The 72,089-nt window shown below is 37.8% G+C and overlaps 2 protein-coding genes across 2 annotated transcripts; one reads left to right on the plus strand and one right to left on the minus strand.

Annotated features, from left to right (window-relative positions):
• Positions 1–19,579: 19,579 nt before the first annotated feature.
• Positions 19,580–34,306, plus strand: LOC103426073 (protein transport protein SEC24 C-like). The gene is made up of 24 exons (XM_029095409.2): positions 19,580–20,624; positions 21,417–21,647; positions 22,027–22,101; positions 22,200–22,298; positions 23,489–23,600; positions 23,937–24,064; positions 24,498–24,617; positions 26,184–26,264; positions 27,389–27,466; positions 27,637–27,729; positions 28,921–28,975; positions 29,597–29,673; positions 30,429–30,500; positions 30,642–30,725; positions 30,967–31,086; positions 31,191–31,259; positions 31,587–31,664; positions 31,852–31,990; positions 32,311–32,475; positions 32,699–32,847; positions 32,924–33,103; positions 33,371–33,459; positions 33,590–33,621; positions 33,801–34,306. Exons 1-24 carry the CDS (start codon positions 19,845–19,847, stop codon positions 33,908–33,910), a joined length of 3,216 nt encoding a protein of 1,071 aa, XP_028951242.2. The 5' UTR covers positions 19,580–19,844; the 3' UTR covers positions 33,911–34,306.
• A 32,351-nt stretch (positions 34,307–66,657) lies between these two features.
• On the minus strand, positions 66,658–67,044 carry LOC139193070 (S-protein homolog 18-like). Its single transcript, XM_070816027.1, has one exon. The coding sequence runs from the start codon at positions 67,042–67,044 to the stop codon at positions 66,658–66,660; it is 387 nt and encodes a 128-aa protein (XP_070672128.1).
• Positions 67,045–72,089: the final 5,045 nt, after the last annotated feature.

Consider the following 72,089-nt stretch of genomic DNA (forward strand, 5'->3'; position numbering starts at 1 on the left):
TTAGGTTGTGTTCTGTTTTCTTTGTTTTGCTCGAGGACTAGCAAAAGGGGAATTTGATAGGAGCATATTTATGCAACTTAGTTAGCTTGTTTCTTCGCATTTACTTAGTTATTTTCTGCTTATTAGAGTGTTTTAAGTTATTTTCGTGTGTTTGTAGGTCTAATTGGCGAAGTTGGCAAGAAAGTGCATTTTGGAGCATTTTAGAGCGATTTTGGGCTGGAATGGATTGCATGCATGTGTAGCATAAGGAATGGATGTTTTTGAAGATCAAATGAGGCTAGGAATGTGCTAAAGAGATGGAGAAATTAATTCAAGACTTGGAAGATGAGTAATCAGCTAGAAGGAATGAACATTATCCACAATCTTATCTAATTTCTAGAAGGCCCTTCTAGAAGCATCCCTTCTAGCAAGCTTATCCCTGCCCAAAACGTATGCCACACTACCCTTTCTAGAACCCTTAGAAAGGTGGCGCCTCTTCCCTCTTCTAGAAGCTTAGGAACCTGCCACAACACATTCTTTCTAGAATCCCTAAATAAGTGCCGCACCTTCTTCTTCTAGAAGTCCTAAAATCTGCCAGAACCCTAATCCTTTTCCCTCTTGGATTAGGCCGTGCCCTATCCTTATCCTCCAAGGAGTTGGTGCCGCAAACCCTAGCATATATATACATTTTTTTTGTCGCATAAGAACATATAGAGAAAAGAGCCTAAAATAAAAAATTCATACCTTTTGCTGCAGCCTTGGAGGAGAGAAGAATTTGCCATGGCTTCCATTGGAGAAAATGAGGTTGTGCCGCAAGCCACCTGCAACCATTGGAGACTTTCAGAGTTATTTCTTCCCTCGTTTCGTTTCCATGTTTATTTTACTTTGCTTTTCAATTATTATGAGCATGAGGAACTAATTCCTTTTTAGTTAGAGGTGAATTCGAAGCCATGGACATATGTTTTATACGAATTGATTACCTTCAGTTATTGTTTCGTAAAGCATGAATGTAAGTTACTTATCTGTGTTATTGAGAACTTATTCTTGTGTATCTCTATCATCCTGTTCATATAGGGAACTTGAGAAAAATAATTTGGTTGCGATGCGCTGTCCATTCAATTCAATGAACCTAGGAAAATCTAAAAGTTAATTAGTGCATTCACAATTAATTTGGGGCATTGTCATTCGTGGTTTAAAGAAACAATACTGGAAATCAATTTGTGTGCAGATGTTTCATGTGTGGAGAAGGACCCTCTAGCTAGTTTTTCACCCTTGAATTCACCCTAATTTCGTTTTTATTTACTTTGTTTCTGCAAGTTATTTGTTCAAGTCTAAATTCGTCGAAACAACCCGCTTTAGTATTTTGAGTCAAGTTTAGTTTAATTTTCGTCCAAATCAGTCTTTAGTTTTTGTTTTAAGTCAATTTTACTTAGTTGTGTAGTTTTAAGTCAGTTTGTTCAATTTTGAGTCATAAGAGTCTAATTTTGTGTTTTTGAGTTTGGTTTAGTGATTTAGAGTTTAAATTGTGTAGATTAGCAGCCCTTCTAATCCCCGGCCTAAAACGATCCTTACTTTCATATACTACAATCATAGGGTTTTAATTTGAGTGTTAGAATATTTCACATCAGTGATTGAATATCCCTGAGATTATCATCCTTGAGTTATCGTTGTAACATAATGTTGTGAAAGTTGGAATGGGGAAAAAGTTTGAGTTCCCATCTATCATATTACTTTTGACTACCACCTGAGTCGAGTCCACACTCAACTATCTCGACTTGCCACCACATAATCAAGTTAAGTACTTACACGTATTCTTGCATCATAGCTACTCATTCACTCCAGTTATCATATACTTTAGATTTGTTGGACTTGTTTTAACCTTTAAATTCATGGGTGTTCACCTAGCCTTCTAGGCATTGTTGTTCGCTAAATCCAAGAGAAATTTTCAATGAATTAGTTTGCTTAGGCGTTGTGAATCATATGGTTCTAGTTCTCAGTGTATCATCACTTTTGTATCTCATCGTGATGCACATTTCATTTCTAAGTTTTGTGAAGTTTTTGTGAAGGTCTTGAGTATTAAATGTTTGTCCTGTATCGCATTTTTATTTGCAGACTATTGGACAGTCTTGAACGAACTATCTAGATCTTGAAAGACGTGTTGAGTTCTTTTGATTTGTGGTTTCTGAATGATTAGATCTTGCACTGATATCTTTTGGAGTAGTTACGACGATAGTTTTATTTTCAACTTGTGTATGGCACTATTTGATACTTGGTATGTTAGATTCTGGTGGCTGCACTGGTTAGACAATAGAGTTTTGCGAATTGGTTTTCAAATGTTTGTTTTACGATTTGAAAAACTGTGTGCTTGTGTTGTTGTTGACTTGGGATTGGACAAATTGGTATGTTGTACCGTTAGAAAATTACTACTTGCTTATCGAGACAACATTGTGATGTCGATATCACGGGCGGCTGACTGTAATATTGATGGCATATTCGTTGGGTTAGTTAAGCAAGTGGGCAAGTAGACCCATCTACGATAGTTGTTACTATTTAGTCATTGATGGGGCTCGACCAAAAGACACATTTGTTCTTGGAGTATGTAACGTTGCGAATGCTTGGGCGAGACCCACTTCCATTTTCGATTTTGATTTTCAGTACAAGTATTTTGTTTTACCTTATATTAGTTATATATATATATATATATATATATATATATATATATATATATATTGTATTTTGACATTACAAATGTTTGGTCGAGTCATTTCCACTTTCACTGTTAAGTTCAGTATGAGTTTTTCGACCTCTATGTTAGTACATATATATTTTGATGTTATCATATTACACGTTCATACTTTCGACCTTACAATATTATATATTTTTGACTTTATATCTTTATGAAGTATGTTTTTACTTTTACACTGATGGGGGAAGAAAGTATGAGCTTGCAGGCATAAAAGAGGATTTGGCAACCCGCTCGCGACGGTATGGTACATTCTCTTTCATACAACCACTCTGACTTGATTTCTTCTTTACATATATGTATATTCTTTTTCCTATCTTAAGGTATTTTTGTATAGCAAGTTATTTCAAAATTTGGGACAAAATTTTCATAACGGGGTTAGATTGTGACAACCTATCCTGATTTTTGGCGAATCAAAAGGGTAAAATGGTAATCTTACTTTGGTTATGGGATATTTGTTTTAAATGTTACTATTGGGTCTTAATTGGTGTGCGTAAGGGGGGCCCACCATCTGATTTTGTCCTCGGGCCCAACTTCACTTTCTCTCTGTCTCTGTCTCTCTTTCTTCCATCTTCTCTCTCCCGTGGACTCTTACTCTCACTTTTCTCCCTTCTCTCTTGGCAAGCACCAAATGGTGCCATGGGGGAAAACCCCACTTGAAAAACCACCACATTCACCCTCTAGACCCCATGAGCTAAAACCCAAGCTCTGTTACGTAGAATAATGGAGCCTAAAGGCTCTAACTCGAAGCTCCAACGAAAACAACTTCCCCAATGTAACTTTGAATGATTTTGTAACTTTTCCGACTTGGGTAAGCCTCAAAACACTCCAAATACTTCTCTTTTCGTCCCTATAGTTCATTTCTGACCATATTGGTGTGTTTTGGACATCAAGCTACGAAGAAACACCTTGTATGAGCTAAACCCATATTTCGACGAGTACATGTGGCTTCCAGGCCATTTTCGGCCAACTCCGGCCACCACACATCTTGAAATTGGTATGAATCTCTTTCTTGTTCCTTGGGCTTCATTTTGGTATATTACATGATAGGTTTTAGTTAGGTTTTGAGGTTGAATGGAGCTGGGAGAGCTCCGACCTTCTTCTCCGACGAGATCAGCCAACTCGGCTTAGATTTAGGCCAAACCCGATCCACATACCTAAGTTAGCCTAACTCGTTGGGCCATGTTAACCCAAACCCAACCCAAGCTTTAGCCCAAACCTATACTTGAACCCCAAGCCCGACCCAATAATCTCAGGCCTAACCTTGCGGCCCAAAACCTTCGGCCTAATCTAGAACCCAGGCCATATGTGGGCTTGCGCGTGAGCGTGCGTAAGCATATGTCTTGGCTAACACGTGGAGCACATGCACCTTCACCAGAGGTACTGTGCTCCACTGCCGTCTGTAGCGGCGCCGGCGACTTTTCCAGTAACCTAAAACAGCGCGTGTGTTGGCGCGTGGTCGTCGAGGCCACCACCCCATAGTGGCGTGTGAGGGGCGTGGGGGTACTTGATGTCCCTTCTTATGTTTTTCAACATCCTGGATCCGTTTATGATGTCCGTTTCCTGAAATTCAATTGGTATGATAGAATTTTATTAATTGGACCCTTTATGTGCTTTTAGGTGCAATTGTTTGTGGCATTTTCGTCCTCTCTAGTTTGCACGGCTCTTCGACGGTGAAGTATATGTGAGTGGACCCCTTCCAAAATGCATGTTTTAATTGCTAGAAATGGATACACGAAAAAACATGATTTAATGGTTACGTTTTATGAAACGTTTATAAGTAAATTGGATTTACGCTTATTGATATTTCATGCTTTACTGGATTTACTTTCACTGAGATATTTATGAACATGATTTATGATATGTTGTTTAAGCTATTGAGCTCCAATGAGATATATTTTGGAAAGATTATGTTTAATGAGTTTTGTGTGTATATAATGGTCACTATATGCCTACAGGCAAATGTTATCTATATATGGCTTCGGTGGGGTGATGTCTACAGGTCGAATGATATTTATATATGGCTTCGGTTGGGTGATGTAGGGGCCTACAAGTCAAATGAAGGCCTTCAAGCAAATGAAGAGTTCTATATGCCTTTGGGCAATACTAATACCACTATTTATGATATATGTTTTACGAAGGTTTGATGGCATGCTAGAGTTTTCGGAAAACCTATTACATATTATACTATTGAGTTTTCATAAACTTTGGGATAGTATGTTGATGAATAATTGTTTCAGTATTACTTATATATCAACTTGGTCCACTCATATTTTGTTTTGCTCCCCCTCAGGACTTAGAATCGAGGTGTACAATCTCGACGTTAAGGTACTCCCGCACTTGCATCTTCGAGTCCTCTCGGTGTAGGACCCATCTCTTTGTTCATTCAATTTTATATTATTCCTATTTAGTGTCTCAGATTAGTTGTATGCTCTGAACACGTTCCACAATTGCATATTCATTAAAATTAAATTAAAAAGTTTTATTTATGTTAGTTATTTCTTTCTAGTTCTCATGCATTTTAATATGGCTTCGTCATCTTCGGGTGTCGGTCAGCACGTGCCTGCCCTGGTGTTTGGAGGATATTAGGGTCGGGTGTGTCACAGCTTGTGAAGACTTCTATTTGGCATCATAGGTTTGGTCATCCAACTAATGAGGTTCAATCCAAAATGCTTAAAGATTCTGCTATTTCGGCTTGTTTAGATGTACATCCACATATATGCTCAACATGTATTAGGGGCAAAATGTTTAGACTTCCATTTACTTCTAGTAGTACTAAGTCAACTATTTCATTTGAAAAAGTGCATATTGATGAATGGGGACCTTCACCCACTATCTCTGTTGAAGGTTACAATTACTATGTAAATCTTTGTTGATGAATGCACTAGGTTTACTTGGATTTTCCCACTTGTGAATAAATATGATGTATATGTTGTGTTTCTTAAATTTCATGCTCTTATTGAGAATTAATTTAAGACAACCATTAAGTCTTTACAATCAGATAGGGGAGGTGAATATATGAGTGATTTATTTAAGAAATTTCTATGTTTACATGGTATTTTGCACCTTGTTTCATGTCCATATACACCCTATCAAAAAGGAGTAAGAAGCATATTATTGAGACTGTTGTGACTTTGCTTAGTGCTACTTCTTTACCTCAGCAATTTTGGTACCATGCTTGTAGTCATGCTGTGTTTCTGATCAATAGAATGTCATGCTAAAATCATCTCCTTATGCTAAGTTATTTGGAGAGTCTCCTTCTTTAGCAAATCTTAAGGTTTTTGGTACCACTGTCTATCCTTACTTAAGACCTTGTAGTGCTAATAAGTTGCAAGCTAGAAGTGATGAATGTGTATTTTTAGGATACTTAGTTGGTTATAAAGGGGTGTTGTGTTACAATAAGACTACAATGAAGTTGGTGTTATCTAGGCAAGTGATACATGATGAAAGTAGATTTCCTTTTAAAGTTCCTTGTTCTCCAACCATCAGTTCATCTAGTTCTTCTCTAGTTGATTTTGATTCCCATAGATTATCAACTAAAATAGTGCTTATTGTCTTACCAAGGCATTCGATGAATTTGAGGAGCAGTTTTCAGTGAATCAAGTGTGTGGTCAGAATATGGAAGTGCCATCTTTATCTTCTCCAAGTTCCAGTGTTTTTGCCAGTTTAGATAGTATCTTAGCACAAGGTACTACTCCACTATCAATTCATTCTTCATCTCACATGTTACATGTTCATGCTCATTCCCAAACTCAGGTATCTTCTTCTCTAGAGCTTTTTTTTTTTTTTTTTTTTTTTTTTTTTTTTTTTTTTTTTTTTTTCTCATACTTCTGCTTAGTTTGATACTCAACTAACTCATTCAGAAAATGAACATGATGTGTCAACAACTGCTATGCCTAGTACTGCAGTATATGTTTCTTCCGAACGTAATATGGTTACAATGTTGAAAAGTGGTGCAATACAAAGAAGGAATTATGCAGCTTATCATGCATCTTTACCTAATATACAGTTATCTTCTCCTTCACATACTGATGATGTAGTATTTTGTGGTCTCACATATGTGTTAGACATTCATGATTCTTCTTAGCCTTCTCATTATAAAACAAGTAGTTTTATCTAAGCTCTAGAGAAATGCTGTGACAGAAGAGTTTAATGCTCTTAAAAAACAAGGTAATTGGGAGTTTGTACCTTATCTAGAAAATGTAAATGTTATAGGCAGCAAATGAGTGTATAAAATTAAAAAAAAATCAAGAAGGGAAGATTTCTAGGTACAAGTCTCGACTTGTTGCACAAGAGTATAATTAAGAACAAGGCTTGGACTATGAAGAAACTTTTAGTCCAGTTGTTCGGCATACTACAGTAAGACTTGTTTTATCTCTTGTTGCTATGAATAAATGGGAATTAAGGCAATTAGATGTAAAAAAAATGCCTTTTTGCATGGTGAATTACAAGAAGAGGTGTTTATGAAACATCCTCAAGATTTTCAAGATCCCAGATATCCTAATCATGTGTGCAAGCTTCTCAAGTCTTTATATGGTCTGAAATAGGCACCACGAGCCTAGAATGCAAAGTTTACTAGTTATCTTCCTACTTTGGAGTTTCAGTCTTCTCACTCAGACCCAAGCTTATTTGTAAAGTTTGGTGGTAGTGATGTAGTGAGTCTTCTTTTATATGTCAATGACATTATTATTACTGGTTCATGTTCCAAGTTAGTGTAGCAAGTAATTGATGATTTAGCCTCTGTGTTTGACATGAAGAACATGAGAAAACTTACTTATTTTCTGGGACTTCAAGTTACTTACAGGGAGAATGGAGATATTTTTCTTAATCAGTAAGTATGTCATTGATCATCTTAATAAGGTAGGTATGGAGCATTGTAGACCTAGTTCCGATCTTCTTAATAAGGCAAGTATGGTGCATTGTTGACCTTGTTCTACTCCTAGTAAACCTCATACACAGTTATTGAAGGATGAAGGAGAACCATTAATTGATCCCACATTTTATAGAAGTTTGGTTGGTGCTTTGCAATATCTGACATTTACTAGGCTAGATATTGCATATGCAGTCAATTATGCTTATCAATTTATGAACACTCCTATTGAAGCTCATTTCTGTTTAGTGAAGCTCATACTCATATATTTGAAGGGTACCTTGACTTGTGGGATTATTTATTATCTTGCTGCCAAATTGGAATTGCTTGCCTGTAGTGATGCTGACTGGGCAGCTAACATAAATACTAGAAGGTCAACAACTAGATATGTTGTTTTTCTAGGAACTAATCCCATTTCTTAGTCATCCAAGAAGCAAGGAAGTGTGTCTCAAAGTTCATCAGAGGTTGAATATAAAGCCTTTGCAAATACAGTTGTTGACATTGCTTGGATTCGATTGGTTATTAAGGATCTTCATATGTTTGTTCCTTCTGCTTCTTTATTGCATTGTGATAATCTTTCCACATTAGCATTGTGTTCTAATCCAGTGTTTCACACTTGGATTAAACACTTAGACACTGATTTTCATTTTCTTCATGAAATAGTGCAAAAATGAGATATGGAGGTTCAATACATTCCTACAGAAGCTCATGTTGCAGATGTTTTAACAAAAAGGTTACACAGTCCTTTGTTTGTTCGTCATTGTTCCAATCTCAGGCTGGGACATCCCAGCTAAGATTGAGGGGGAGTATTAACAGAATATACACCTCAACATTTGGTTAAGTTGTACACCTCAACATTTGGTTAGCTTAGTTAAGTTTTCTAAATATAACAGCTGTAATTTTAAATCTATATATAGTTGGATAACCCCTTGTATTTGTAAGCATTCATTACAGTGAAATACAACTTGCTCTCTAAGATTCTCATTCTCTCTCTTGTTCTTCGTTTTCTACCTTTCATTGTTGAATTTGTGAGTTATTGAGATCATGATTTTTCTTTAGTTATCAGATGCATGCATGGTATGTTGATTACTATTAGACCTATTTTTGTTTAGATTTCAAACATATTAAGCAATTACATGAATGACGAATAACAAATGCTTCTTTATTCTTGGAAGTAGACTTCCTCAACCATTTAGTATACTATAGTAGTTGAAGCATTTTCTTGTAAAGTGTTTTAAACCAAACCGAACTAGGTTGTAGTTTTCTTGTTTTGTAATATCAATAGGGAGACTAACTTTTTCGGATGTTTATATTAGAGAGTTTCTTCATGCTTAGTGTCATCATCTCTTTGAAATCACCCTTGAGGACAATGACATGTGTTTCCAAACCCAAAGCTTAGTTTAGAGCTAAGTTGACTGCATGTTGTCTATTAACCTAAGAATTAATGAAGAAGTGAAGCCACTAGATTGGAAAAATAAACCTAATTAATGATTAGGGAAATAAATTGCAGGTTTAATTTAATACGAGAGAGCTCTCGTGATATGAAAAATGAAGATTAGGAGAGTATGGATCATGTGATTCTTTATCGTCCCGATTCCTCACATTTATGTTGAGAGCTATTAAAAGATATTAGTCTTAAATTTCAGGTAGACGGACCATGGGCTCACTCCAACAATACCGATACTGTCCCTACTTGGTCATCTTCAATCCATCAGGTGTAGGGTTTTAATACAAAAGGCCTCGGTGTTAGTTAGAGTGGGGTAATTCTATTTAAAGGGCTTATTCTCAAGCCTTCTGGCCGATGTGGGACAGAGGAATTCTAACACTTCCCCGCACGTGAGACTCCATTTTATGGGTCACATGTGAAATTCCACACATAGACAACCACTTAGAGCCAAGCCGAAGCTGACCTATTCGCGCAGGGCCAATGGGGACCCACTTATTCACGTGGCATCTCTTGGCCTACGTGGAGCCAAGTCGGGGCATTCACACGGGGTCAAAGGAGACCCACCCCGTTCACGTGGCAGTACGGGCCTGTCTCTTGGCTTTGATACTATCTTAATTTTCAGGTAGAGGGGCCATGAGCCCACTCCAACAACACTGATACTGTCCTCACCTGTCTGGTACTAGTTGGGTAGCCGTATTGACATTCTTTTAGCCATTAGGGTCTCCAGTGAAAGATGTACCAAATAAGCCAGTTCTTAGTGGGAGACCATTGGCCCCATTCACAGTTGAAATGGCACTGTTGGCATTAGGGATAGCCACCCTACCATTTGGAGGAAGGAACCCTATCGACTTTGCAAAGGGAACTTGACCGCTGTATATGTTGCCAAGCAACCCAATGATTGGCCTAGCCATGGGGCTACTGCCTCTAAGATTGTCATGCATGTATATTTCCAGAACTGGTTCACTAACAACAGCTGCAGGTTCAACTGCAGCCACAAGTAGTATTGCTGCGTGCATATTTGCAATCAGCAATATGATGAAAATAGATGAAAAATGCCAGCTTGAACATCCTGAAATTTGGTATCTGCTAGATTTAGAATCGATTGCTGAATTTTATGCTAAAGTACGATGATTTGGGAACAAGTGTTAGTCTTGATATAGGGGAGATTTTCACATGGAGTGGTTGAAATTGCTCCAAACTCAGGAGGTGAAGTTGTTGGATTATCTTATTTGTAGGAAAAATATGAATATTGGTTATAGGGGTGAATTGGTTGTTGGTCACATATCACATAGAGAAGTGGGTTTGTTGTATCATTGATGTAGATGATAATAATCTCCATTCTTTTATGCTACGAGTTTTCTCCTTTAGAACTGGTTTTTGGACTTTTTAACAGTGTATAATTTTCTCGTTTTCGGTTTCAAAGAAAATCTCTCTTTTCCTAATGTGGCTGATAACAACGTTTGAGACTATTTTTGGCAAAATTTCGTTATGTTGAAATTAGGTTTTTTTGGCTTGAAAACGAAATTAAGAAAAACAGGTTATCCAAGTACAGTAGTTGAACCTTTACATAAGGGAATAAATATCTGTCAACAATAAGAGTGGCAATGGACTCGCAACACTTGAGTTAAATTCGAGGAAATTGAACGTTTGACCTGTTTTAATCCTAACTTATTATCCACCGTCTTTCACCACTTGGGCTAATCCATGACTTTGGCATTGAATGAATATGACTTCATAGGTGTATGGATAAAAGTGGAATAAGCATGTTCTAAATACTAATGGAATGACAGGGAGTGAAACCAATTAGCAATATGAAGAGTAGTCAAATTCCTTCTAAGCACACGTGTTAATCATTTTTTACATAACAAATCAAGTTAGACAACTACGTCTAGCTCCAGCTAATTCCAATGCTAAGCCTAAGCCGATATAAGAAGGAAACAAGTATTGTATATGCTCATAAAAAGCATTCACTATCCAACTTTTTATTATGTATACAACACTTGAAACAGCACTGCTTATTCCTTATTAGCTGGTATATCGCCAGGTGATGATTTTGCACAATGGGAATTTCAACTAGTTTACAAGCCAACATTCCAGTTTCAGAGAGAAGATCAAGAACATACTTCTGCTGAGACAAGTAAATACCATCACGAGAACGAGAAACTTCAATGCCCAAGAAGTATTTCAAGCCTCCTAGATCCTTCATCTCAAATTTTGATGAAAGATACCCCTGCAACCTTTTTATCTCTTCTGTGTCATCACCAGTAACTACCATATCATTCACATAGATAATTAACAAAGTAACTTTACCTCCCATGCGTTTAATGAATAGGGTGTGGTCCGCATTTCCCTGTCTATAGCCGTACTTTTTCATTGCTTCAATGAACCTTCTAAACCATGCTCTGGGTGATTGTTTGAGTCCATAGAGAGCCTTTCGGAGTCTACATATTTTCCTTTCTTCATTCAGTGTTTCATATCCTGGTGGAAGATCCATGTATACTTTTTCTTCTAGATCTCCATGTAAGAAAGCATTCTTCACATCAAATTGTTTCAAAGACCAGTCCAAGTTAGCTACTAAAGATAAAAGGACTCGAATAACATTCATTTTTGCGATCAGAGCAAATGTTTCTTGGTAGTCAACTCCAAATGTCTATGTGTACCCTTTAGCTACCAATATTGCCTTGTATCTATCAATGGATCCATCCGCCTTGTGCTTTATGGTGAAGACCCATTTACATCCCATTGGTCTCTTCCCTTGTGGTAGTGACACTACATTCCACGTTCCGTTTCTTTGTAAGGCTTCCATTTATACTCCCATGGCTTCTACCCAATGGGGGTCTCGCAAAGCCTCTTCCACTTTTGTTCGAATTTTAATCCTAACTATTTGATTCACCATGGCTTGGTAATTGGGGTGATAGTCGATGAGTGGACACATATTGTGCAATTGCATATCTCACTTTTCCTTTCGGAGAAAACTAGTCAGGTGGTTTCCCACAATTTTGCCTAGAAGGTAAAATATAAGAATTTTCAACAATATCTGGAGTATGAGAACGTACCTCCTGGATATCCGCAGGGACATGAGCATGTACTAGTGGAGGAGAATGAGGGTTATTTTCTGTTTACACAGTCTCGGTATCACTCGTAGACCTATTACCTTTTACTGAATCCATATATGGTGTAGGCCTACTATTCGATGTTGCATGAGCTATCTCTCGGTTAAGGGCTTCACAGTCAAGATCCACTGAGCTTTGGCTTGTTATGTCGTTGGCCACTACCAGGTTTTGAACTGCTATGTCGTGGCCTACTGTTAGGCTTTGAATTGATGTGTCGCGATCCTCTGGTAAGACGCAGTCATGTGGGTTGCTCATAACACCTAAGTCTTCAATCTCGGTCTCACCTGTACTGCTGGGACCATGCCAACTGTCTCGTTCATGTGGAACATCAAACTGTAGTCTTCGTATTTACTATTCAGCTCCCCTTGAAGAGTACAATGGGCTTTATCAGAAATGAAAAACATCTCGGTTTCGTAAAACGTGACATCCATGGTGATATGAAATGTTTAGTAGGTGGATGGCAACATCGATATCCCTTTTGTTGGCAATTAAATCCTAGAAATACACAACGAACATCACACGAATCCAATTACTCCGTTGATTCTTGTGAAGATGCACATATGCCACACATCCAAATATGTGAGGTGATAATTAAAAAGAAGATGGTAGAATGACATAATCTGTCAAGACTTCCATGGGAGATCGGAAGTTGTGAACTCGAGAGGGCATTCGATTAAGAAGATAAATGGAATATGTAACTGCATCCGCCCAATAGGCATGAGGAGCATGAGCCCTAATTAGAAGAGCCCGTGTAGTTTCGAAGATATGTCTGTTCTTACGTTCTACCACACTATTTTGTTAAGGAGTTTAAAGACAAGTAATCTCATGAAGTATGCCGCCCTCTGTGAAAAATTGTGATAGTTCAGAATTAAAAATATTCTCCACCATTATCAAATCTCAAAACTTTGATAGGAAGGGAAATTGATTTCCAATCATTCGATAAAATTGTTGGAAAATTTTCCCAACGTCACTATTCTGTTTCATGGTATAGAGCCAAGTCATTCTGGTGCAATCATTTATAAAGGTAACAAACCACCGAGTACCGTGGTACGTCGCTATTGGTGAGGGATTGGAGTGAATTAACTCAAAGGGAACTGATTTTTTATTGAGACTCAAGTGGTAAGAAGTACAATGACTTTTTGCAAGAATGCAATCTTGACACTGAAAATCAGAGTCTGAAATGCCATTAAATAAAGACAAAAGTAATTTTCTTAAATAACCAAAAGATGTATGTCCTAGTCGACGATGCCATAACCAGATTCTCTTAACCTTGTTGTTGTGACCACTGCTCACTTGGTTGACTCGGCCCAGTACCACATCATCCACATAATATAACCCTCTCATCTTAGTACCACGCCCAATGATCGCCCGTGTTTGGATATCCTGTAGTAGGCAAAGAATGGGAAAAATGAGTACAATACAATCTAATTGTTCCTTAACTTGACCAACAGAAAGTAAATGATTCGATGGTGAAGGAACAAGAAGAGTGTTATGCAGAGATAGAGAGGGAGTAAGGGCGATGGAACCCTCCTGTAACTAGAGCAATTTCACCTTTTGCTGTGATAACATTCTCCTTGGGTGGCATGGTTAAGTAGTGAAACAAGGATTCATCATATGTCATATGGTCTATAATCCCATGGTCAATTATCCAGCCATAATCTCGGTTAGCGGATGTTGTGAATGCAGTGCCAATTTTACTTGGATTATTGAATTGTTCTTAGGACGAAATCAAATTCAATAATGAAAGTTGCTAGCCGATACTATCTGGGTCCAAACTTTTTTCTAGAAGGTTGTCGCCTGATGGGCTCGGTATGCCCACATGGTTGTTCTTGTACGCAACGAATTGCTGCTCAGTTGGAATCACACTGAATTTGTTGCTTCTGTCCGTGCTTGATTGATGCATTGTTGGACATTGGGCTCTAGGCTCTGCAAGCCCAGCCCGCTGGAGATCACTGCCACAAGGAATCATGCCTTGGTGCTTGTCGGCCATAGAAGTAATGGTCTATTTGTGATTTAGATTTCTAGGTTTTTTCAGTGGGTGGTTCTCTTGCTTTGAGACCATGCTGGGGTTTTGTAATTTTGGTTTCTAGGTTTATTTCTTTTTTTTATTCTCGTAAGTGGTTCTCTTGCTTCGAGACCACGCTAGGATTTTTTTGGGTTTTAAGGGACAAGTAGCTAGGGTAAAAGGTTAGAGGAAAGAGACAGGCTGAAACCTACTCTGATGCCAAGATAAAAATGTTTAGGGTTTGAATTGTAAGTTTATTCTTCTCTCTATGAGGTAAATATATAGTTGTTCAATATCCCACATAACGGGAAATAAGAATCCCAATTATACAAGGAATAAATTATAGGATTACATTCCTAAACTAAATGGTTGACTCACGCCAACAGCTACAATGAACATGGCAAAGCACTTCATCCACAAATAGTTTTGCACACTATGTAACAAAAATGCCAAACCATACTTGTCCGAGTTAACCAATGGTTCACGTCACATTCTTGCCTGCATGTTAGTTGCATAACTTTTATTCTGCGAAGAGCATATGGTTGGACTAACAAAGAGTGTTCAAGAAGATGGTTTGATGTACGTGATGTGAGCCATTAGGCTGCCATGAAGAAGTATTTTCGACTGTACACGGTAGCAATTATGGGTTACATATGGTATGTCTGCTAAGGTCTCTCTGTCACCTGGTCGCTATCATCCAACAATTGTCATAGTATTTGATCAGGTACTTAGGGCTTTCAACCTAAATTGCAATTATGGGTTACATATGGTATGACCTCATTTTGAAGGAAAATAAATCTACCATGTTAACGTCGAAGGATTTTCTCTCTTTTCTTGAAAAAAAGCATGGCAAAACTGATATGGTTACTAGTTGTGAGGCTTAAGAAATTTTGTTTTGTGTTTAGTTTACTATATTGCTCATAATTTTTATTTTGGTTGTTAAAATTTTGACATGTTTGCTCTCTTTTAGTTGACAAAGAAAATTTGTTCAAGGATTCTTTAGATTGTGATAAAATTAAATTTATTGTGGCCTACTTTCACCAAGGAGAGAGAGAGGATGTGAGAGAGAGAAGAAAGAGTTGAGAAATTTTTGAGATGTGCATTTGTCATTATTTGTGACACACCCCGACTTAGATCGAGGCATGATGGTCGTCACATGAGAGTGACGTAACCATGTGCACAATGCGGAAACAATATTAATATAGGAATTGCGAATAAATAAGAACCAAACCAACCAGAGTACTAGATGAGATAGGGAGCAAGTGCGACAGTAAGTGTGAGTTCACAATCAGAGCATAAGTAGCCTAAGTGCAGTCCAGCAGAACGAATACTAATTATACAACACCAAAGATAATCCTACATTGGTGATAATTTGTCAAAGTTGTCGTGAATTCCTCATAAGCCACCGACAAGTACTCCTAACTAAAACCTGAAGGGGCACAAAACAGAAAGTGTGAGTGGGCAAAAACAAAGCTTTTCAAAACCATTTCATTTAACAAAAGTTCTAATCCCTCACCGTAAAACCTGTATAATTTCCCAGAAAATAGAATGCATATATATATATATATACACACACACATCTCAAAACCATGCTCAGAAACGATATTCATAAGTATGTTATGCCAAATATCTCAAAATAACATAATAAGTAACTCAAGTGAAATAACATATCAGCCGGATCCACCTAAAGTGGCATGTATGGCTAAATCTATAGCTCAACAAGTATGCCTGCACACAAGTCGGAACCACCTAAAGTGGTTTGTACGACAGGACTGAGTGTAAATAAATAAATACGCTTTAGTGCTACGATCACATGAAGACTGTGCGAATAATCGCAGGTCACCTACGAGTCAGAACCACCTATAGTGGTCTGTACAACAAGATTGTGCACCTAACTTGGATCTAAGGTGATCGTATGGTGCAAGAGGTGAACATCACGTGAAGGCCTGTGCCCTGGCCACGGGCGGGAGCACTAACACCGGGGTGCATGTTATAAATTCTCAACACATCTCACATCATCATCAAATCACATATAAACGATCTACAACTTACCTGGTACTTACCTGAGCATCCACAGCGTCAAATCACATTTATGCATACTATACTAATTCATACTCTAAGTATAAATCAACATGCATGGCATTTCAAAACATAATTTCATTTAAATGCATTTTCTGGGAAAAATACCAAGTATATAAGTATATACTGAAAACCAAAAGCCCACTCACTGATATGCGGAAGGGTCGTAACCCCTGAGCCTTGCTTGACTGCCCTTGTCCTCAGGATAGGTCTCACCTATATACGAAACAACTATATAAACGTTATTTAAAGCACATACACAAAACTAGGAAATAACTACTCACACATTGCTCAAATGGGGTATTTGAATATACCAATAAGACCTACTCAACCTCAGGAACACCCCCATATTTTTAGAAAAAATTTCTGAGCACCCACGCGCCCTCACGTGTCGGCCATACGCGCGGCCTACACGTAGGCACGTGCCTAGCACACCAAACGGATTCCCTAACAGCGTTAGGGAATATTCCATTAAAAATCAGCATATACCATTATAATTACCTGACGACGTTAGCATATACCATTATATACCAAAATTCTTAGGATGTGATGAACAAAACCTTACCACTTTTAGGTCCTAAAATCCACGAAATTTCGCCGGAAAAGACACGATAATCCGGCCACCTCTGCAACTCACCAAAACAGGGCTTCTCAACGTCCAAATCACTTCAAATTTCTTCCCTGAGCTTCGTGAAGATGTTCTAAAGCTTCCTAGGGTCATAAAACTCACTGGAAGATCCATGATCACGATCGAATGAACAGTGCTCCAAAACTAGGTTCTCTGGTTCTCGGGAAAACGAGGTTTCCACGTCGAACTAGGAACATGAATGAACTCTGGAGCTGGCAAGGAACACAAAACCAACCTTCAAAGCCTCGATCCATGATTAGTGAGCTAGGTTCGAAGTGGTCTGTATGGTTGTACGGAAAATGGATGGAAGCTGAAAAAGAAGGAGAGAGAGAGAGAGAGAGAGAGAGAGTCTTCATGTGTGTGTGGGTGTATGTGTGGTCCAGATTGGTCCCCAACCAAACACAAGAAAATAACTTAAGTTCCAAACACTTAGGAATAAAAGAAATGGGTCCAAATCATAAGCTTAGACCCCACAACAACACCAAATGTTCAAGGGCACCTTAGTCATTTCACCATCGATAAAATATATTTCGGGACGGACTATCACAATTTGTGCCTTTATTTATAGTAAAAATAAAATTACTTGCCTTTGTTGAGGCCCTAAAATGTCACATGTAAGCCCAATTAAGTCTAAAGGGCAAATTATTATATGAACCTCGAGCCAAGCCTAACTACATGCAAAGGTGCAGAATCCATAAGGGATTATATTCACAATCATGCCATGTTACATTAATTAAGCCATGCACTGGTGTAAATTACACCATGCTTATGCAAACCCATGTGTATTCGTCACACACAACTTTATCATGCTAAATTAAGCTCAAGTCACATGTTAGGGGCTTATTAAGTGAATTGTGATGTTGATGGTAAGTTTATCGGGCTTACGTGAATTAAGATTATGGAAGACTTTGGGCTGCTTGATAGCCCAAAGATCCAAGCCCATAACCTTTGAAGTCCACATAGGTGAGTTTAAGAGAGAACAGACTTAGTTTCTCATTTCTCTAGCAAGCTAACCAACTTAGTTAGGAAGGAATCCACTTTGAAGCCTTAAAGTCTTTTGAAACCTAGCAAAGCATGCATTTAATGAAGAAAGAAACTGACTTTCCCTTCCTAGCTCACATAGAGGAACAATGCGCGGAAGCTAAGAGATACATTACTAGAAGTAACGCTTGAGGAAGCTGACCTGGGAAAGTAGTGCCTCGGGAAGAAGGCATAGCGCAGACTTCACGAGGCCAACGTCGCCTATTTGTCTTGCACCAATATGGAAGTGGTAGAATATTACCGTCTGATGTTGCACTGCTATATGCTGAATCAAGCGGTCCTGGAAATAAGTGTGTTAGGAAAACTAATGAAAATGGCTTGAAAACTTTGGGTTTTAATGAAAAGGACAAAAAGGTGTTGTAAGTGAATAATACCATGATTGACTTTTAGAGTAAAAATATAGTTTTTCGTTAAAATGAACAGTACCGAGAGCTTTTCGTTAAAGTTGCTTAGAATTTTCCCTAATCTTCCTTCAACGCTTTCATCGAGGAGAAGCCTTGTTACTATCCTAGCAACCCAGATTACCCAACCTACAACACCATGCAACCATGCAAACTCCTTCTTTCATGCTAAACTGATAAATTTCTAGCTTCCACACCACGCCTCACTTGAGCAAACCATTATTTGCTTAATCACGTTATATTCGACTCGTTGATCCAACCAGAGTAATTCTTAAGATGAGCTAATTCTTTTGACATATTCCAGACTTGGTACAAAACCGAACAAAGGGAGACAAGATGACATTATCAAAGTCTAAGTTCACTCTAACCCAAAAGACCAACGGTTTTCCAAGTAAAACGTTCTTAAACAAATAATATTTTCCATTATCCTAAGAGCATCCCTAGTGAAGGGCTCTATATGGGGCTAGAAAAAAGTGGTGGATATAGTCCATTCTAGAGCTCCGAGGAATCTTTGGGGTTTTAAAAAATAATCTCTTCCAATGCTATATCTTTCGAACTCTATATGGGACTATATATATTTATTTATGTAGTAATTTGATTAAGCGGTTTTTTTTTTTTAATTTTTTTTTTGTGTTAGCTTTTCTTAAGTTGATTTTTAGACGTGCTATCTTAATTTTTTCTATGAACCCTTCAACCTAAAAAGTTCAAATTGTGACAAAGTTAGATTTCATCACTTATGAATCATTTGTTGGATTAGATTCCCTTATCTCAATCTCATCTGTTGAAAGAAACAAACTCACACTTCGCCCCTATGAAATAATTTGATTTTTACGTATAACACAACAATTTATCTAGTACCAATTAATATATTAGTATCATAATTTTGAAAAAAATTATTTGAAAATTTCACCCATCAATGGCCATGAACGTTAAATCAATTTGAAATTTTAATTCTTATGAAATTTAAAACTATCATTAATTAACCAAATTGCAAGAAAAATAAGTAAGAAAAAAGAATTAAAATAATAATAAAAGGAGAGTATAAGTGTATTCGTAAGTAGAGGGAGAATGATAGAATTTTGCTCACATTGGTTGCTACTTTTTTTGTGAGATCCACTGTTTTTTGGGGCTAAATATAGCTCGATTTTATGCTACTCAAGAAAAAAGTTACTAGCCCTACTAGTGGATTTAGCTTCATTTTCTGGCTTATTAAGGATGAAATTTCTTGCTAAGGTTGGAAATATTGTAGCCTCAAGTATGATAAAGCCCCATTGGATGCTCTAATAGAATTGGACTCGCAACAATATTCTGTTTCTAATAACAAAAAAACGAAAACCAAAGCCAAAATGAGTTTGAAACGTAAGCCGTAGTAGAGGCGCAGGGAAAACAAAACAGGCCGACTGAAAGCCGCTGAACTGCTCAACTCAAGCTCGGTCCAGAGATCTCTCCGTTTGGCTCTAATCGGCGGCGACAGTCGTATCGCTAAGACGGACTATCCAGATCGCGTTTCCTCTCCGTTTGGGATCGTGCCATCCGGAATGCAGCCCCGCCCTGATTCATTAGCCGATAATATGCAGAATATGAATCTTAATCGGCCGCCTTCCATGCCTAATTCTGCCCCTCCTAGACCATCCCCTTTCGGCCAACAGCCCCCTTTTCCTTCAACAGCCCCTCCTGCCGGTGCCGGGGCTCCTTCTGCACCACCTCCTTTTTCTCGGCCCGGCCCTCCCCCGGCTGCCTTTGCAAGACCCGCAGCACCAGCACCGCGATCGGGACCCCCGCAACCAACACTATCCCCAGTCACCACCCCAGTAAGACCCGCCGGGCCGCCGGTTGGCCAGCCTTCATCTTTCCCGTCTCGACCGCCTCCTGGGTCGTTTCCCCCTGTGGGCGGGGTAGCTCCTGCTTCTGGGCCACCACCAATTGGTCCAATTGGTCCGGCATCAGGTCCTCCCCCAGGTCTTCAGAGCATGCCGCCTACGACTGCACCGGGTAGAATGTTGAGTAATGGGCCACCAATGTTTGGTTACGGTGCTATGTCGGGTGGACCTCGTTTCCCTCCCAGTGGAAATGCACCTCAACCACCTGTTGGACATCCACCAGCAATGGCACCAGCACCAGCCGCGGGTCCACCACGAACCCCATCCATGCACTCCGTGCTGGGTGGTTCGGCAGTTAGTTCTCCACCAGGTCCTACTGTTCAGCAGCCACCACCATTGTCGGCAGCCCCGCCATTTTCAGCTCCACCTCAAAGCATGCGGCCACCAGCTTCAGGCTCTCCCTATGGCTCACAGACATGGCCAGTGCAACAAGGGCAGGTTAGGGACTTACATTGTTTTGAAATTCTTATGGTTATATCAAATTTCATATTACTTTTGAGTTAACTGATAAAATCCAGTGTGGAAACATACTATAAAGGCTAGTATATTTCATATCAAAAAAATGCCAACATGTACTGGCAATTATTATTTATTTTATGAGTAGTGTGATTGAAAGTTAAAACTTGTTTTCGTGCAAGAACAACATAAACCAATATAAGTTGACTGAAACTAGATAGATGTCTATCCGCCTTCAGTACACATGATATAAACTATCGCTTATTAGCTGGCCAAAGGAAAACGTGCCTTAGTGGCCTACAAGTGTGAGCTTATCAATGCACACTAGTTTGCACCACTGTGTGCACTATTCGTCGCAATCTTCCGCCCTCTATTTAAATGAATCACCATCTTTCTAGCGGATGCTTTCAAGTTTTTGTTGACAGCTTGTATAAAACAAAAGTATAATCACAATCCTCCTAAAATGATATTTTTTGAAATTCATTGTAAGCATCATATTAGATATTTCCTACATTGTTCTTTTAAAAATTTATGATTTTGTGTGTTCAAGCATGGTGTTGTAATATAAGTTATAACCTTGAATACTATTGTTTTCTTCTCTTTTGCTTTTCCTTTTATTTATTAGGAAATGCAATTAGCAATTTCTTTTCTTTCCACCAATGCTTATGCAAATGCGCTAGAATGTAGCATTCTGATAGAGGAAAAAAAGATGAATGCATGAATTCATTTCTTCTTACCTTGATTTGGCTTCTGAAATGTTCTGAACATCGTTAGGTGGCTCCACCTTTGCAATTTCCTGGTTCTGCTCAACCACCTAGAATGTTTGGAATGCCACCCCCACCACTACCAAATCAGTCCATGACTACCATCTCACCTGCTGGTCAAACTGGTACTCCTTTGGCTGGGTCATCCAAGATTGATCCCACTCAAATTCCTCGGCCTATACCAAGTTCATCGATGCTCATTCATGAAACTCGTCAGGGCAATCAGGCAAATCCACCTCCGGTATTTATTTATCCATAACTTGAAGAATTTTTGTTGATTACAGTATTTGCTTTAGCTGTATATCCTTATACTTTTTGACTTCTCTTACTCTCTCCTCTTTCTCTGTATGTAATTTCACTCCATTGTAATTGCACATATTAATGCTGCAAAGTATGTTTAAACGTGGTGAAAAACTGTCCTCTTTCTGTGTATGTAATTTCACTCTATTGTAATTGCCCATATCAATGCTGCAAAAATATGTGTAAACATGGTGAAAAACTGTCCTCTTTCTGTGTATGTAATTTCACTCCATTGTAATGCTGCAAAGTATGTTTAAGCATGGTGAAAAACTGGATATTGTCTATCATTTATTCTTCTGATTGCTCTTAATATTTTGAAGCCTGCTACAACTGATTATATTGTCAGAGACACTGGGAATTGCAGTCCACGTTACATGAGGTGCACCATCAATCAGGTTTGGGTTTAACTTTCATGAATTGACCGTTAGTTATGGTGTTTGTTCCCTTTTAATAAAAGTGTAGTAATGGTATTATGTTTTTGTCAATTTACCAGATACCATGCACTGCAGATCTTTTAACGACGTCAGGAATGCCATTAGCTTTGTTGGTTGAACCTTTTGCCCTTCCTCATCCAAATGAGGAACCAATCCAAGTACTTAATGATTCCTCTTTTCCTATTACAGTATTTATATGTATATAATATACTATTTTGATGCAAACTAGGCAATAAAGCAACATAAAGTGGTCAAGAACCACTGATAAGAGAGAAGAAAATGAAACCATAAAAGCCAAACAAAAAATGTCACTCCCAACTCCCAAGCAAAACTAAAGCACCGCACCTACTATTCTAGCCCACTATTTGTCAAAAAAAGTTATGTCTAAACTCTGGTCAGCTCTAGCCTATATAATCTTCAAATTCCTTGACTCCTCAATCCCACTCCGACGTAATCTTCATATACCCTTTATTTCTTTACATGAGACCACCATGAGCACAGTAAGAACGATACAACCTCACACAACTCTAGCCATTTTGCCCTTGAAAAACATCATATAGCTCTCTCATGGAAAAGAGAAGCTGGCCTAGGAACAACCCAGCTTAGATCAGCCTTCTTATACGGTTTGAACCAAAGACCCATTATGGCAGTTGGGGAAGGTGATCCACCAGTGCATAATTTTCTTGCACAAAATGCACCAACTAGGTGATAAAGAGCTGATTGGTTTCCTTTTGAACCATATCATTAGTTTCACCTTACCCTGAGCTACCAGCCTGGACAGAACCTTCACGTTAGAGGAAGCTCTGGATTTCCAAATCAGACCATGGCCAACTTTAGTTGTTTCTTCTAACAATGGGATAATTTATCAATCACTTTGTGAATCATGAATTCATTTCTGTTCTAAAAATACACAAATGCTTTATTAGAATAGAATTAGTAAGGTTCAATATCATTCTACGGAAATGAACATTAGTCCACCAATAAAACAAAAAAGAAAAAAGCTGTCCTGTCCTTCTAATTACTGTTGATTATGCAGAAAATGCACCTCCCTTATCTGCAATGGAGAGTGAAATTGAATATCCTGTACATATTGAGACCCACGAAGAAACCCAAAATACTCTTCTCACAATAGATCTGCCTCATCTCCCAAGTCACTTTGTAAATTCAAGTATTTCTTTTTACCTGAAAAAAAAAAAAAGAAGCTAATACACAAACCTTCCACAATTCTTTTTCCTCTACTAAAGGCACAATGTCTCTCTATAAATATAAATGACCAAAACCTTGAACAATTAAACAATCAGAATTTTCATCGAGCTATAAATTTTACTCCTGAATCGTTTTGTTTTAGGTTGTGGATTTCGGTGAAAGTGGTCCTGTTCGATGCTCTCGTTGCAAAGGCTACATAAATCCTTTCATGAAGTTCATTGACCAGGGCAGGAAATTCATCTGTAATCTTTGTGGTGAGGAAGATTTCTCTCAGTTTGGCATTGTGTATGAGACCTTTTCTTTCAGTTCATGTAGAAGGACAAATTTGGTGGTCTCAAAACTTGTTTAAAGCAGTGCTTTTGTTTCTTTTGCTTCTTCAAAGTGGTCCTGTTATTTGTTTTTCTTTTTTCATCTTTTCAAGTTTCTGGAATATTTTATTAGGCCATAAGCTAATAGTAATACCTTGTTGAGAGTATGTTTACCATTCCTATCTTGACGGTTTGTACTATGGTCTATGGATTAAGGTGTAATCTGCACGGTGTTTGTATGCAAAAGCAGTGACCCTACAGAGTATGCCATTTCTTGTGCAGGATTTACCGATGAGACTCCCCGTGACTACCACTGCAATCTTGGTCCAGATGGTAGACGCAGAGATGCTGATGAGAGGCCTGAGCTATGTAGAGGAACAGTTGAATTTGTTGCTTCAAAAGAATACATGGTTAGTTGATTGTAATATCTGCAGTATAACTTAAGTAAGATCACCATGTTTTGTTGCTGAGAAATACATCCTTTCCTTTCTATTTTAACAAAAGAATGCAAGACCTTCCTGGCATGGTTGGCACTTGCCAATAATGGTTGCGTATATTTCCAACACATTCATGGACTTTTTAAAGTCCATAAAAGCCACACTTTCACCCTCTCTCTCTCTTTCTCTCTCACTTTATTTTTCATTTTTATTCAGGTTTTTTTCATAACAGAAGTTTTTCTGTATTGGCTCGTTGACAGTATCACTATATTAAAATGTCTTTTGAACCCCAATTAGAAGAGTTTGTTCCCATTTTTATTTTGGTAAAGGATTTTAAACAACTGAATTAATTTTGCATAAGTGACTGAAGTTACAGTTCTTTAATTATTTGGCTTTTGTAACTCAGGTACGTGATCCCATGCCAGCTGTGTACTTCTTCCTCATTGATGTATCCATGAATGCCATTCAAACTGGTGCAACAGCTGCAGCTTGCAGTGCACTCAGTCAAGTTATTGCTGATCTTCCGGTGAGTTATTTTGTCTATAGGCATAATGTTCCTGCTTTACTATTCTTACAGCATGTGATTGTGCTGTGGCATTAATTTTTATTTTATTTTTTTTGAAAAATGGGGCGTACGCAGTGAAGTTCATTATATTTAAGTCTAAGCGGAGAAAGAGACGCATCAGAACAATATAAAGTTTTCTTAATTTTATGAGTGTCATATATTTATGAAATTTTAGACAGGATCCATGATGCCAAACCCGACATTTGTGAATAAGGCTGAATTGAGCAAATAGAACATTGATGAGTATGATGGAAAGCATGAATCCTTTCTAACTATAGAATGAGAAAACTTAAAACTTTTCCTGCCTATTTAGTCTCATTGTTAAGCTTGTGAGAAGGTTTGCAGCTTTGCAATTCTTGAACTTTAATGATTACAAATTTTCTTCCATTCTCTTCTGAAATTCTGAAAGGATAAGACTAAACATGTCTAATAAGATCGTGCAAGAGTTTATTATGAGCAGTGCATTTACGTATCTCATATCTGTTTTTGCTAGAAATTCCAAAGAGATATCCTCCCTAGTAGCTTTTGTTGTCCTTGAGTTTCGAATTATATTGTTTCGTTGTTTATTAAGTCACATTTTTTATTGATGGGCTGTGCACTAAATTGGCAAAAATTTTGGTTTACCTCAATAGCTATTTACTAATATGTTCCTAATATTGATGAGAATTCATGTGCCCAACCAATCTCATTAGACTATGGAAAAGGCAAAGGATATAATGGTGATGAGTAAATATTAGCTAGAGTTCATTTACTTATGTCCTCATTTGCATGCACATTTTCATTCTTAATGACCTCAGCCTTGTTTTTGTTGGGTTTTATGGCTCAAAATTAGGATGATGCAAAAAATTAGGTTTGTGTTACCTATTTGGTTTTGGTGTCCCATTTGGGTTTGGATTTTGACTTCGTAGTTGGTTTCCTTGGTGGAGAGATTTTGTTAATTACTTATTTGATTAGGATTTGGATTTACTTCCTATTAGGAATCTTATTGTAACCTAAGTCCTATGCACTATAAATAGGACCTTAGGGTTGGTGTATTTTGATGTGGCTCATTTGTGTGGCAATTTGGTGAGAGTCAATTTGTGAGTGTGTGAGTTAGAGAGCAATTTGGGAGAATCTTCTCCGTTTGTTTGAGTTCTCTACTTGTTTGGTTTAGGGTTTGTAATTTGTGGGATTTGGGTTGTGAGAGTTTAAACACTCTTTTGCAATCTCTGTTTGTTTAGTGAAATTCCTCGCCATGCTTTGCTCGTGGACGTAGGCTTTACGCCGAACCACGTAAATGTCTTGTGTTAGTTTGAGATTGTATGTTTTAGCTTTCACCTACGACGTTGATATTGGTACTTTGTTAGAATTTGCTTCCGTTTGCGCATAAAAGTACAACAGTTTTAACAAGCTATATGTATCTTTGTGTCTGCTGCATAGTTGCTCAGTTCATTTTCTCAAGGCCTGCATTCATTGGTCATACATTTATTGAAACAATATCAGTGAGAAATTTAGATGAGTCAGGGGTTGATGTATTTGTTATTGCAGGAAGGTCCTCGGACAATGGTGGGAATTGCAACATTTGACTCAACGATCCATTTTTACAATTTGAAACGTGCACTGCAGCAGGTCAATATAAGTTGTCTTTTTGTCGTTGTTTCTTTTAGTTATTCATTTATTATATATAGAATGAATTCTGATACATATGCAGTCTTGTGAAACCGAAAAATTATTTGCATAAAAATTAAAAATCTGCGTGCTTCTTACTTCTCTGTGTATGAAATTAAATGTGACTTTTGATGCCTTCATTTTCGACATGTTGCCTTTGTGACGAATAAATGACACTGTAATTTGGAATGTCCACTATACTATGCACTATAGGTGATACATGAAAATAGAAATTTATAGTTTTATACCACAGAGGTGCAGGACCTTGATGTTGGTTTTATGCTTTTAGACAGGTTGGGTTTTTGAACTTGTTGCATTCATGAGTAGACTATAGGAATTGACGGGGTTTTTCCAATGAATGAATTTGAATACTTTGGGGATGTATCTATTCTTTCTTTTTCGGTTGAGTGAATATTGTACTTAGTGCCAGTTTCATCTCAGAGTGCCTATATATATAGGTGAAAATATTAAAAGAACCAGCATGTGTATGAACTAGTAGATTTTTAATCAAAAGTGAACCACGCGTCAACAGAAGCACATACACTATCGACCAAAGATTTGGTAGGATGGAAGGTGCTCAAGGAGAAAATTGAAACATGGTCAAATTCTAAGGTAGAAAAATCAGAGTGAAAGAAGAGTGATGAGAAAACTATAGATTTTCTTGTGAGTAATACTCGGATGCTTTCTTTACAATAAATGATGTGTTGCTTTACACCTATCATATTCTGTGTAGTTGGAATTCTCTGTCTTAGAATCAATTTTCTTATGCCTAGAGAAAGTTGATGACAAGTTCTAGGTATACTGGTCATAGAGCTTGCCTTTTAAAGTTTCAGTGAGTAGATGAAAGGGTGGGACAATTTCTGCTAATATACTCAATCATCACTTTAATTTTTCCATTTCTGATTTGTAGCCAAATTGTTTTCCTTTTCTTCTTTTTCTAACCATCGGATTTTAATTGTTTGAATTAGATTCCTTTTGCTATAAGCTTTGGCTATATAACCATTAATTTTTATGGCCCTGATTTCTATTTTTGTCAAACAATTATTTTAAAAGGTTTCACACTGAGATCCAATATGTGTTTGTAGCCTTTGATGCTTATTGTTCCTGATGTGCAAGATGTTTACACTCCTCTGGAGACTGATGTAGTGGTCCAGCTTTCCGAGGTCAGCAGCTGTTATTTTTTTCCTTTCGTGAAATGTATTGAATAGTTGTGCAAAGTCTTTGAAGTGTTGATTTAACAACAATTAGCCATATGACATTTTGGCATCTTAATTATTAAATTTCTACACGCCTCTTATTAAATTTAGATTGTTTTGTTGTTGTGAATTCTTAGTGCCGCCAACATTTGGAGCAATTGTTGGAAAGTATTCCAACCATGTTTCAAAACAGTAAAACTGCTGAATCAGCCTTTGGTGCGGCAATCAAGGTATGTTGTATAGTGTGACACTGCTATATGTACTGAACTATTTATGGGGGTTGCGGTTTGCTACTCCATTTGAAAATACAGAACATCAGGTGCAAATGGATATGAATTCATGAAACATGCATTGAGTAGATGGTGCTGTACATAATATGCTTGATGTTGACACTATGAAGCTTTATACAACTACTATGAGTGGATTGAGTATGTCATTTTTGTTCATCTGGCTCTTAGGTTCTTTTGTCTGAACCTGAGTATAATGAGAAAGGAAAGAAGATATTTGATGCTTGTATAGTACTATAGTTGAATAACTTAAGGCAAAGAATATACTCATAAGAATTAATATGATGAGCCAAAAAATCCTGATAATTAATCTAAACTCATTCTTTTGCATGTAAAGTCTAAGAGATTTTTGGAATAATATTTAAAAGTAGTCGAAAATCCTATAGGTGTAGATGCTTCCATGACCTTGAAAGCTGACTGGATCAAAGTTTTGTTCTTGCCAAATACTGATCAACTTTCTCATTGTTCCTCATTTTGTGGTGAATATGCCAATCAATATGTTGTAATGCATGACAAGCTTTGAGGAGAGATGAATGGAGCTGGTGTCATATGTCCTTCTGACTGGTTTGGCTATCAATTGGCTTTACTTCCTGTCTAAACACCCTTCTTAGATTGATTTCAGTCAAAACGTAGTTTGGAGTCTTGACTGTTTGAATAATTGTCAAACCAACACGTGTAGTTAACCTGTTATTTGAGCTGTTAAACCTGTCATTAGTGTTAAAAATGACAACTCTCTTTTCTGCCGGTCATTGAACACTAGACCTAAAGGCATTAATCCGCCATGCTGCATTTATATTGGTGGTCAAACTCTCGGCTTTCTCTACTAGCTACCACTGTGTGAGTAAAATGCATCAAGCCTATAACATGGTTAATAATATTATTTGTATTTTGAGTTGTTTATGGAAGAATTGTATTATAACATAAATAGATCTAAATCTCTCCATGATTCTGAAATTATTGTATACGTAACACTTCAATGAACAGAATCAATAATCTCTGCTCATTTGTTGCTTTTGCGGCATAGTCTAGCAACAGAATCAATAATCTCTATGATTTGCACTATTTTTCTTTTTATACATATTGATGTTTAAATTTATCGCTTCATTATTCATTTTTGTTTTCTTCCTTGCCTAGGCTGCTTTCTTGGCAATTAAGAGTACTGGAGGGAAACTTTTGGTGTTTCAGTCAGGCAAGCTGTTATCCATTTATCTACTGATGGTGCATCCTCTATGTTTTCCTTTTCCTTTATAAACACTTTCACATATTATTGCAAGCAAAGAATGAAAAACAACGTGCTTGAGGCTGCATGGCTTCATAGCATAGACAAAACAAAGGACTGAGATCTGTTAAAGGATCTTAAGAGACAGTTGAGAATCGCATAAACATTAGTAGTTTCATAAGAGAAGTTTTGGAAAATGCATATTTGTTTAGTGTAGTTTCAGTCACTGTTATTGCCTTATTCTTATTTTATAAAGATAAACAACCTATCTAGTCAGGAATGAAAAAAGGAACCCAGAACAGATATTTTGTTGATGTTCCCAGTTATCATGTAAGATTTTTCGTTGGGATAATTTATTGATTTCATGTTATCAGTTTTCAGTCAACTTGAATTCCAGCTAAATGACTAAGAGATATTTTCACTTGTATCATTAATTTATCCTGGATACCTTTTATAGACATTTTTTTTGTGAAATCTGGTAAAGAATTTGTATGCATATTCATTTTCACATTTGGCATCTTCTTTTACTTTTACAGGACATACCTGGTTTATTGCCATCTCAGAGTATACTAATGTTTATGTTGTCTGCAGTGTTGGCATCAACTGGAATTGGAGCACTCTCTGCTAGAGAGGCCGAAGGAAGAGCAAATATATCCTCAGCTGAGAAGGTACGAATACCCTCTTTGTGTCATTGTATGCCGTTTGTGTGCTTTAGAGCTGTCGTCCTGTAATGCAGTTACTATTAAGAAAAAAGCTCATCACATCCTTGAGGTCACAAAAAAAAGAAATTATATAGGAATTGAAGTCATGGTTATGAAAAGCCCAATAGCCAAATGCCTACTACCTTATGAAAGTCCACGCTGGTCTTTTCTTTTAGGACACCGTTATCTCTTAAGTGAATTCTTGCTCCATTATCTCTCATTATGAAATACGTTACAATAATTTGAAAAGGAAAGTTGAAAGGAAAGTTAATTCATAATTCTGTATCTAAAAAGATGAGAAACACAATAAACGATTATTTACAAAAATTATTTTTGTAATTCATGTTGGCATATTAAAATAGGAAGCCCTCATGTGCAACTTTTGCCTTAGGTCTCACCTTCTTTTGATATTGTTCCCGCTTATATGATCTTGCTTTTTTATTACATATATTCCGTTAATAGGAATAAGAACTTATCTCAAATTTTTGAACCCTCTTGAAGATTTGGCAAACTAGGTGGCCATGTAGATGGACTTAGGATAATTATTACAAAAGAAATTGACATCAGGCCTTTGTGTACTGTGCTAGAGTTGATTTGCATATGCTAGGTGTCCATATCTATCATCCATTGAATCATACTATCTGATGAGCAGTCGGTTCATTGGATTGTCTTGGTAGGCTTGGTATTATGTTTTTATTTGTTTAACTTTAAATGCATTCCAGGAGGCCCATAAATTACTCCAACCAGCTGACAAAACTTTAAAGACAATGGCAATTGAGTTTGCTGAATATCAAGTAAGCCTTTTACAAATTTCTTTCCCTCTAATGATCAGTTAACATATTTATGTGATTTCTATACTGACTGAGATTATTAGTGGTAATTAACAAGTTGAGCATAATTTATTGTACACTTTTTTTTTCCATGAAATGTTCCAGGTTTGTGTTGACTTGTTTATCACTACTCAGTCATACATAGACATTGCTTCTATCTCTGTTATCCCAAGAACAACCGGAGGGCAGGTACTAATGAACATTCTTCTATCACTTCACATACATCTGCCGTCAAATTTCTACCTGTTATGATCTTTGTTGAGGATTTTCTCTTATGACTTTTCTATTTTTTTTCATCTTTTTGTTATTTCTTAATTTACATATCCACCATTTATAATAAATTCATGATATCAGATTTGAGAAGCATCTACCACTTGTAACTATAGATAATTTATGCATAGACATCTAACCATATTGGTTATCGTTCCAGCTTTACTATTACTACCCCTTCTCAGCTGTCTCTGATCCTGCAAAGCTCTACAACGATCTTAGATGGAATGTCACAAGGCCTCAAGGTTTTGAGGCGGTGATGCGTGTAAGATGCAGCCAGGTAAGTTTCATTGAACACCTCTTTCTCTTGTATTAGCTGATGATTGGTTATCGTTCTTTCAATTGATTATTCTTGTAGGATAAGTTTATGTTCATCATTTTCAGGGTATTCAAGTTCAAGAGTACCATGGAAGCTTTTGCAAACGTATTCCTACGGATGTTGACCTACCCGGGGTCTGTACATATTCTATGAAATCCCTTATTACCAACACATCAGACTATTTTTTCTGACTTATCATATATCTTCCATGGAAGTAAAAATCCCCCCAACCCCTGGTTGTGTTGACCGACAATGACAGTAAATAAAGATTTTGGTATATGAAAGAAAATTAGTCTTGCTGCTTAATCATAGCTCCTTTGTCTGTTTTCAGTTTTCTGGTTTCGTTCTCCTCAGTCTCTCTACATCTCCTTTTCCTTTTTTTTTTTATTATGCCTTGAAAAGAGTGACAGTGGCTCTTATATTTTTTGTTGAAATCATGACCAATCCTTTCTATCATGCAGATTGACTGTGACAAAACTATTATGGTGACCTTAAAACATGATGATAAATTACAGGATGGCTCAGAATGTGGTTTCCAGGTAAATTTTAATTTTTCTGCTCCCTTACCAAATGCAGTAGTGGTGAATAATATATTGAGCTGTTTCTTGAATCTTTACAGCTTAAGTTATGACGCCACCTATCTCTGCAACTGAATGTTTCATTGTTTAGTCATTTATATATTTATATACTTCATTATAAATTAATTTTAATATTTTCATTATCCAGTGTGCCGTTTTATACACAACTGTGTATGGCCAACGGAGAATTCGAGTTGCAACTTTATCTCTGCCATGCACTAGTATGCTAAGTAATCTGTTCCGTGCTGCTGATTTGGACACTCAATTTGCATGTTTCATGAGGCAAGGTATTCAATTATATGTTGTTCTTCTTTGTTGCTTTCTTTTCTTTATGCTCATTTTCCCAATTGTAATTATAGATTTCTCAATTAAACGCAGGCGCTTAAATTTGTGAATTTTATTATGAAAACAGTCTTTAACTTCTCTCTTTCATTATTCACATCTGGTAATTTGAAATGCAGATGTATAATTCTCTTTCTTCTCATTCCTTTTCACTTGCTGCATCCTGCCAATATATTGTCCATCAGGATTGCAGTTTGTTAGTACATTCTTTCTAATTGAATTTCGATGAATTCTGACAATAAGGCCTTTTTAAAATTGTGTATAGCGGCAAATGAAATTCCTTCAAGTCACCTCTTGCATGTACGGGAACAAGTGACAAATCTGTGCATTAGTAGTCTGCTTTCATATCGTAAATTTTGTGCTACTGTATCATCTTCTGGACAGCTTATTTTACCGGAGGCACTGAAGCTCCTGCCTCTATACACCCTTGGTATATTATTTTCTGCTTATTTATTAATTACTAGCTAATATGAATTTGTTCTGTTGCTTAAATATATCTAAAATGAATTATAATAATGTAATTTGCCTTTATACACCCTTGGTATGATAAAATGTTATAAAAATGCCTCTTCCATTGGAATATATCACACAGAATCATCACTCAGCTTCTTAGAGATTTTGTACATATATTGATAAATAAGTTCCTTTTTCAGCATTAATCAAAAGTGTGGGGCTACGAACTGATGGAAAAATAGATGAGCGATCCTTCTGGATCAACCATGTTTCTTCCCTTTCGGTTCCTTTGGCTGTTCCACTAGTGTACCCGAGAATGATGGCTATTCATGACCTTGAATCCAAAAGGGTGTGTCATTTAACTTCTTGTTCAACTCTTTGTGATATGCGTTTTATATTCACTGGTAGCTTTCATTAATGTACAGGAGGGAGATGATTCTCTAATACCTCCGGTGATTCCGCTTTCTAGCGAACACGTGCGTAACGAGGGAATTTATCTTCTCGAGAATGGTGACGACTGTTTAATATATATTGGGAATTTGGTGGATTCTGGAATTTTGCAACAACTGTTTGGAATCACCTCTGCTGATGAACTTCCCACACAGGTAGCCTTATCATTTACCCTTTTGGTTTCTTATTTTCTGCCTGACTTAATTTTAAATTATAATTCTGAACTTTTTCTCTTGGGACCTGTTTCGGTTCACTAGAACGAGAGGGCTGGGTGCTTAATTCATTTTCTTTATGAGCCTTAATTCATTGTTGATCAATTTTTATTCTTTTTATAACTTAAATTGTATGGCATTTGATCTTTTGAGATTTTGATATTTGAGGGTGCATGAGTTGAATTCTTTCTCTTCGACTCTTTCTCGCAGTTTGTGCTACAGCAGTATGATAATCCATTATCAAAGAAGCTGAATGATGCGGTAAATGAAATACGGCGCCAGAGATGTTCCTACCTTCGGTAAGACTGATATTGTTTTTCGTTAGTGATTCCTTGTTCGTAAGGAAGAAATAAATTGCAGCATTTGAATTCAGTTTTTGATGTTTTCGTCCAAAGAAATGATTCCTAATTCATCTCTTTCTTTGTGCAGCTTAAAATTATGTAAGAAAGGAGATCCATCAGGTGAGTGTCTTAGACTTCTACTAGGATATAATATTACATATATAACTGAATTTAGTATTTAAGTAACGCTTCAGAAATCAGATGTAGAGAACTAAGGTTAAACTTGTTTTTGAAAAAGAACCCGGCCGGATATCTGAATACTTGGTTTTGATTGAGTACTGAATTATCTTTCCTCACAGGAACATTGTTTTTCTCATATATGGTCGAAGACCAGAGTCCGAATGGCCCCTCCTACGTTGAATTTCTGGTGCATGTCCATCGGCAAATACAGATAAAAATGGCATCATAACTGCTTACGCTTCTTTGGTTTAAATTATAAGTTTTGAGCAACTTCTTGATAGAGTACCCATGGATTCAACAGATAGAAGATAAATTAGATGCTTGCTATACACATGTACTCGGGGATCATCCCGCAACGTATGTAATGTATGCTTGAAGAGCAAGCAGAGCCGAGTTTTGTTATGATAGGTTTGTTAAAATTGCAGCTGACAATCCATAGTAGACACTACTGCCAATAAATACAGAGTATTGCGAAGCGTATTACTGTATTTAAGTCGCCCTAACTCAATTCTTTTCTCTTCTCCTTCGATATCTCCCTTTTCAATTTATTGGTGTACTGTGAGAATAAACTTTGTAAGTTACGGTGGGAGAAAGAAAAATGTATAAACAGGTTGGTTCTACAAAATGTTTGAGCTTCTTCTTGTTTGGTTGGTGTTTTTTTGAACAAAGCTTCTAGTTTTGTGGTTGAACTGGTTACTATATTTATAAAATAAAATTAGTATGTGCAGTTTCGAAGATTTTAACTCGAAAAATTTCGAAAGTTAAAATCTAAAATCTATAAGTGAGTGCACGCGAGTAGACCGGTAAAAAAAGAAATAATTGAATAAGAAGTCTATAGGTAAATAAAACCGAAAAAAAAAAAAAAACAACCATAAGACACTCCAACCTCGATAACTAGAGGTAGAGATGTGTTGGCCATCACCAAAATGATGACGAAGCTATAGGTACTAAATTAAAGATGTGAATGAATTTGAATTAAAAAGCTCAGTTTTATTAAGTACTGAAATTATCTTGCAAAATCCCACTTCAATCTTCTCACTTGGGGACGCATTAGGGTTCAACCCTATTATTATCACATCATGTTGAGGGCATTGCAGTAGTGCTTGCAACAATCACCACAAAATAGAATGTGATGTGCATTGTATAATCTACAGTCTGATTATGCATTATTATTACAAGTAGATAAAAGGCAGAAGTTTGATCACCCTGCGAGGTAGGAGGAATGCACTATTGCCAAGCCCACTCGTCCACAAACACCGCCTTGGTCTCACAAGGTCCTGATGAGGTAAAAAACAAAATGTGAGTGGATCATAATCATTTATCTAGTTACAAAATTCAACATAGATTGAAAACTGCATAGTAGTATCTATTACAATATATAGTTTAGAAAAAAATAGCACAATCAGTTCCAAATAAGAAATCATACCTATAGAACACCAGTAAATACTAGCATCTACTAGTACAAGCACAATCATGTACACAGACATCTATATAGTTATTCACACCTTTAGAAATCACTTTTAGCTTATCATGCTTTGCCTAAGATGCCTTGATTGATATTTCACCTTCAAATGTGCTAGCATTAGAACCCTTCCTCTACTTCTTCACAATTGTATGGTAATTTCTCATACTGACCAATCAACAATTACAACATAACCGCCTACTCACGAAGCTACCTTCCAACAACTACTAACAAACTAACCGAATCAGCTAATAATCTGCCATCTTGACCGTCCATTTGCATATTGCGATGATGCCACTTGGCATCCTAACAATCCCCCCGCTTGAAAGCCCACTTATTACAATGAAGCAACAGAAAACAAAAGAAACTGTTTACTGGTATGAAAAATAAATGAAGGTTAACACTATCACATACTAGCTACTTCTGGAAACTTAGTCTTCAAACCTTGATAGAGCTCCCAAGTAGCATCCTCCTTAGCATGATGTTGCCATTGCACCAACACTTATGTAGCAGCAGCATGACCCTTTTTAACTAGTCTGCGGTCCAAAATAGCAACTGGAACCTCTCTTGTAAAACCCCTGAATCCGTGATAACTGGCAAAGGCATAGTTGGTTGAATTTGAATACCCAAATGTTTATTTAAACAAGAGACATGGAAAACTGGATGCAGTTTACATGTCTCTGGAAGCTTCAACTTATAAGCTACTAGTCCTACTTTTGCCAAAACTTCAAATGGACCATAAAATCGAGGTTGGAGCTTGTGGAAAGAATGTGAAGCCAAGGACATATACTGATAAAGAACTAACCTCAAATAAACCCAATGTCCTACTTCAAAAGTTCCTTCTTTCCTTTTCTTATCATATTGGACTTTCATTCGACACTGAGCAACTTCCAAGTTTGATTTCAATAAAGATAACATCTTGGTTCTTTCCTGCAAACGCTGGTCCACAAATTCTACCTTGGTTGTACCAGGTTCATAAGAAGAGACAATTTGGAGGTGGTTGACCACACACTATCTCATATGGTGTAAGTTTAGTGGCAGTATGATAACTTGTATTATAGCTCCATTCAGCCCATGGCAGCCATAAACCCCATTTCTTAGGTTGCAAGCTAAAAAAACACTTAAGATAGGTTTCCAAACATCGATTCAAGACTTCAATTTGCCCTTCTGTTTGTGGGTGATGACCAGAACTGTAGCGTAAGGTGGATCCTTGTAATGCAAAGAACTCCTTCCAAAACTTGCTCAAAAATAGGATCCCTATCATTGACAATGGAGTTTGGCATTCCATGTAGCTTGAAAATATTGTCAACAAAGAGTTGAGCAATCATAGAAGCTGTAAAAGGATGGGATAATGCCAAGAAATGTGCATACTTCGGATAGTCGATCCACAACCACCCAAATAACAGTTTTGCCCTTGTATGGAGGAAGTCCAACAATGAAATCCATTGATATATGAATCCAAACCTGAGAAGGAATAGGTAAAGGCTGCAGATAACCAGAGGGAGAAAGTATCTCATACTTGTGTTGCTGACAAATTGTGCAAGAAGCTACCATATCTTTAATGTCCTTTTTCATACCTTCCGAGTAGAAAGATTTGGAAATTCTTTTATAAGTTTTCAAGAATCCCTCATGTCCAGCAGTTGGGGAAGCATGATGCTCCTTAAATACTTTTGCTCTCCAAGAACTGAGTGGACTAAGAACAATTCAACCCTTTTACTTCAAAAACCCATTGTCAACCTGAAATCTGAGATTTCCAATGGGTGCTAACTCAGATGAAGTTGCCATCACCTTCTAAGTCTTCTCTATAATCCAAGTATTTTTTTCAATGTTTCTCCTAGGATCAACAATCCAAGTTGAATAAGGATATGATATGGCTAAACACTCCACTGTACTACAATCCTGAATTAATGAGAGATCAGTCACTAATGGACTTCGAGACAAGGCATCAGCAGCTTGATTTTCACACCCTTGTTTGTATTGAATTTCATAATCGAATTCCATGAGCATAGTCACCCATTTCTGTTGGAAAGAGGTATGAGCTCTTCCTTGAAAAAAATATTTCAAACTGTGATGATCAGTTTGAATTATGAAATGATTACCCACCAGATAAGAATGATATTTTTGAATTGCATGAATGATAGCTAGCATCTCTCTTTCATAGGTTGAGAGAGCTTGATTCCGGACACAAAGCCTTGCTTGTAAAAGCAATAGGCTTGCCACCTTGTTGCAATACTGCACCTATTCCTTGCCCAGAAGCATCATTTTCAATAATGAAATGCTTGCTAAAATCAGGTAAAGCCAAAACTTGTGGAAACAATATAGCCTCTTTAAGAGTATGAAATGCCCTTGTAGTTTCATCATTCCATTTAAAACTATCCTTCTTGGTTAAAGTAGTCAATGGACCAATGATCTTGCCAAATTGAGGAATAAACTTTCTGTAATGCCCAGTTAAACCCAAAAATTCTCTTAGAGCTTTAATAGAATTGGGAATAGGCCACTTAGCAATAGACTCTAGTTTGGTAGGATCTGCAGCTACACCTTCCTTGGACACAATGTGATACTCCACCTTATCTCTACCAAATGCACATTTGGATTTCTTGACAAATAAAATGTGACTTTGCAGAATTTCAAACACTAATCTCAAGTGATGCAAATGAGATTCCCAAGTGGAACTATACACCAATACATCATCAAAAAAAGACTAATATGAACTTTCTGAGATAGGGTTCAAAGACTTCATTCATCAAACATTGGAATGTAGCAGGTGCATTAGTTAAACCAAATGACATTACCAAAATTCATAGTGACCATCATGTGTTCTAAAAGTTGTTTTCTCCAAATCATTAGGATGCATCCTTATTTGATGGTAACCAACCCTTAAATCCAACTTAGAAAAGTAACGAGCACTAAACAGTTCATCCAAAAGTTCATCAATAAGAGGAAATGGGAATTTATCCTTTATAGTGATCCAATTAAGACCGTTATAGTCCATACACATCCTCCAAGTTCCCTCTTTCTTTCTTACTAAAATGATAGGAGATGAATAAGGGCTATTACTAACTTGTATAAAACCTGCTTGTAACAATTCTTGGACACATTTTTCAATTTCAGTTTTTTGCACAGGGCCATATCTATAAGGTTTACTATTTGGAGGTTTGCTGCCCTCCATTAAGGGAATTTTGTGATCATGAATTCTACTTGGAGGTAAGGTGCTAGGGGTTGAAAACAGTACCTCAAATTCCTCCAATAGTGCATGCAATTCCAGCTGTTGCAGCTTAGTGAGGTGCTGAGATTGTTGATCTCCCTTAGTGTTTTGATCCACTATAAGGTGTTCCACAATATGCAATTAGGAGATTTCAATATCCATATTGTAAAGAAATATCCCAACTGTACTTTTTTGTAGCAGAAGTTTCTGCATTTGCAAGGCTGATATGTTTTCAATTTGAGTGAGAGAAGACCCTGGAGTGGTGATGCAAAATATCCAAGACCTCTTTGAGAACTGCATATAGAGATTACCAAAATCCCATAGAATTGGACCAAGTGTTTGAAGCCATTAAACTCCAAACACTACCTCACAGCCACCAAGAGGTATTGCATAAAGATTTGTAGTGCAGCTAAATTCTTGAATCTTTACGATAGTCAAAGCCAAGGTACCTTTTGTAGCCACTCTCCCACCATTTGCAATTTTTTGAAAGTGTGTCCAGTATCCACGTGCCCTCTTAATCTTTTGACTAAGCCAATATCAGCAAAATTTTGAGAACTGCCTGAATTGATGAGAATTGTAACCGGACAGTTTTTTATGAAACCAGAAACTCTCATGGTATTGATTATAGGGGGTTCAGGAGAACCAAATAGAGCATACGCAGTAATTTCTGGCTCCTCCATTTCCCACTTCTGTTTCTGTAATTTCAAGATCTTGAACATCGATAACAACAGCTTCTTCTCACATGACACGCCCGACCCTGATATTCATCGAATACAAGGGTAGGCACGTGCTGACCGACACCCGAAGGTGACGAAGCGATATTAGGATGCATGAGAACTAAGAACAATTAACCAACATAAATAAAACTTGTAAATTTAATTATAATGAAGATGCAATTGTGGAACGTGCTCAGAGCAAACAACTAGTCCGAGACACTAAAAAGGAATAATATAAAATTGAATAAACAAAGAGATGTGTCCTACATGGAGAGGACTTGAAGATGCCGATCCTGAGGGGGCTCAAAACAAAACATGAGTGGACCAAGTTGATATATAAGTAATACTAAAATAGTTAATCTTTAACGTACTAACCCTCAGGTTTAGAAAACTCATTGTAAAATATGTAATAGGTTTTCCAAAAACCCTAGCATGCCATTAAACTTTTCATAAAATATATATCATATATAATGTGTTTAGTAGTAGTAGTAGTACAAGGTATATATATATATATCTTCATTCACCCGAAGGTACTACATCTCTCGATCGAAGCCAATATAAATATCTTCTAGCAGAAGCTATCTACAAATGCCTAGCTGAAGCTAATATAAGTATCTTCTGGCCGAAGTCATCTACAAATGCCCGTCCGAAGCCAAAATAATTATCTTCCACCCGTAGGCACCAACCAAATGCCCAGTTGAAGCCGTATCTTGTACCTCTCGGCTGAAGCCACCAACCTACGTCCTGCCAAAGCCAATATAAATATCTTCCCGCCGAAGCCACCAATCTATGCCCGGCTGAAGCCAATATAAATGTATCATTCGCCCGTAGGCAGTATTAATCGCCCGTAGGCAGGACCATTCGCTCGTAAGTAGTAACATACGCCTGTAGAAAGGACATTCGCCCTTAGGCAGATCATTTGAATAGCCACTAAGTAAGTACATAAAAATATTAACATAATAATTCTAATATATATATATATATATATATATATATATCTATATATATATATATATATATATATATATATCTAAATCGGAATTCAATAGCTAAAACGTCATATCGTAAAACCACATTCACAAGTATGCATATAGTCATCAATCATTTATACCACAAGGAACGTAAAGTCGATAAAACATTCATAAAGCATGAAACCAATTTACTCATAAACGTTTCATAAAACATAACTAATAAATCATACTTTTCATGTATGCATTTCTAATAGTAAAATCATGTATTTTAGAAAGGGGTCCACTCACCTTACAACGTTGGCAAAGAGCTGTGCAAATAAGGGTGGACGGAAATGCCACAAACAATTGCACCTCAGCACATAAAGGTACCGATTAATAAAACTATACTAAAACAGTAGGATTTCAAGAAACAAATGTCATAAATGGATTCAGGAACTCAAAAAACATAATAGGGGACCTCAGGTAGCCCCACGCGCCGCCACGGGGTGGTGGCTCTGATTGCCACGCGCCATTTTAAGTCACCGGAAAGTTCACCAGAAAAGTCACTGGTGCCGTCGTGGACAGTGGTGGAGCACAGTACCTCCGGTGGAGGCACGTGTGCTCCACACGCTAGCCAGGACAGACGCCCACGTGTATGCCTATGTGCTGGCCAGGTCTCTGGGATTCGACTGGGTTTGGGTCCGATCCGGGTCGAGTTTGGTTCCATTTCGGTTGGGCATAGGTTCTCTGAGTTGGGCCTCAAGGTTGGGCCTGAGGTACTTGGGTCTAGGCTTAGAGTATTAGGCCAAGTTCCAAGGCCCAAAGGCCGGGGTTTTAGGTTTCTGGGTTATTAGAACTGGGCTTGGGTTCAATGGGCTTGGGCCTAGCTTAATAGGCCAGGTTCCATGGCCCAACGAGTTGGACCATCTCAAGTATGTGGATCAAGTTTGGCTCAATTCCAGGCCAAGTTGGCCGATCTCGCCGGAGAAGAAGGCCGAAGCATTCCTAGCTCTGATCAACTTCAAAATTCGACCAATACAAGTCATGCAATACATGGATTTAAAGCTATAGAGGAGGGGAAGATGACTATACCAAAATTTGGTCCAACTGTGGCCAGAGTTGGTTGGAAAACTGCTTGGAAGGTGACGGTTCCAGTCGAAATTTGGGAAGGTTTCCTCCGAGTAGTTTTCTGCATCTAGCAAGTGAAGACAATGTAAAACTTACCTCCATTTAACCCTAAAACTCAAACCAAAGGTTTCAAAGGGCCTACCTATGTCGAGGATAAAAGAAACTTGTTGGATTTTAACGAGAAAAGGAAAGAACAGTGGTCTCCGCCACTGTGGTTTATTACGAGACTGTCCTGGGTTCGAGATCTTGCCTGGAAGATCCCAGGGCGGTAGTGGTTTGTGGTGTCGTCGTTGTTGTGGTCGTTTTGGGGTGTTTGTGGCTCGGAGAGGAGATGTGAGTGAAAATATAGACTTGCGAAAGAGAGAGATGAGAGAGAGGTCAGAGAAAGAGAGAGAGCTGTGAGGTTTTGCAAAGAGGGACACAGGGAGAAAGAGAAGAGAAGAGAGAGTGGGCCGGGGAACCAAAAAGGAAAGTGGGCCCCACCAGACACACCAAATAAGATCCAAAAACAACCCAATTCAAAATATCTTAAACCCAAAGTGAAAATTACAAAAATACCCTTCCATTTCGTAAATTTCGGGACGGGTCGTCATAATCTACCTCGTTAAGAAAATTTCATCTCGAAATTTGAAATAATGTACTATACATAAATACTCGAAGATAGAAAAGAATATATGTATAAAGAAGAAATCAAGTCAGAGTGTTTGCATTAGAGAGTATGCCACACCGTCTTGAGCAGGTTGCCAAATCCCCTTTCATGCCTCCAAGCTCCTACTTTCTTCCCCTTTAGCAATATAGTAGAAACATACTTTAAAAATATATGAAGTCGTAATATATAATAATGTAAGATTAAAAGTATGTATGTATAATACGATAATGTCAAAATAGATATGTACTAATACAGAGGTCGAAAAACTCGCACTGAACTTAAAACTGAAAGTGGAAAAGATTCAATTGAGCATTTGTAACATCAGAAATAAAAATAGATTATTATATTAAGGTAAGTTAAAATACTTGTACTGAAAATTAAAATCGAAAATGAAAGTGGGCCTCGCCCAAGCATTTGAAATGTCACATACTCCGAGAATAGATGTGTGTTTTTGGGTCAAGCCCCAACTATAACTAAACAGTACCAACTATCGTGGAGACGTCTACCTATCCACTTGCTTGACAAACCCAATGAATAAGCTATTTATATCACAGTCGGCCGCTCGCGATATCGACAACACATTGTTGTCTCGATAAGCAAGTAGTAACTTCCTAAGGGTGCAAACACACAATTTTTCAAACCATAAAATCAAACATCCTAAAACCAATTCGTAAAACTCCACTGTCCAACCAATGCTGCTAAAGGAATCTATCAAACCAAGTCTCAAATAGTGCCATACACAAATTGAAAATAAAAACTATCATCGTAATTACTTCAAAAGAGATTGGTGCAAATTCTAATAATTTAGAACCATAAATCAAAAGAACACAACACGTCTTCCAAGATCTCGGTAGTCCATTCAAGACTGTCTAACAGTCTACAAATAAAAACAATGCAATACAGGGTAACCTACTTAGTACTCAAGTCCTTCAAGGAAACTTCACAAAACTTAGAAGTGAAACGCGCATCACGATGAGGTACAAAGGTGAAGATACACCGAGAGCCAGAGCAATGTGATTCACAATGCCTAAGCAAGCTGATTCATTGAAAATTTCTATTGGATTTAGTATACAGCTATACCGAGAAGGCTAAATGAACACTCACAAATTGAAGGATCAAAACAAATCCATCAAAGCTAGGAAACAAGATAACCAGAATGAATACGTAGCTTAGATGCAAGAATACATGTAAGTACCCAACTTGATTTTGTGGTGGTGAGTCGAGATGGTTGAGTGTGGACTCAACTCTGTGGTAGTCTAAAGTAATCTGATGGATAGGAACTCAAACTTTTTCCCCATTCCAATTTTCACAACAACTTGTTACAACAATAAACTCAGGGATATTTAAACACCAGTGGTAATGATTCGCTCGATAAGATGTCAAAGGGTGATTGAGTGACTAATGGTTTTAGCGAAAACTTTCGGATCTGAGTGGTTTTCTAGAACAGTCTGTCTACTTTAGGAATGATACAAAGGAAATGATATGCTGTGTCGTATGGTAAGTACGAATCCAAGGTTGACAAGAATGCTTTCTAGGACCAGGAGGTGTATTTGGGATTATGGTCGTAATTGATGTCAATCAAAACGTCAGTTAAACAAAGTCTAGGATGAAGAATTCTACCAAGTGGTCAAAAGTATAGTCCTTACAGACTAGTAAATAATACGACGAGTCGGTTGATCAACAAATATCAAAATGTCATCATAGTCTCCACATGTACAAGGTGGTTTGTACTGGAAATCTATGGTGACATTCACCCATTTCCATTTGTATCCTTAGTAGGTCCCCGACAACCCAAGAAGACAGCCATGGGAATTTCTTCCCATCTCCGAACAGGAATGTAAAGAAATTGAGATAAGCCCAATGGCTTCCATCTCACCATTTCCATTTCAAACTCCACCATTTCTATGTGAAACACACTACAACCTCTTTGGCAAAAAAGGATGTAACATTTCTCGTTATAGAGAAAACATCACCAGATTTTACAGCAAGGAATATCGTTATCAGCTCTAGGTCAAAGATAGGATGGTTCACATCATGCGGTTCCAATCATCAAGAGGCACACGTGTGACTCGATTCTGTTGCATCAACGTGCAGCCAAACATTTAACAATACACCACCACATAATTTGAAAAGTGTAAGAACTACGATCAAATGAGACAATACCCAGTCGTCAGAAACTTTATTCACCGTCAGCATCGCACTAAAGTTGACTGGTTTCTTAGCAAAAAAGGAAGTAGGTCTAAGCCCAAAGAATAGTTAAAAACTACTGATAGGATTTGACAAGACCAAAGACGTTTTGTATTTCATAACATCTTGTGAGGTTTTCAATTTCTGACGGTCGTAACCCTTTTTGGAAATTGATGAGAATAATGTCTGCTACCAAAAAATCTCTCAAGAACAGTGCCTACTCTAAACAAAAACAACGTTCGAAAAATTTGACGTACAACTGACTGCCAGTGTTTAGTGAACTTGACCTCATGGTTGGAGTAAACAAAAAGGTTATTGATAGAACAATCGCCGAGAATAGTTCTAAGGATCCACACGAATTTCCTCAGCGGGAACAAGTCCGAGGACATTGATTCGATCTCACCAAGCTACCACTTCCTAAACTTCGTAACAACTAGCGTTTACTCGCTTTCTCCAACAAGAACTTCGAGTGTTTCAATTAATTTCCATAAAGATATGACTCTGCCTGCCATTCTAGGGAACGTATGTTGCAGAGTGACATCACCGATTCAGGTCTTCCAAATTCAAATCACTTAGATTTTTCCGTTTCACCACATTCCTGTGTAGATACTACTATGCCCATAATTCCTAAGGACACATGTTGCAGAGTAGCACCACTGTTTCGGATATCTAGTTGGTCTTCACCAACCTATACCATATAGATTTTTCTGTTTCCCTACACTCTTATGTAGATCTAACTCTGCCCGCAATTCCTAGGGAACACATGTTGCAAAGTGGCATTGCCATCTTGGATCTCCAGCTGGTCTTAACCAAACTTCCCCTTACTGGGATTTCTAATTCACATCTCTTCAATGTAAAACCGACTCTGCCCGTAATTCCTAAGGGACGCATGTTGCAGAGTATCGGTCTGATGTCGAAAGTTGTCCAACAATCCATTACTTCACCGCTGAGGCACAATCCCGACACGAAATTTCTTATTTTTCAATAAGATATGACTATTCATGCAGAATGAGGGTTGTATAACCATGTCGAATGACAACAAATTCGGAAGTCGTGACATCCAAATGATGTCATGACCGACACACTACTACAGTAATAGAAGATCCTAAGTATGCTCTAAACAAACGACGCTCTGATACCAAATTGACTTGCCTGACCCTAATATTCACCAAACACCAGGGTAGGCACATGCTGGCCGACACCTGAAGGTGATGAAGCCATACTAGGATGCATGAGAACTAAGAACAATTAACAAACATAAATAAAACTTCTAAATTTAATTATAATGAATACACAATTGTGGAACGTGTTCAGAGCATACAACTAGTCTGAGACACTAAAAAGGAATAATATAAAATTAAATGAACAAAGAGATGGGTCTTACATCGAGAGGAATCAAAGTTGCCGATGTGGGAGTACCTTGACCCCGAGATTGTATGCCTCGAATCTAAGTCCTGAGTGGGTGCAAAACAAAACATGAGTGGACTAAGTTGATATAAAAGTAATACTAAAACAGTTAATCTTTAACGTACTAACTCCCAAATTTAGAAAACTCATTGTATAATATGTAATAGGTTTTCCAAAAACCCTAGCATGCCATAACCTTTCATAAAACATATATCGTATATAATGTGTTTAGTAGTAGTACTACAGGGTATATATATAAACAAATATCTTCATTCGCCCGAAGGCACTACATCTCCCGATTGAAGCCAATATAAATATCTTCTGGTCGAAGCCATCTACAAATGCCTGATCGAAGCCAATATAAAAATCTTCCACCCGTAAGAACCAACAAAACGCTTGGCCGAAGCCATATCTTATATCTCTCGGCTGAAGCCACCATCCTACACCTGGCTGAAGCCACCAATCTACGCTTGGGCAAAGCCAATATAAATGTATCATTCGCCCGTAAGCAGTATCATTCGCCAGTAGGCAGTATCAATCGCCCGTAGGAAGGACCATACGCTCGTAGGTAGTAAAATACGCTCGTATGCATGACATTCGCTCGTAGGTAGATCATTTGAATAGCCACTAAGTAAGTACATAAAAGCATTAACATAACATTTCTAATATATATATATATATATCTAAATCGAAGTTCAATAGCTAAAACATCATATCGTAAAACCACGTTCACAAGTATGTATATAGTTATCAATCATATATACCACAAGGAACGTAAAGTTGATAAAACATGATAATTCGTAAAGCATGAAACCAATTTACTCATAAATGTTTCATAAAACGTAACCAATAAATCATGCTTTTCATGTATGCATTTCTAATAGTAAAATCATGCATTTTAGAAGGGGTTTACTCACCTTACACCGTTGGCGAAGAGCCGTGCAAACAAGGGTGGAGGAAAACGCCACAAACAATTGCACCTAAGTACATATAGGTACCAATTAATACAACTATACTAAAACAGTTGAATTTCAAAAACGGATGTCATAAACGGATTCAGGACGTCGAAAAACATAAGTGGGAACCTCGGGTACCCCCATGTGTTGTTGCACGCGTCGTCATAGGGTGGCGGCCCTGACTGCTACGCACCATTTTGGGTCGCCTGAAAGTTCACCGGAAATGTCGTCAGCGTTGTGGCCGATGATGGCGGAGCACAATACCTACGGTGGAGACGCTTGTGCTCTATGCGCTAGCCAGGACATACGCCCACGCGCAAGCCCACGCACCACCCAAACATTGGCTAAGGCTCTGGGATCCGATTGGGTCTAGACCAGATTTGGGTCGGGTTTGGTTCCATTTGGGTTGGCCTTGGGTTCTCTGAGTTGGGCCTGGGGTACTTAGGTCTGAGCCTAGCGTATTAGGTCGGGTTCCATGGCCCAAAGGCCGGGGTTTTAGTTTTCTGGGTTATTAGAACTGGGCTTGGGCCTAGCTTAATGGGCTTGGTTCCATAGCCCAAGGAGTTGGGCTGTCTCAGTTATGTGGATTGAGTTTGGCCTAATTACAAGCCGGGTTGGCCAATCTCGTTAGAGAAGAAGGTCAGAACATTCCCAGCTCTGATCAACTCCAAAATTCTGCCAACACAAGTCATGCAATACATAGATTTTAAGCTATGGAGGAAGGGAAGAGGACTATACCAAAATTTGGTCCAGCCGTGGCCGGAGTTGGCCGAAAAAGGTCTAGAAGGCGACGGTTCCCATCGAAATTTGGGAAGGTTTCCTCTGAGTAGTTTTCTACATCTGGCAAGTGATGACAATGCAAAACTTACCTCCATTTAACCCTAAAACTCAAACCAAAGGTTTTAAAGGGCCTACCTATGTCAAGGATAAAAGAAACTCGTCGGAGTTCAACAAGAGAGGGAAAAAACAGTGGTCTCCGCCACTGTGGTGTACTACGGGACAATCCTGGGTTCGAGATCTTGCCTGGAAGATCCCAGGGTGGTAGTGGTTTGTGGTGTCGCCACTGTTGAGGTCGTTCTGGGATGTTTGTGGCTTGGAGATGAAGGGTGAGTGAAGAGAGGAACTTGCGAGAAGGAGAGATGAAAGAGAGGTATGAAAGAGAAAGCCTGTGAGGTTTTCCAAAGAGGGAAATGAGGAGAAGGAGAAGAGTAGTAGGCCCCACCAGGCACACCAAACATGATCCAAAAACATCCCAATTCAAAATATCTTAAACCCAAAGTGAAAATTACGAAAATACTCTTCAGTTTCGTAAATTATGGGACGGGCCGTCACATCACAAGTGTGACCCCTCACATACTTTTCCTTACAGTGAAAGCGCAAACCATTTTTTTAAGTCTACTTCCTCATGAGTTAATCTTTGAACATTGTTAAACTTGGGACGAATATCAACCACTACTCTATTAGTGACATTTTGCAAGATTGGAGATAAAAAAATTTGGTTGAATCAAGGGTGATTTGTGCCAAGATTTTACCTTCAAATTTGATAGTTTGGCATCAATTTGTTGAGCAAATGCAGAAGCCTCAAACACTTCTTTTGAGAAGCTTCACATCATGTCTTAATTCTTCTTTTAACCCCCCAATGAAACAAGATTTGATAAGGGTAGGACTTATATCTCTCGTGCGGTTGGATAACCAATGAAAATCCATGATATAATCTTGAAGAGTTCCAGTCTGTTTCAGCTTAAACAAATTCTCTGCAGAATCTTCGAACTCAGAGGGTCTGAATTCTTGACAAAGGATCTTCGTGAATTCTTATCAAGTTTGAAAGGCACTATGCCCATTGGAACCATTGGAGAGCTTCTCCCTCCATGTGGAAAGACACAATTTTAACCTTTCTTAGAGTCTTCAATATTAAAGAACTCGAAGTAATGCTCAGCTTTATAAACCCATCCTAAAGGATCATCACCTTCCATGAACCTTGGAAAATCCATCTTCAAGAACGACGCTCGACCTTGCCGGCTAGAATTTTGACCAAAATCTTGACGACCATTATTGGGGCCAAAATTAGGGTGTGCTCCATCCTGCAGGTTCGGGTTCACCGCAGGGGCGGATCCACAGTGGGGTCGTCGGGGTCGAACGACCCCTTGGAAACCATGGAAACAACCTTGAAGCTCCCATATGCGACCTCTTGGAGCTGGGGTCGTCGGGGTCGTCAGGAAGAGGAAGAAGAAGACTCGGCAGGAAGAGGAAGAAGAAGCAGCTCGCGCGCTTCTTTTTTTTCAAAATAGACGGGCAAGCTGGGAAAGCTGGGTTCTGAGAGAGAAGAACTCGAGCTGGGAAAGCTGAAAACAGGAATTGATAACCCATTAAGAAAAAATGATAAAGAAAGCCATTGATGTGTAAAATCTAGAACTAATTGCGGAGAATAGGGGGTTTTAAGGGATAATTTATTTTAATTAAACTTTCACTTTAACCTTTATTAAACTCATAATTTAATTGGACATGGTAGTTTTTAATGCTTGTAGTGCGAAAACCAAAGTCCGAAAAACCACTCACTGCAAGAGATCAAATCTTCTGCACCCAAAATGGATGTGGTCTCTCTATGGCTCCAATGAATGTCTGACATCTATTAAATATCTTAACTTTTCTTAATTTTGTTTTTATGAATTTAATAGGTGGCAGACACTCATTGGGGCCACAGAGAGGCCACACCCAAGAAGATTTCTCCTCACTGCAATGGTATAATTTTCACTAAAACTCATCGCATACACAAATCTACTAGTCCTTTTGTTATCATCATGGCATGATCTATAACGTGAGTTTAGTTAAAATTCCAAAAACCCAATAATTAAACAAATCTAACACAAAAAAAAACAAAAACACCATAATTGGGACAATTTAATTCCATTAATTCTAAGGGAATTATCCAAGATCGACCAGAACACACAATTCAGATTGGGTCTCCACAACAAACAACCTAAATTTTTATTTGAACTTTTACACTGCGACCCCTTGGGGTAAGATTCCTGGATCCGCCACTGGTTCACCGGCGTAGCTTTCGAAGGCTCACTGCAAGAACCACTGCTACCTTTAGCTGCCAACGACTGCAGTTGCAACAAAATCATGTCTTGATTGTTCTTGAGCTTAGTTTTGAGGTTGGCGATCATGGTTTCCAAATTAGAAACTCGGGATTCCATGGTTTTTTGGGAAGCTTCGAGAGTAATACAATGTCGAAGGATTGAGAGGAATCGTGAACTGGCTGATACCAATATTAGAACCCTTACTCTACTTCTTCACAATTGTATAGTAATTTCTCATATTAACCAATCCACAATTACAACATAACCACCTAATTATTACATCAGTTTCCTTATATAGTAACTTCCTTAGCTTACTCACTAAACTACCTTCCAACAACTACTAACAAACTAACCATATCAGCTAATAATTTGCCATCTTGACCGTCCATTTGGCATATTGCAATGATGCCACTTGGCATCCTAATAGCTAGAATATGAGCCCCTTTTAGGGTTTTTTAGCCTGTTATATCATGTTTAGATGTAAATTAATTGAAAGGAATAATTATTTGTCATGGCACGATTGATGCTCATATTTTTGTTGGCTTTGGTATGGTTGTTAGTATACTTCACGTAAACGACTTAACTTTTGTTGTGTAAAAGTTAAATATTTTATACTTTAAATGCATGTTCGTTGTGTTCACTAAGACTTTTCCTTCATCAGCTTTGGTAAATGATTTCAAAGACCTTGGCGGAGGAAGCTGCTTGGAAGTTTGCAATAGTTACAATAAATCCAGGATTGGTGATTAATCATTTCTCACAGCCAACTCTGAACACAAGCATGGAGCCTGTTCTGAAACTTGTAAATGGAACTCATGAGCAAGTATCTATAAAGTTTCATTACTCATTAATATATTACATGATTTTGTCAAGTAATCACTCTTACAGGAGAACCTATTTTGAGGGGCAGGATCCATCATGATTAAAAGCTTAGGATTTGGATGGTGGATAATTGTTAAGCTTTAGACGGAGAGACCAAAGCTCTTCGGCCAAAACGAATATGAAAAATCCAGACTACATAAGGGTTACATATTTTTAAAATCATTGGTGCAACTAGAGCATAGTGGGTTGATCAATTTACAAAAAATACATGAATCAAGTAGCAACTATGACACTTGTTTGGCTTGTCCGTACATCGTAGTAGGTTGGTACTGATGAAAAGAATTGAAACCCAAATACTCATCTTCTGAACTCTAAAAAATTGAAATCAAACGAACAAAAAATTCATAAATCGAGTTATAACTTAGTTCGAGGATTTTCCATCAATTAAAAAACTTGTTTTTATCTATACGAACTATTAGGGTTTTAGCCGGAATGAACGTAGGATAAACAAGGAGTGATGGTAGGGTTTAATTATAGTGTGTGGGTTTATTGATAAATTTGAGTTTCATTATTAATTTTATTTTGTACTTAATAGTGATTATGCAATAGGATAAAAAAGACAATTAACATTTAAAATTTAAGTTAGGTGTAGAAAGAGGTTACATGAGTTTAAAATAAAATTTCCCAAATCTAAAACATGTAAATATCATACGTCTGCAAATAACGCTATTCTCTATTTAAATTAGACCATGTGGTGAAAAGAAAGGGAAATTTAGATAACTAGCCATATTTGTACCATGAAATGATTTTTTGCCTCCTTTTTCAATTCTTACAAATTTAACTAGAAATCAAGGTAAAAACCCTAAATTTCCCCATGCCTTCTCCCTTTTCTCTTCCTCATCTCAACCCCACCTTCCTCACCCCTCTCCTCTCCCAAATGCACCACCACCATCGCCGCACCCATTACGACTGACGCCACCACCATATCTTGCTCTGTTATTCAATTTGAAAATCATTCAAGTGTAATTTTCATTTCAATTACTCCCTATGCATATGTGGGTGTGGCCGTGTGAGCATGTGCATGTTCCGTTTATTACACTTGCATTTTAATGGTAGAATGTTGAGTTCAATTTTGATGGTGGCATCATCGTCGTAGTTCGTATGGCGATGCTCGTGGTGGTGCATTTGAGAGAAAGAGAGGGTGGGATGAGGTGAGATAGGGCTATGTTGCACTGGTGGGAGTCAAAGTGAGAGGGGGAAAGGGGGGGGGGGAATTTAGAATTTTTGCATGGACTTTTGGTTAAAATTGTTACAAATGCAAAATATGGCTAATTATCAAAATTTCCCAAAAAGAAACCACAATAGTAAGATGAAACTTTTCTAGTATCATCTAATCAATTCAGTCTAACTAGTCTAATCCAGGACTAATATCAAAAGCATGAAAGTTAATCAGGAAATACTTTTGAAATGATTCATTCACAGAAAATTTAAGCGTGTCTCCTCGACAAGCGCCTTGCCTTTGTCTAGTTTAGTTGTGCTTGCACTTGTAAAATACATTTAGTACTTTTAAAACCAAATTCACAAAACAAGTTCAAATTAGCAAAAATGGAGTGCACCATGGGTCTAGAATCTTAGGGTAGGCCTTAGGTCCCCACACATGCCGCCGTACAGACGGTCATGCGCCGCCACGTGTCCTCTGGTCGCCGATGGATGCGCCGTCATCGTCACTGCGTCGGCAGATAAGCCGGCGGTAACTGCGCCATCCTATATAATCACCGTTGTAGGTGGCCTTGCATCGGGGACGTGTGTGTGATTTGAGGGGCTTCAGGCTTTTGTGTGTGTGATCTGAGGGGCACCAGGCGTGTGTGTGTGACATGAGGGTATCCGTCGTTGGTGCATTGGTGCACTCGTTAGGGATGGCAGATGTCTTCTAGTAGAATTGTCTCCTGACATTTTCATCTACTTTATGGGGGTTGTTAAGTAAAGTGTTGTCTCTAATGTATATGAACAGATATCCAGAGACAAACTGCGAACAAGAAATTGAGGATATAAAACGTGAAATTAGGCCTGGGAATATTAAACCTAATACTTCCCTTAATAGATTCTCAGATGATCTTGATCAGCAGAAGCACAACATTGGGATTGTAGACGAAAAGGTTCTGTTGGCTGTTCGGGCATATGATCTGGTACATTGAGTGCCATCTTGCCCTATACATATGGTTACTGTTGTTTGAGTGGATATTTAATGTTGGGCTTAATGACAGTGGAGACCCAAGAACACAAAAAGTAAAGGGAGAATTGGGCTCGAACAAGTCGACAGCCCAGGAGGAATTAAAAATCATTTCTTAGCCAGGAATAGGCAATAAGCCTATGCAAGAAGTGACACTCAGAAGGGCAGCTCACCCCCAACAAAAAGTACTTTTCAAGGGCATGGATATGTAAGTAAATGGTGACTCATCATGTTTTGAAAGCCATCACTAAAAGGCAAGGTTTGGGTAGTCAGGTTAAAAAGTCTATAAAAGCAACAAGGGACACCAAAGATAAGGACACTTAACCAATCAATCAAAAGACATCCCACTTTGCTCTCAGACAAGCAAGAAACCAGAAAGCTTTAGTTTATCTAGACGCTGTTCTCTTAGCCATAGATTCACCATAGAAAGACATCTTTTGTCAAGATTTAGAAGTTCTACTACTTTTCCCCAATGCTATAGTATCGAATCCCTTTAGTAAAATTTGTTTTACCTTTCATTCTCGAAAGATTACAACCCTTGTAAAACACAAAGAGAAGTGGGTGGCTGCAAGAAGATGAACCTTGCCTAACAAGGTTATAATCTTGCCTAAGTTTCTTTTATTTGTATTTATGTAAAGTAGATCTGTTCTTTAATGCATTTCGTTCAAAGTTCTTTAATAACAAGGATTTTTACGTAAGGTTATACTCATTTCAACTACTTTTCATTCAAAGTTTTATTTTGATGATTAATCGGGTTAGACTAATTAACCTTGCTTCTTTAATTTTAACTGTAATCAAAGAAACAGTTGGAAGTAGGGGTGGGTTCGGTTTAAATCAGTTCGGTTTTTTGCCAAAACCGAAACCAAACCGAAATTTCGGTTCAGTTCGGTTCGGTTCAATTTTTTTTTCGGTTTTTTTTCGGTTCGGTTTCGGTTTTTTTTTTAATTTTTTTTCAAAAAATGAAAAACATTGAAATTTTAAATTTTAACATATCCAACACAATCATAACATAAACATTCTAACTAGAATCAAAGACAATGAAAATAAACATTTAAAGTTGAACTAAAATCATCAATCAAGTCTTCCAAAGTCCAAACTAACAACCTCACAACACAAAAATCACACAAAAATTGTACAAATGAATTAGAAAAGTTAAATTGTATGATGTTGTTCAAAGATCAAGTTTGTTTGCTTGTAACTGCATGTTGACAACTTAATTAGTAAAGGTAATACGTGGGTGGATTTATTTAATGTGTGTTGGATTCTTTTCCATCACAAATTACCCAAGTAATCTACCCGAAATAAATGTTTATGGATTATGTTACATGTTATATGAGAGTAGATTTGGAAAAGAAAGCTGGCGCAGAAGTAGACAGTGCTATGAAGATGGATGTAGGTACTTCGGGAAGAGGTTTGGTTCCGGAACCTTATATGGGGGAGAAATAATAGGTTAGGGTTTAGAGTTTTTATAGGCCTTTTTTTAATATTTTGAGCTTAAAGTTTGGCAACACATTGGGTTTAGCACATTTTAACTTACAAATTGGGTTTAGAAAATAATACCCAAAACAAATAATTAAATAAAAAAAATTAATTTAATTAATTCGGTTCCGTTCGGTTTCTAGATCACTAAAAACGAACCGAACCAAAAGAATTCGGTTCGGTTCGGTTTTTTCAATTCGGTTCGATTTTTTTGTTCGGTTCGGTTTTTTCGATTTTCGGTTTTTTGAACCCACCCCTAGTTGGAAGGGCCCTGAACTCCCTTTATCTGGACATATAATATTATGAGTAAAAGACCTTGTTTACAAGGCAAGAAAAAGAACCTAATACAGACTTAACCTATCTGTAACAATCCAGTAAGATCAAGAAGTCTAAATAACTTGTGGCGCAAGTGATCAACCCAGTTAATAACCAAAAAGAACAATCTGTTATATGTAGATAACATTGGCATGCTCAGATCCATATTAGTTTTGATTGTGAGCCTCAAGGCCTAATAAAAAGCCCACAAAGGCACCATTCAAACTAATAGCAAACTCATATTGCAACACACTAAGCAGCAAAATCTTGCCCGACAGGTAAAACCCTGGGGAGTTGTGTGAAGGACAGATCTAGTTAGAAGTTTTGGCACGCCCAGTGGGACCCATTTTGTGATATTGTATGCCAAGATGAAGGAAGGATCAAACGTTTAAGTGGAAAATGGAATTTGGGCAACTTCTTTGTCCAATAGAAGCATGCAAGATAGATCACTCAGAAGAGTTTCCTTCACTACACAACCCCACAATCCTAGAGAGCCTAACTTCTTGGGAGAAGTCGGGTGGAAAGGTCACCAATGAAGATTTGCAAGCCACCATGGTACAAGTACTGAGGAGTTGGAGAAGAGCTCTCTGAAGGTTAGCAGGTTATGTTCCTTAACAGGAACTTTACAAAGAAAGTTGGAGTTAAAGTACTCCACATTGAATGATGGTTACACAAGGGAAAGAATCATAAAGGCACGCCCAGAAAAGGAACCAGTAATTCCTTTATTCCCCTTACTTGATGAAAAGAAGAACAAGGGGAAAAGGAAAGAAGAGGCTGAAACCAGTCAGTGAGAAGAAAAAGAGTTTTAAGAAACAGGCTTACCCGATCTTTTTTCGCCACCACTAGATGCTAAAAGGTAGGTTGGGTAGGAAGGGATAAAGGTTGGTACGTCTAACTCAATAGGAGAAACAAGCGAAAATGGCTTATCCATAGCTGGGGGCAAGCCTCTTCCTTATAGGCTACCATTATTGGCTAATAAGGGAGGAAAAGAAGCTAGATGGAAACAGCCAGACCCACAAAGAGAAGCTTTCTCGGGCATTGATCATAGCCCGAAGTGGGGGATTTCTTATCCCCCACACAATAATATGTCTAACCATTAACTCAGGAATGAATTGGCAGAATTGAGAAGGATGGTGGTACAAAATGCTCAATCACAAGCCCGCTCGATGTTTAGGATGACATATTAGAAGCCTTATCTTGAGTAGATCGATGAGCAAAATAATTTTCCTCTCAATTTCAAGATGCCTACTTTCCCAACTTTTAGTGGGTAAGATTGCAATTTGTCTAGAGATCACATCTTCAAGTTGTCAAATTACTATGTGGCATTTGAGGGCAACCCGAACAACAAACTAAGACTATTTGGAAACTCACTGGTAGGCTTGGCTTCCTAATGGTACTCTCTGTTACCCCCTAATTCCATTGCCAACTGGGGGCAGATGGAGATGGCCTTTCATGAGCAATTTTATAAGGTGGAACCCGAAATGACCATTACTGATCTGGTGGAAGTGAAGCAATATGAACATGAGTCTAAAAAGGATTTTATGATGAGGTTCAGGAAGACCAAGATGAGATGCCAGTTCCTAATCAACCATACTCAACTCATAGCTATCGCCCAGAAGGCTCTAAAACTACCCATGAGGAAGAAGTTCTATGAAGTACAGTTCAACGAGCTTCAAGAACTTGTGATTAAGGCCACTAAGTATGAGAAGCTGTTGGTAGAGGAGTAGCAAATGGAACACTCGTCCAAAGTGCCCCCGTTTTATAAAAGCAAGGTGCCAATACATCAGCTAGAGTTTAAAGGCCTAGAGGCGGGAGAAAATGATAACAACTTTGGAGAAAGGATATAGTTGTGTGTTGCAGAGATGACCATTCTTTTCAAGCCTTTGATGGTGAAGGGATTGGTTCAACCTATCAAAGATCAAAAAGATCGTGATGAACAATAGAGGCTTTGTACCCATGAAGCCTCCAAAGTATTAGTCATATTCCTTTGACTTAACCAAGGCCGCAGACATCTACGAGGAACTGGTGAGGGCTCGAGTAATCTTGCCTGACAGCACCAAGAAGATGCATGCTCAAACCTGAAGAATTCAAAAGGAAGAAGTATTGCAAACTCGACTATACCTTCAACCACTCCATTGTGAAGTGTGCACAATTCAAAGATTGGATCCAAGACCTTATAGTCAAGGGAAAATTATTGTTGGAGAAACCCCAGACCGACATGATGATTGACACAGATCCATTCCTTGAAGCCCCAATCAACATGATAAATCTTAATTGGGTTGAGAGAGGAAAAGGAAAAGTTACCTTGGATGAAAAAGGAGAAAGAAAGACAATATTGTGTAGTAGATGTCAGTGTGAGTATGAGCTCGAGGTACCAGCATCAGGTTCTATCATCGATCGAGAGTTGGTCAGAATGAGAGAGATAGAAAAACAGGATGCCCATAAAAGTATTCTTTGAGCTATTGAAGCAAACAATGAGACTACTAAGAAAGTCTTCCAGAGGTTGGGAAGAGATTCAGAGCCTAAGGGTCTCTTTGAAATGTTTAGAAATTTTGAAGCTTTTGAAGAAATAGAAGATAAAGAGGCAAGGTTACCACGTTGGGTGGATGTTAAGGCTCCCCAACCAACCAACTACAACAGAATGAGACAAGGAAGGCTTGAAAGAACCATGAGCCTAATACCACCAGTTACAAAGGTAAATTCAGCTCGATTGGGCCGAAAGACGGAAGGTCTATTCGAGAAATGGGGGCATCCATGATAAGAAGGATTCAGAGGCAACACAAATCTTATATGAACTTACTAAAAATGCCTGTTATCTCATAAGCTTTTTAAAATGTTAAGTTAGAGAAGTTTACCCAAGAAGGAGAGAGACGACTCAGTTAGAAGAGTAAGAAAGAAGTAGAGGGGGCTAATAGAAAAACTGAAGGCGTAGGGGATCATGTTCCTCAAAACCCTTATCCAGAAAAGTACAAAATATTAAGAAGAGCCCAAGAAAGCATAGTGATGATACCTACACCAGGTTGGAATCCAAAGCCCATTTGTTTTGGAACCATTTCTCATGAAAGAGTGATGCCTCCACTACCACGGAGGATATTCTCTTTGGAACTCCAAGGTAGCTGCATGATTTTAATGCCATAGGAGATAAGGAAGTGCCCAAGTTGATGTTAACCAAAAATGCTTAAGCATGGATGGATCAGTTTCTGTGTCAGATGGGCAGAAAAAGGAAGGAACGCCTGGACTTGCAACTTTCAAGTGAACATGACCTATGTACTATCAGCCATGTTTTGTGCATAACCAAATCAACCAAGCGTAATGAAGGATGATTATGTCGCATATGAGCCAATGATGGCACTTGTAAACATGGAAAAAGTTAGCAAGGAGGAATCAAGCCTGGCAGACTTACTCGATCCCACACAAAAAAAGCCCAAAAGGGTTTATTCTGACAAGATGGTGTTCAAAAAGCCAAGTTTGGCCTTAGCAAACCATCTAAAGCCCATATATATGATAGCTCATTTGGAAGGAATTCCCTTCAAAAAGGTGTTGATAGATGGAGGGGCAACAATTAATGTGCTACCACTTAAACAGATAAAGAGAATTTGTAATGGTGAAGAAGACCTTATATCTACTGATCTCACAATGTCTAGTTTTTTTTAAGCCATCACCTAAACTCATGGGATACTGCCTTTAGAGGTAAACTTAGGATCCAAGAAGATTATGTTGACATTTTTTGTGATAGATAGTAGCTCTACTTATGGGGTATTGATGGGAAGAGATTGGATACACAAGAGTCTATTTGTACCATCTACTTTGCACCAACAAGTTGATGTCTATCATGAACCCACCACTGCAAAACAAGGATTTTGGGAAATAGTGGAGGCTGAGTCACGACCATTTCTCCCCACATCTAATGTTGCTAAGGCTAATTTCTACAATCACAATGTTGAGATCCTATACTGTCTAGGTGCTAATCAGAACGACCACCCTACCAAGGTGATGGCCCAAAAGCTCTTAGAACAAGGACTTTTTCTCACTTAAGAGGAATGGGACATGCCTCATATTGTCCCTGCCTGCCAACACCAATGATGACAGACCAAAAGAGAAAAGACCAAGTAATAGCAGTCATGTCCTTAATTAAGAGATTGTTGGACAATGGGAGAGAACAAAGAAAGATCAAGGAGAACTTAACCAAAGAAATGGCAAAGTTGGGAGAAAGAACTTCAGGCACCAAAGATGACCAAGGGAGGGAAATTTTGGAAGAAAAAATGAAGGTAGCCATTCACATGGCAAAATGTATATATGACTTGGATTAGTCGGAGGAAGAGCCCGAGGCTCCAAAGTCAGTAGAATTTTTGTCTACAGAGCCCGATAAACCAGCACCCAAAGTTCAAAACCCCTTAGAAACCATTAACTTGTGAACTGAGGAGGATCCGAGGCCAATACAACTCAATGGCCTGTTGGAAGGAGGAGGTCGGGCAAAGATAGTTCATCTTTTACACGAATTCAAAGATTGTTTTGCATGGCATTACACAAAGATGATTGGATTAGACTCTAGTTTAGTGGAGCACGGAATGCCCATTAAATAAGGGTACAAACCTGTAAAGCAAGCACTGAGGAAGATGTCGAAAGAAATAGAAAAAAAAGTCAAAGAGAAAATTGAGAGGCTAGTAAAGTTAGGCTTTATTAGGCCTGCAAAATATGTAGAGTGGTTGGCCAACATTGTACCTATACTGAAAGTTCTAACTAATGCCATTCGATGTTGTATCGATTATAGAAATATTAATGAAGTAACTCCCAAGGACAAATACAATATGCCTATGACTTACCTATCCATTGATGCAATTGTAAAACACAAAGTATTATCTTTCATGAATGGAAATGTTGGATATAATCAGATAAAAATGGCTAAAGAAGACATACATAAGACATCATTCAGGTGCCCAGGGCATGTAGAAGCTTATGAATACATTGTCATGCCTTTTGGGCTGAAAAGTGCTGGTGCTACTTACCAAAGGGCAATGAACGTTATTTTCCATGATTTGATCGGGCATAGCATGAAGGTATACATTGATGAGATCATGGTAAAATCTAGATCTGAAGATCAGTACCTAGAAGACCTCAGACAATCCTTGTTGAGAATGAGAACCCACAAGTTGAAGATGAATCCTAGAAAGTGTGCCTTTGGGGTTAAATTGGGCATCTTTTTAGGGTTCCTGGTCCACCAAAGAGGTTTGGAAGTGGACAAAAACTTGGCTAGGTTAGCAGTGTGAGAAGGCTGATAAAACATCTTTTTGGCAAATGGAATGAAGCCCACGAAGGAAGTCTCATAGCTCTTGAATGTGTTGGGGGTTGTACTCCAAGCTAGTAATAACTGAGAGGCCTCTGAACCTTCAACAGCACAGGACGAGAGGTGGACAACCAATCATGTGTAATGTCTACACACGTGCCCGATGGCCTCAAACCAAAGACCTAAGCCACATCCAGAGTGGTTGGAGTCATAGGACCCACTATGAAGTCAAAAGTGTTGGTCCCCGTGTTCCAGAAGAGAAGAGCTATTGAGAGAAGCTCATGCTTAATGGGGATGGTGATCTTAGACATCACAAGCTCACAAATGCCATTTGCCATCCATTTCTGCTTCCATATAGGCTCTAGTTCATCCACCCACTTAGACCAGGCTTCATCATTCATTAAGGGGAAACCCCTCTTGAAATTGGACCATTTTGGGGTAGAAATTCCAACCTCGATCGTATAAGGATTAGGAGTGAACCAGTTGGCAGTAGACATGTTGTTTTTCACTATAACAGGAACTTGAACAGTCCAGGCAGGCCCTAGGGAATGTACTCCTTCTTCCTCGAAGAAAATAAATTGATTAAGGCCAGCCCGAGGTCAATGAAGGCCATTGAGCCGATGACGTGGAGTGACAATTCCTTCTCCAGACTTCCATGCAGGGCTCGATTTGGGGGTTATTGTGGAATTTGAGAGAAAATAATGAAAAAGTGGCTGGAAATTAAGTCAAGAAAGGGCTGAAAAATCGAGAGATTTAGGAGCTCAGAAAGACAAGTTTGTTGAAGAAGATGGCCGAAAAGTGAAATGGATTTAATGGGCAAACAGTTAACTTCGGAAATTGTGGGTTAGTGCAAAGGCTTGTTTAAAATGTCTAATTTAGTGGCACTAATACCCAGTTTCATTATGCAATTTATTTTAATCATTATCAATATCTTGATTAGCAGGCTTGACAATGATTAAAGGGGGCACTGTTTGAGTGGATATTTAATGCTGGGCTTAGTGACAGTGGAAGCCTAAGAACACAAAAAGCAAAGGGAAAATTAGGCTCAGACAAGTCGACAGCCCAGGAGAAATTAAAAATCATTTCTTAACAATGAATATGCAATAAGCTTATGCAAGAAGTGACACTCAGAAGAGCAGCTCACCTTTAGCAAAAAGGACTTTTCGATGGCATGGATAGGTAAATAAGTGGTGACTCACCATGTTCTGGAGGCCATCACCAAAAGGCAAGGCTTGGACAGTTGAGCCAAAAAGTCTATAAACGCAGCATGGGACACCAAAGACAATGACACTTAACCAATCAATCAAAAGACATCTCACTTTACTCTCAGACAAGCAAGAAACCAGAAAGCTTTAGTTTGTCTAGACTTTGTTCTCTTAGCCATAAATTCACCATAGAAAGACATCTTTTGTCAAGATTTAGAAGCTCTGCTACTTTTCCCCAACTTTGTAGTATCGAATCCCTTTAGTAAAAGGCGTTTTACCTTTCATTCTCCAAAGATTACAACCCTTGTAAAACACAAAGAGAAGTGGCTGCAAGAGGATGAACCTTGCCTTACAGCTTGACAATGAACATTCAGGTTGGTGTTTTGAGCTAAGTCGTTAAAAACGGTCATCCGATAATCAGCCATTGAGCTGCAGATGGATAATGAGAGCAGAAAAAGGAAAAAGACTGCTACGGTGATTCATGTTGATAGGTTTCAGAACTTTGATGGAGATGCTTAATCAGATGGTTATTGATATGTTTTCATGCTTTAGTTTCCTTTAAATAGAAAAGCTGGGTGAGATAAACCAATTAAGATGGTAACTGTTTTGTGTTGGACTTCCCTCAATAAGTGGAGGTATTTGGACTTCCAAGGCTTCGTTCATGCATTGACATAGGTTGATTAGAGTTTATTCATGCATTTTGACGACGAAAAAAAAAAAAAGAGTTTATTTATGCATTATGATTAATTCCAGGGTATGGTTTAATGCTTGTAGGTATTGTATTGGTTGGTGTTTTCATGCATGGTATTTTTTTATGTAATGGTACACGGTAATGGTGGTGTAATATCATTATCTTACTAGTACTACATTTACGGTTTAGTGGTAATTTTCTTAATGGTGGTTTAATTATCATTATCTTACCAGTACAACGGTTATGGTATAGTGGTAATTTTTTTCACTTGCATGTGAGAGATTTCAAATTAAACTTACATAGATGATGAGAACATATTATTTTGTTAAATTTTTTAAGGAATTTTTTTTGTGTGGCCCTTCATCATCGGTTCATTTGTTTAACCGTACAATAAATGATAAGGTTGCGGTCCAATTGCCACTGTTTACCAAACTATGTGATGTCATGTTTTAAACTTCCGGTGAGCCTATGTAAGGAACTGGAGTCTGCTATTGCAAAGTTTTGGTGGCGGGGAAGTAAGGACAAAAATGGCATGCATTGGATCTCTTAGGAGAAAATTAAAAGAAGGAAGAAGATGGGAGGGCTTGGGTTTAGGGACTTATTGTCTTTTAACCTAGCTTATTTAGTGAAGATTGGGTGGCGACTATTGCATAATCCTAGTACGTTGTTAGGACAAATTCTTAAAGCAAAATATTTCCCGGATCGGTCATTTATGGAGGCTAAGCTGGGTAGAAGGTCTTTATAGGGGTGGAAGGGCATCATTCAGGGGCGGAGGATACTGGAGAGAGGTATGAGATGCCGGTGATGGTGAGGGAGTTGATTGATTCAAAGGTGGGGGCTTGGAAAGTAGACTTGATTCGGCAGTGTTTTGAGGAGGAAGAGGGCAATCTTATTCTTGGTTTACCAATAAGTTTAGCGGGGTGTAAGGATAGAGTCATATGGCACTATTCTAGAAACGGGGATTATACCATTCGTACAAGGTATAGAGTTGCCATGGAGATGCAGGAAAATGGGGAACTTGGTAGGAAAGGGACGGGGGGTAGTAGTCGGCGGGACGTGGTTGACCGTTATTGGCAAGATGTTTGGAGGTTGGTAGTGCCAAATAAAATGAAGTTTTTTATTTGGCGTTGTTGCAACAAATCCTTAGCAGTGCGGGTTAATCTTCTCCGACGACGGATGTGAGTAGATAGTTCATGTGTTATGTGTGGAGCAGCGGAGGAGACGGAGCAACATTTGTTTTTTGAATGCGAGTTTAGCCACGTGTTCTGGTACTATTACTCTTTGCAACTAGACATGAAGTCTATCATGGGGCAGGATTTTTGTGAGTCTTGGCAGGGGTTATGTGCTCGATTACGTGACGAAGATAGACAAGAAAAGCTTTCGCAGGAGTGTGTTTTTATTATGAGGAGAATTTGGAAGAGTCGAAATGAGATGGTGTTTAAAGGAGTGTTGACTAATCCCAAGGAGGGGTTAATTTGGTGAGGCATCAACTTATTGAATTCAGAGCATGCCATAATTCTAAAAAGCAAGTTGTTGTCCGTTGTAAGGATGGTGATAGAGCTATCTTTGCTAGACAATCAGTTTGATGGAGGTGGCCTAATTATGGTGTGCTTAAGATTAATTGTGATGGTTCTTGGTATGGGAAGACACTCAAAGGAGGATATGGGTGGGTTATGAGGGACTTTGCCGGATTGCTGCAAGCGGTAGGTGGGGAAGGAGGCCTATTTTTCAATAATGCGGCGATGGCAGAAGCTGCTGCAATTCGTGTAGTGTTAATGGTATGTATTGAGATGGGTTGTTATGAAGTGGAGATTGAGTTTGACTCTCAAGTGATAATTAGTATGCTTAATGGGGAGTATGTGGTAGATGTAAAGTTGTGAATGACAATGAATGATGTGTTGGATTACTTGTGTTGTAAGCCACTTGTTTATTGAGTTGTTAACGACATAAGTAATCTGATAGTCCTAGTAAAATAAGGATTATGGAGTCTTAACCTTCGCAATTGACCTCAAAGAAATCTAATAGGTTTCTCTACAAAGATATAGAATCATGGTAGGACTCAATCACTTAAGTGTTAGGGTTTGATTTTTGTAGCTGTTAATAGGCCGGCTAATAAGGAACCCCAATGGTATATAAATACTAGGTTAAGTCCCTACTTCCATACGTTGAATTCCTTAGAATACTAAAACCTATTCATATAGTAGAGGGATATTTTGGAGTATTGGAAGGAGAAGGCAACCTTGTGAACTCATCTTTTGTCATCCAAAAGAACCACGCCTTTCGTATTCTACAGATAAGTTCAATATATTTAGTTCATCTCTATTTTATATTGATTTGATATGTTCGTGATCCTAATGTCTTATTGTTGTGATTTCAAAATATGTCTTACAGTAGATGCTACTTTGGAGTGTTTTATCCATGATATTGGTCATGTGGCGTCTCAATTAGAAGGGGTGAGGTTTGTGTTTGTCAAGCGGAATGGAAATGCCGCTGCTCATGTTGTAGCCTCATATGTTGCCTCAAATGGAGGTGCTTTCTGTTGAGATAATTTGGTCCGGAGTTTTTATCTAATATTCTTGTTGAAGATGTAAACGTTTCTATTAGAATTTAATAAGAGTTATCATTTGACAAAAAAAGATAAAATTTTGCCACTGTTTAGAAACAGAAATCTTCCATCCTTTTGAATGCGCGACTGCCTCTTACTGAGAGCAACAAATTTGGATCCACTGCAGACGTTACAATCAGGGTCGGCCCTGAGGGAAGCCCAATTAGGCACCCGCCTAGGGCCCCCACTTTGAAGGGGCCCTCAAAATTTTTTTATCATGTGAATAACATATAAAAAAGTAAGAGATAACATAATTCATTTGTTGGCGTAGTGGAAATGTTCGGCTTTCTTTTTCTTTGGGGTGTTGAGTTCAAAACACGGAGATGCCTTTTTTAGTCATTAATTTTTTCTTGGTTTTCAAATTTATTGCCAATTCATCTGTTCAACTCCTAATTCATCTCTCCAAATGCATATAAAGTTATAAAACTCAAGTCCCTTTGCAGTATTTTTTTCTTTCAACTTCCCAATCTCTCCATTGCTATCGAATTTTTAAACCAACTATCACATTGTCTTGAAGATTGTACTTTAAGGTAATCAAAACTTTGAATCTATATTTTTCTTTTCAATAATTTTTTATTCAATGGATTGTTTTAGTATTCGATTCGTTAGTGTGATTTTGATTTTATGAAAAAAACACAAGAGAAACAATTGGCGTTGTTGAATTTATTATACTCATCAATCAAGTTTTATTGTTCTTTACTCCCTTGATCATCAAGTTTTATCGTTCTTCACTCTCAATCTTAGACTCTTGACTACAAACATTTAGTATATTTGCGTCTAAAAACATGAGCCGTGTAATATTTGTGTATTTATCTTTTTTTATATTAATTTTTAATGATATTGGATGTGGAAATAGAATTTTTATGTATTTAGCAAATTCTTTTTTATACATATCAATGTACAAAGAACCGGAAGTCAGAGAATTTTAGGGCCCCATTTCGAAAACTCGTCTAGAGCCCCCAAATTCTCAGAACCGACCCTGGTTACAATTAGGAATTACTTTGAAGATTTGAACTGTTAGAAATGTCAGAGGTGATGAAGCATCTGCATCCATCACTCTTCGTCAATCTCGAAACTACGTTATGGCGCTGCAGTACGAATGAGGGGGTTGTGGTTTTTTTCTTGGATTTGGATTGAATATAATGATCTCATATGCTTACGGAAAGCTTATTTGACATGGTTTTTGTTTTTCATGATATATTTAAGAATTATTATGCAATTCGACCTGATTTGTATATCTGGTTTGGTTTGTTATTGATCCCCAATTTCTGTTTTGTTCAGTTGTTTAGGGTTTTGGTGTGGGTGTGCGTTGATGAACCTTATGCATGCATAGGTTCCCTAAACCTCCTAGCTATTGGGTTATTGTATTGAAGTAGGTTCATTGGACAATATGTCAAAATAGACATTCATTTATATTCGATTTATAGAACTTGCGAACCTAAGACTGTGGAATGTACCAAAGTAGTGTACTAACTAAACTTTTTGCTGTATAATTTCAGAAACAAAAGAGATGGAAACTATGCTTAACTCGACACCAATTTGAACCACAATTGAGTTTTGTTGTATAATTTGGAACATATAATAGGATAAATAATTACTCAAAAACCTAAGAAAGAAAGAAAAAGAAATTGTGTCGCCTCATGCAATATAAGATGGGGTGTGATATCCACACACCCCATTTTACTTCTCACACACCCTTCTAATTTTCGGCCGTCGGATCAGATGAATTGAAGAAGATCAACGGATAGAAATTAACAAGGGTGTGTGAGAAGTAATTTGGGGTGTGTGGATAGCACACCCCTATAAGATTATACAAATAATGACAAAAAAAAAAAAAAAATTAAAAAAATAAAAACTAAATAAGAAAATGAAAAATCAAATGTACTATAACGTAACTGGTATCAATATAATAAAAATCTTTTGACAGTCATCCCATTAATGCATATATTTGAACACCTAAAAATAGACTAATGGTATAAAAGGCATTAAAAAAAATTATTGCAAATAACGAACTTTAAAATTATGTTGACTCATCATTACACAAAAGGAAACATCTTTTTGAGAGGCAAGGTTATCTTGACCCAATCAGATGATCATCTTTATTTCTCGAACTTAATTTCTCAGTCCGGCCACGTAAATTGCAACTCCAACCTCTTATTTATGGCTTTCAATGGAGACATACAAGCTGTCCTATTACCCAATTATGAAACTAATGTTAGTGGCTAATCCCATATTTTCTTGTAGAGTGCATATAAGTTATAGGATAATGCTTGTGTCCCCATTTACATTGCGAAGTCATCCATATGCATAAGACAGGTGGTCAATCATTGCCAATTGGTTTTTAAACGACCCAACTTCAAAAATATAAACAGACCCGTTGAAATGCATTGTGAGATAGCCTAAAGAATTATATATGGATGTCCACAACATAGAAAGCACAATTGAGTAATAAGGAACATAAAAGGTTTTGGCCGAATGATTTTTTAGATCCCAGCACAAATATATGTGATGACCTTCTCAAAAGAAATCATTAACATCATGTAACATGGATAAGTAACAAAATAACAAAATTAGAAGATCATCTTTATTTCTCAACTTAATTTATTTCTCAATGTGGCCATGTAAACTGCAACTCCAACCTCCTATGCGCCTCGATGAAGAGATACAAGCCGTCCTGTTTTACACGCCAAGCGCACCAGTTTCTAGCACATCTAGTTGCATCTCTTTTAGCATCAAAGATGTCGAAATGTCCCTTTACGCTAGCCCAACTCATGTCACAAGATAACACAGGAGTTGTGTTAATGTTGATGGTCCAGCTGAAGTCTTGCAAAAATAGGATCGAGTGAGTGCTCGGATCTACACCTGCAGCTTGACAATGAACATTCAGGTTGGTGTTTTGAGCCAAGTCGTTAAAAACGGTCACCCGGTAATCAGCCATTGAGCTGCAGATGGGCAGCGAGAGCAGAAGAAGGAAAAAGCCTGTCACGTTGTTCATCTCGGTTATACTGTTGCAGAACCCTAGCTTGATAAAGATGCTTGATCAGATGGTTATTGAAATGATTCGATGCATAGTCCTCTTTAAATAGAGTAGCTTTGTTAAAGAAACCAATGAAGTGTGAACGTCCCTTATTAAGTGGAAGCCTTTGGACTTTCAAGGCTTCATTCATGCATTGGAGTTTATTCATGCATTATGATTACTTTCATGATACGGTTTGATGCTTGTGGTTATTGCGTGTTGGCCATTGTATTCATGCATGGCATTGATCTGTGCATTTGTACATGGTACTGGTGAGTGAATGGTTTAATTATCATACTCTGGAGGTTTACACAGGTGGCTATAAAAGGATATGCTTTGGCAACATTTTGGGAGGGTTCAGCTGGGATTTAGTTGGGTACAACGGTTACAAGAGATTACGTATCTCTTTGATGCGAGCTACAAAAGTGGGTTTACTCTTTGGGTTATTAGAGAGGGTATTTCCCTGAAGTGAGAGAGTGATCTTCATTAGTTGAGAGAGTGTACAAGGGGTGTATCCTATTGAATACGGACTCTGTAAAGTCCAGGTTTAAGTGTTTGCCTTTCCTTATCAAATATTATAATTGAATCATTGCACATGCTCAATTTAGCTTTAGAATATACTCAGATTATAGGCTATTGCTGCTAGAGTAAATGTTCAAGAAGTGGCACATTTCAACTTAAATGTTTGTTCATGCATGTGCATTTTATATCTCTATTTGTGTTGCATTCTATGTAGTATGATTGTCTAGTCAGTTTTGTGCGCTGACTTCCAGATGTCTTGACACACAGATTAAGACAGCTCACATGGGCTGACTGACACCTTTCTGATGGTAGTCAATTTCTAGCCATTGATCTGCCTAGATCTCTTTTGCAGCTGACAAGTGTCCTTGGGACAAGTTAGCTGATGGAAATTTTGATTTCCTTGGGTATATTTGTTCCCTAGGAGGATTCAATTTGTTCTTGGGGGTTTAGAACTTAGTTTTAGAGAGAGAGAGAGAGTTGCCTTAAAGGCTTGAAACTTGAATCTCCTCCATTTATGAACCCTAACTGCCAAACCTTCCTCATGCATTAAACACCCAATCATTGTCTATTAGGGTTGCATTGTTTTAAGGTTTTGCATTTAAGTCTTGGTCTAGTTTTGAGTTTTAAATTCGGTTTTAGACCAAACTTTTGGATTCAAGTTAGATTCTTCCTTCAATTGTTTGACTAGAGAATCTGACTAGTCATTTGAATCTAGATTTCATGTGCATATATCATAAAATCATATCACATCATTGATCGTGTTGATCTTGGTGCCCCAAGGTGATGAGCTCATGAGGAGCTGCTACTTTGTGAAGACCGAAGGAGTTCATCTCGTGTAAGGCAAGGTTGCACAAAGGTAAAGCTGCTACGTAGATATGGATCTAGGAATTGAGCTTATGTCGTCTTTGTATGAACTTTTGTTTACACTAGTGAATTGGACTCAGTGGAGGTGAGTTTTTCTGGCCAAAAGTCTCTAGTGTTCAAGTTATGTTTATTGTGTCACACATCATATATACACATACATGGTACATATATCTGTTCAACATTTAAATGGTATGTACTCACTTGACACATTAATAACTTACAACAATCTATAGCCTTGCTGAGTAGGATAGTTTATCGACTAACAAATCTACCTTAGTTGACTAGTAGGCTTTACTAGTCAGTCTAGTAGATTATAATTTTTATATACAGGATATTCCATTTGATACCAATTTCAAACTAATTTGGATTTGGATATTTAACTCTGGAGCGGTTTTTACATGTAAGGTCAAATTTTTTGTTATTGTTATGAAACTGGAAGCACTCTTCGCCAACCACGTAAATTCTTGTTGTGTGCTCTTATTAACTTTACTTAGTGTCATGCATTGAAAGAATTTATTTCTTTCAATGGACTTGTTTGTCATGATGAGAGGGGTTAATTTTGACTTAGAACAAAATTGAATATTTTTGCTATAAAATTAATAGAATAAGTGGTCATGAAAATTGAATGGAAAAATGTTAATCTATGACTTCAAAGATTATTCTTTGTTGTTTGCGTAACTTTAGGCATTTTCGTAATATCCAGACAGTCCCTGCTTTCTTATATGTTTAGGATAATGCTAGGGAGATCAAAATTTTAAACTAAGTTTGCAAATCAAATGTTGTGTCACTTATGGGAAATAAACATGTTAATTAACACTTAAGTAATAATCCAATTCTCAACAATCACATCATTTGGTTTGCGAATTTAGTTTAAAATTTTGATCTTCCTAACATTATCCATTTATTTTTATTTATGTTACTGTATATGTGAGGTGTGGATTCCGTTATGGACTATGTGGTTCCATTTTGATATTTTTCGCACATACCTAGTTTTCCATATAAATACATGCCGGGTTGGCATGCATGTATATACATGTGATGTAGATGAGAACAACTCATGATCTTGGCTTGCTAATTAGACATGTACATGCATATGACAGTTTGGTTATCATTGTATGTAGACATAATTAATACGTAACGACCATAACCTGAAATGCTAATCAATTAATTAAGCAAACAAATATGAAAGTTGAAACAAAGAAGCATTCTATTCAAACAATGAAAAAGCATTTGTTTTCCTATAAAAGCATATACCTAGATTGCCCATATACTGAACCAAACTATATATTGAGCAGCATTGGAAATAATGAAGGCGTTCATCTATTTCGTGCTCTTCCTTACTCTGGCATTTGGCCCGATTAGCTACTATGGTTACATTCTTAGAAAAAAGCAACACCCTTATTACAACTTTCAAAATAACAACAAATTCTCAAATAATTAAAATACAAAACCTTTGTTATTCCAAAGCATATTAATAGTTTCAAATTGTTTTCTTCAAGGACTGCCTCCTGCATCACAACTAGACAAACACTAGCACAACTAAAGAAGGAGACTAAGATAAAGAGCCAAGCTTTGTTCATAAATTCATTCAAATACATCCTTCCCCCCCCCCCCCAAAAACCTCCATAATTCTAGCATTTTAAAAGGCCTAGCCAACTGCTTAATTAAATGCTAACACAACTTCCTAGTCCACTAAAACTTCATAAATGATAATCAAGTCCCAACTCAAATACATAATTGAAACACAACTTACCAAAATACAAATTAGTAAAATATAAATTAGCCATTTAAATATGAGAGCTTAATGAATTTCTTTTTCATGCACTGCATCAGACTCTCCAGGTGAGAAAGAACTCACCCACGAGTTCACTGATTCAAAATCGATCCATAACCCAAAGTGCTGTAACCAACTTTTCTTCGCATGCTTAGTTTTCTTTTTCAAGCTAACAAACAACTTCTTTGCATAATAGAAAAAAATGGTGGTTATTTCCATAAGCTGCAATAGTTTATAAAGATTTCTTGAGGATGTATCAACTTCCAAATATTGCAATAACTCTTTTCGCTCTCCCATTTTTTTGGTTACGTCAGTGTGCATGAAGTCATACCAAACCGGATCATGAAACTCAATTGTAGGAGTAACTTCCACAACTTTAGGTTGCTCATGTGTGGCAATGTGTTGTGGCGTGCATCCATTTTTGAATCCTAACACCATATCTCTATTACCAGAAACCATCAATATGTTGCTGCTTGTTTGATCAACGTACAAGACTTCACATCTAAAGCACAAGTAGAGGCCAAAATATCCCTTGTAGAATCTGATTTGCAAACCCCTTCTTGGCATAGACTTGTTGAGTTCTTTAGTGATACAAATTCAATTGTTTTGTCCTGAAAAGTGTCGCGGTTGACATTCTTCAAGTTCACTTCTTCATTGTCAACATATTCATAAAAAATAGGTGGTACAATCCAATCAAAAGCACTAACCATTTGATCAAACTTGGGTTCTTTATCGCAATCAAATTTCATTTCACCGTATTGAGTTTCTTCTTCAAGAGAAATGCCAAGTTTATCTTCCTTACACCTAATTTCCAAATAAGAAGGCAAAGAAAATTGACTTACGTCCAGGTTTGAAACTTTGTTGATTTCAATTGGTGCTTCAACCTCAAACGCTAATCCTTCAGCATCATTTGGTTTGTAATCTTCCACACAATCCCTTGCAACCTTAAGCCAATTATGAAATCTTGTCAGCCCAAGCTTCCATAATTGATTTTTATTCCCTTGAGACGAACGGTGTTGTGGATTGTAAAACCACCTCAATTCTGCCTCATGATCAGAATTACTGCGTCTTGACCCACCAAGCTTCATACGAGCTTCTTGGTGTTCGATTCGCCTACTGAGTTGCTCAACTTGTCTTCGAAGTGCTTGAAGTTCTTTGTCTCTTTCATCCCTAGATTCCACGATGCTCATATGGTGCTCATGCTTTCCTCTACCTCTTTGTCCCACCATTTTACATTAACGGTGCGGAAACGACCCAAAGAACGTAGCAAAGCTCTGGTACCAAATGATGCAAGAGAAGCCAAGGATTCTTGAGGAGAGGAGGGATAGATGACCTGGGATTTGCTCAACTAGGGGCAATGGAGTTTGCACACGTCACTAATCGTGGATTCGCTCACACAACCAAGCCAAATGCTTGATTTTAGAAGGAAAAATCACTAATGATGCTGGAGGCAGGCCTTGAAGAAAACAATTTGAAACCATTAATATGCTTTGGAATAACAAAGGTTTTGTATTTTAATCATTTCACCTCCTTGAGTGTTAAGGTGGCATCATATTTTTTATTTTTTTTTTAGAAAGCGAGTAAATTGTTAGGCCCTGAACCTGAAGTCAATAGAAAAAATTTAACACCGCACTTGATGCGCGAATAAAAAGTAATGTAATAAGAACATATACATCTCTTAGTTTACATCATAATGTCTCACAACCAAACATTCACACTCTACTTATGTTACAAAATTTTTGTCTATACTTCCCATGAAAGTCTACTTTTCAGGTCTCGAAGTCAACAATTGTCAAATTATTCATAAGGGGCGAGCTTCTGGCTCATCAGGGCAAAAACCACAATGCATATAATACATCGGAAT

Source organism: Malus domestica, chromosome 16, assembly GCF_042453785.1.
Source record: "Malus domestica chromosome 16, GDT2T_hap1".
Lineage (NCBI taxonomy): Eukaryota > Viridiplantae > Streptophyta > Magnoliopsida > Rosales > Rosaceae > Malus > Malus domestica.

Coding starts and splice junctions, on each gene's coding strand:
- LOC139193070 (XM_070816027.1), bottom strand. CDS start 67,044: ATGAACAACGTGACAGGCTTTTTCCTTCTTCTGCTCTCGCTGCCCATC.
- LOC103426073 (XM_029095409.2), top strand. CDS start 19,845: ATGCAGCCCCGCCCTGATTCATTAGCCGATAATATGCAGAATATGAAT. Junction 22,102..22,199: donor TGAGGTGCACCATCAATCAG/GTTTGGGTTTAA, acceptor TCAATTTACCAG/ATACCATGCACTGCAGATCT. Junction 27,467..27,636: donor TAGTGGTCCAGCTTTCCGAG/GTCAGCAGCTGT, acceptor GTGAATTCTTAG/TGCCGCCAACATTTGGAGCA.